We start from the raw sequence: 72089 nt of genomic DNA on the forward strand, positions 1-72089 counted from the left end.
AAAAAAGACTAAGTGAAGGTAAAATAGAAAGTTTCATTTTCATTTTAGTCATAATTGATCTAACAGACACACATTGATTTTATTTGTTATACAATTATTTATTGAACACACAATAAGTGACAGATGTTTTTGTAGATTTATAATGTAGAGTACTGAACAAAACAGACAAATGAAGATACCAAAAGACCTTCCCTAATGAGGTGTGAATCTAGATTGGTCTATGATGTTTACTTTCTTTTAAAGGAATATACTATTAAATTTATTTTCCAATATATGCATTTTCTTTGCTTGCTTTCTGTAACTGGCATGTTTCATGTGCTGATGAAAGACATAGACTTTGAAATTTGCACTTACTAAATGATGTGATGACAAAATTACTAAACTTAGAGCACCTATATTTCATTATCTATAACAACATATAACCTCATCACATAGTTGTAAGGATTCAATTCAATTAATTAAATTAAAATAATGGCATTAGCAGAAAATGATTTTTCAACTAATGTTTATTTGTGGACATAGATGGAATGAGACAGTGAAGATAATTTAAGAAAAAAATAACAAAAAATATCAAATATAAACTAAGGCTTAGGTTTCCATCATTCTACTATTGATTATGTTATTTTCCTATGGTGATGGCTGGGAGTCTTCCTCTATTTGACATATCCCATCCAATTATCTCAACAGACTGTAATGGCTTTCTTGGGTTTGTTTTTGTTTTTGTTTCATAGGTGTTATGCCCAACAAAATCACAATTTCTTGCTTCTAGTGTATTTTTTTTTTAAGTAGGCTCCATGTCCAGTGTGGAATCCAAAATGGGGCTTGAACTCACAACCCAGAGACCAGGACCTAAGCTGAGATCAAGAGTTGGATGCACAGCTGACTGAGCCACCCAGGCACCCTACTGCTAGTGTATTTAATGTAAATTGTAAGACGGATCCACACGACTTTATGAGCAGGGGTTAGATACAAGATCACTGTACTGAGCTACAGTGTCACTAGGTAGGTTCCTATGCAGGGGCTCATTTAGTAGATTTCTGCACTGAGAAAAGAGAAAAGACCCTCTCTAGGTTTTCCCTGGTGGAGGGATGCCTTTTTTATTATTCAATTTATAACTTGTACATGATACTTGCTGAAGAATTTTATAAAAGACGAAAGGAAAGAAAACAGTCTAGGGGACAAACAATAGGTGTAGCTCTCCAACTAATCTGCACTTGGTCTTGACATGGTGCTCTTCCCTTATGATCTCTTCAGAGGTCAGGAGTAGCTGAGTGAATATGTGCCCAGGCAAATGGATCTAATTCTGGGACTCTCTCTGCTTCCTGTGACAACTGAAGGATAAATGAGGCTTGTATGTCTGAGAGCTCTCAGACTCCAAGCTGAGTCCTCTAAAGTCTGAACATAGGAAAATGGAGAAGTCCTTGGGAGTTTCATTTGCTACTTTCTTTGGCAGCTGTGCTGTGAGTTTTGGGGCTTTGGAGATATGAACCAAAAGATCAGATCCTAGTCGTTTTTGCCATAAATCTGCAAGCTATGGAAGGGTGGCTAGAAGTACCAGGTTCAGCTGGGGGGATTGTGAAAAGACACTCTATTCTTGCAAAAATAATCAGCCATTAATAAATCTTTTCTGTGGTTCTATTTAACCACAGTTGAGCAGCTCATATACATTTGAATAGAACCCTTCATTCCTGAGTATCTAGGAGAGAGCACACACCATTCTTAATTATACAACTTCCATTGGTTCAAGCAGGATTCTGGGAAAGGGTGTGCATCTTTAACTTTAATTCAATCGAGCTGGAAAAAAAAAAAAAAAAAAGAACAGGCAGGCAAAAATTTTAAAGAACTTCCTGGAAAGGAGAAATTGTATAGAGTTTTGCATATTCCAGCCTGTCATCCTGGAAATTAGACCATCTACTTCTGTTTTTATGGTCCAGTGCTCTCTGAGCACAACCCAAGAGCTGGGCCTCTTGACACAAGCGGGTGTGAGCGAACCTGTTGCCTTTATTTATAGAGGGAATTTTCCGTATCATTTTTGACTCCAAACAGAGGTGAAGGATAATATACCAACTCCCTTATGTGATGAATCCGAATTTATATTGACTTCAATTTCCTTTAGTTGCTACTGAAATTTCATTGCTCACTGCAGATTATACTGATGCTGGACCTGGGTACCCACAGAGTGCCTTCCACTGCTGTCACTGGAAGAGGGCAGACTCTTGTGGTTCAGGCTATCATTCCTTGAAGCAATTTTTGCCAAGTGGCACCCTCACCAGCAGCATTTTACATATTTGTTTATAATCTTCATGACATCTTCTATATCCATGTACAGTTTATATCATTATTTAATAATTTAATACTAAATTGACTTTTATATTAAATAGACTTTTAAAATAACTACATAAAAATAATGTAGCTTGCTTTAACTGACGCCATCTGTGAAACCGTGTATTTGATGTGCTCATATCTTTTTATTACAGATTAAAACAACGTGATTTATATATAACAAATAAAAATATACTACCTAACAAATTTCTAGTATCAATCACACTTTAGGAAATACTGATTCAGCCATACCCTTTATTTAACAGAGGGAAGAATTAGGATCTATAAGCATTGCATGACATACTCAAAGCATGACTTACAGCAAAATGGAAGGTAAAGGTAGAACTGAGACAGTTTGACCCCTTATCAATTGCTTCTTCCACTAAAGATGCAAAGTAGGATCTAGAATTTGAAGGAATGAGTTATGTGTCTTAAATTTAAATTAAATTTAAAATTTTATTATTTAATTTCCATGTTGACCTTAGATTAGTTAGGAGATATAAACCCCCCTTCCAAAATAGAACAGTCCCGTAATTTCATAATATAAAATGGTAACTATTACTATTTTTCAATTTTTTGTGAGTCCACACATACAGCTATATTTTTCTATGAAAGGTACTTACAATGTACCTGGTATTTATTAGCACACTTCTTTCTCTTAATATCATACTAAGGGAGGTATTTCCCTGCCAGGAAACATATATGCATGTGAGATACTATATATATATATTTTTTTTTAAGATTTTATTTATTTATGTCACAGACAGAGATCACAAGTAGGCAGAGAGGAGGCAGAGAGAGGGAAGGAAGCAGGCTCCCTGCTGAGCAGAGAGCCCGATGCGGGGCTCTATCCCAGGACTCCAGGATCATGACCTGAGCCAAAGGCAGAGGCTTTAACCCACTGAGCCACCCAGGTGCCCCGACATATATATATATTTTAATAAGTAATCTCTATGCTCAATGTGGGGCTTGAACTTATGCTCCTGAGATCAAGAGTCACATGCTCCACTGACTGAGCCAGGCTGACAGCCCCAGGAAACACAGGAAACATATATTAAGGGCTGGGTTTCCATTATATAGATGTATTTTTTAAGATAATTTTGTTTCCTCATTTAAAAATTTAATTTAATTTATTGGGCTTTTTTTAAGATTTTATTTATTTATTTGACAGAGATCACAAGTAGTCAGAGAGGCAGGCAGTGAGAGAGGAGGAAGCAGGCTCCCCGCTGAGCAGAGAGCCCAAGGCGGGGCTGGATCAGAGGACCCTGGGATCATGACCTGAGCCGAAGGCAGAGGCTTTAACCCACTGAGCCACCCAGGCGCCCTAAAATTTTAATTTAATTTAATTATAATTCTAGTTTTAGTTAACATGCAGTGTTATATTAGTTTCAGGTATACAATATAGCGATTCAACAGTTTCATACATCACCCATGCTCATCACAAGTGCACTCTTTAATTCCCATCACTTATTTCACCCTAAATTAACCACTTTTTGATATTATTTCCAACCATCCAGTACGACAGACAATGCTTTTATGAACATCATTAAAGCTGTAGCTTTAATGGAATTGAAATTGCTTGGATAAGGGAAAAGACATGACACTGAATGTCTGATTTCTCTGAAGAATTTTGTAACTGAGCTATGACTTCAATAGGAGTATATGAAGCTGCTGATTTTCTAACACTTTACCAGATAAGGATATTATTATTTTAAGGTGGTTTCCATTTTACTAAGTGAACATTTTCCGTGTTTTAATTTTCTCTTCTTTTAACCTGCAGGTTTATGCATTTTGTCATTAAAAAATAAGATTGGAAAACACCAGGGTACACTACACAGTTAGAATAAATATCCTTTCATAAAACATTAAACAGGATTTGAAAAACACTCTTCTGGTCCAAGCTACCTTCTAACAGGTCTTTTTTCTCTAAAAGAAGTCTATTTCCTACATATCTGCTACTCAAAATGTGGATCAGCAGTATTGCAACTTGTGCAAAATCTCGGGCTCCACCTTAGATTGATTGAATTTAAGTCTGCATTTTACCAAGAGCCCCGGGTAATTCTATCACTTAAAAGTTTGAGAAGCAGCAGCCTGATGGGTAGCCAGAGGGATTGTTTAAAGCATAAGTCAAAAGTTGTCTCTCCGTGCCTAAAATGCTTCAGTGGTTTTCTATTAACTCCTACAGTAAAATACAAACTCCGGGTTGTGATATACAAGGTTAGGCATCATTTGAATCTCTCCTGACCCCTCAGTCTCAGCTCTTAGCTCTCCGTCCCGGTCTCTCTGTGCCACAACGACACCGAGCTCCTCTCAGTTTTCTAAATTTGCCATACCCTTTCCCACATTTGGTCTCACTCTTTCATCCATGTGAGAGGCTCTTCCCCTACACCTCAGCAACCTGACTCATTTTCATCTCTCAGCTCAAATGCACGACTGTAGAAAAAGCCTTCTGACTTCTGCTGGTCTCTCTGACTAATGCGACCCCCCACAGACCTCCTCCTAACTCTCCGTCCCAACGCCCCAGCTACTTCCCTGGTGGTAGTAACCTCCGCGTGCATTATATGGTTGACTTATGTATCAATGTGGTCATTGCCCATATCTCTGATTAGAATACAAGCTCTGTGAGGCCAGAGGTATTATTTATTTAGTTCATGGGTTTGTTCTTAATGCACAGAATAGTGACTGACCCACAGTTGTCAATTATATGAGGCAAAAGAAAACTCAGGGAGCTTACTGCTCCATCATTCTACTGAATGAATGCATGAAGAAATGGAGGAACGAATGAATGTTTTGGCTCTCCTTTCTGTCCCCCTTTTTCATTCTTCTCATCCCCAACCCAACATTCTCTATATTCTCTTTGCTTAAATATGTGGTACAATTTAGTTCTCTGTGGCCCTTATCCTCCCCATTCAGATCCTGGCCTTACTCTGCTCAGTGGGGTCTGCCAAATAATTATATCCACTCGGAGTCTCAGCCTGTCTCCACTCAGCTGAACTCACTGTAACTCACTGTATAATCTGAATGAGCTGAGCCAGCTCAAAGGCTAGTCATCCCATAATGAAACACCTAAAAAGAAAAAGAAAAAAAGACATATCCAAAAGGCTTTGGAAAGTAGAAAAGTGAACTCAAGTCAAATAATCATGAGCACATGTCAAAGTTTTATTTCAAATTATTGCAAGAGGAAAGTTCCTCAGGAAACAAGTTCAGATAATCAGCCTTGTTAGAGACATTTCGTAGGAGACTAGATTTTTTTAAAAGCGGCTGCCTTCGGCTTGGGTCATGATCCCGGCGTCCTGGGATCGAGTCCCACATCGGGCTCCTTGCTCGGCGGGGAGCCTGCTTCTCCCTCTGCCTCTAGCCTGCCACTCTGTCTGCCTGTGCTTGCACTCTGTATCTCTCTCTCTTTCTAACAAATAAATAAAAGTCTGATTAAAGATCATTAGTATGGTCAAAGGACTGGTTCATTATTATTCTATTTTTGAATATCTGTGCACTGAATATTAGGTTCCTCAGATTATTAATAATCATTTGAGTGTGTTAACACTAATTTCCCAGAAGGAGTTTATTTCATTAAAGTAAATCAGAAAATTGCTCTAGCATTTTATCAGAAATTATAAGTCCCATATGGGGCTATACATTACATCCTTCAAAAAAAAAAAAGTCCCCAGTTTGGGGAAACGTATCTTTCTCAAAGGCATTCAAATCTTTACTATAGTATTTATAAATGTGGGAGAGAAGGGGTTTGGCAGGACCTGGATGTTAACCTTCTTACAAGCTAATAATCTTATTGTTTCTTTGAAGATGCAGGACTCCTAGGTCAGAGACAAAGCATTTTATTTTTGCAAAGCAAGAACATTGGCATATTTGCTTCAGTTGCCTTTGCTCTTAATTTTCACAGGGTGATCTAATGGGTGCACAGGGAAGTTATGCAATCAGTGGGATTATGTCATAGCTAACGAACACTGAGCTTGGGGAATTTACTGCTTTTTTAGCAAGCAGCAAGCAAGCTTGTTCTTTGTCTCCGAGAAGACATTACCATATTGCTCAAGGTTGCTTGCTGCAAGCACAGTGCTAAAAATTGATTCAGGTTGAGTGGTCATGACCTTACATCACTGGCACACCCAGCAAGATATGTAGAAGTATGAAAGATTCATGGTGGATAGTCTTTCAACAATAACCACTCCATGGTCTTACACTGTGCATTTCTAGAAATGTTTCTCATGAATATGCCAGTCCATCAGCCATGCTGATTAGTCTGACTGAAAGAGACCAAGACTAAATCCATTCAATTTGTCTTCAACAGCAGTTGATTCAAGCTACTGTTGGCAGAACTCTAAGCAGCATGATGACACCAATTTGCAACATTAACCTCAACCATGCCTCCTAGGATCCCAAATTCAGTCATCTGTGATTAAGTCCCAGGATACAGACAGCTAGGATATAAGTTAATATTCATTATGATCTATGCGAGGGAGTTTAAACTGACACACAGATCTTTGGTTTAATTGTCAAAAAAAAAAAAAAAAAGACAAAGAAACAACCACGTTCCCGATAAAACAGTGTTCTCTGGCCCTTTTCTCCCCAGACATCAACATATAACCCAAGAAATCACAAGTTAACCCAGTTAGGGATTTATTGTTAAACTCGATGAAAGTCAACATTGCATCACTTTAGTTAAGCTATATGAGCATTGTTACTGAGTATTTGCAAACTCTAACACTTCATGAGGCATAGCTTAAGACTGCTTGGATGTCAGAAGCATATATGTTGGTACCAGTCAGATTGGAAAAAGGCTGTGCTGATTTATATTTGTGTGCACATGTGGGGATAGGACTCCATGTTGAGAAGCTTCCACTGATGGTGTCAGACACAGCAGAATAGTTCAGGACAGGCCATATTCATTTCAGTTTTTCTGTTTTCGCAGAATGTGCAAGAGGATGCCCAACCAGAGGAGGTCAAATTGCCAACTGCAGCTGTTGCTTGGCCCCAGCAGCCCACATGGTTGTCTTGCCAGGTGGCAGTCCTGGATCTAGCACACAGAGACAGCATTCATCCCTCACCCTTCCTGGCCTCTCAAAGTCTAAGGTTTTCCTTTCTCAGGTGCCAGGGCTGTTGTTATTTTTCTACTACCACAAAACTGGAGATTTTTATATGCACGGAAACACATCCGTCTTTACCCATTGTGTGCTCGTTAACATCACTGTATTGTTTATGTACTTGACTTTTAAATTGTACAAAAAAAAAAGAGGAGATACAAACAATGTATGGCACTGCCATGTCATCAGTACCCAGAACGTGGACCTGACGCACATTTGAAATAGGTGATTTAAATGGACACAAAATTATACTAGCATTTTCAATCTGAGATAAATCCCCTTTGAATGGAGGCTGCTCTGCAGTCCTTTGAGGTTCACAAGACATATCTTAAAAATGTACTAGTGTCGAAAATGAAGACTACTTAAATCAAATGAGAGAGGGACTGTGGATTTCCTTTTTGATTGATTTCTCAGCACCATCCTTCCATCATCCGAAGCAGTTCCATATATTCTTTAGACAGCATTAGGCACGGAAGCTTCTGTAGGCAGGACAGCGCTGATGCTATGTGGATTCTGTCATTCTGCCAGCACGGATATGGCTTTGCAGCCACCACAGTATTAAGTCTATTGGAAATTGATATTCATTTTTGTGACAAATCTTAAAAAAGGATGGGGTGCTTCATATAAAGACTTTGCTTCAGGTCCACGTTCTATTTTTAAGGCTTTGTATTTGGTGTTCATAAATTTCCCAAGACCATGTATGTTTGCTAATTTCTGTGGCTGTCCCATCTCCTTTGGTTTTTACCTTTACTGAGAAGTGACTATGTGGTTTCTGTCCAGTGGAGTGTACTGTTAGAGAAGGGATTCCAATATTAGCCTCTTTTCCCTCATTCTGTTTCTGCCACAGTTTGGGAAGGGCCTGACCAGTCTCTTTTGTCTGGATACTGATTGCATGACTACATGGCCCCTGAACGGAAGAGGACTGTGCCACTGCTCATCCGTAGCCACCAGCTTCTGTGAGGACACATGACACATGACAGGCTATGGAATAGGAAGGATAGCTGTTGTCTGTGCTTGTTTCTCTGTAGCCCTAGGGAAGCTTCTGGCATACATTGCCCTCAGATAAACCTGGTTTGCTGGCTAGGGTAGGATGGATCTGCATAGAGTGCAAGACCAGATCTGCAACTTTTGGAAATGAATCCCTAAATCCCTAAATACTGAAGCCTTATGCAAGAAAAGGAAATAAGAAGAATTAGGAAAATGAACATGTACACTAGGTTTTATTTATAGTTTACATATTGAAGTCAGATCCGTCTCTATAGTAATAATGATAATAATAATGGCAGCTATAGTAAGCACTATTTTGACACACATGTGTCATTGGTGCAAAACGGTATGAAGAATCGCAAGTTCCTCTAGCCCTTGGCCTTGCTAAAAAAAAATATTGCCCAAGTTTTGAGCTGGAAACATGTTTATTTGATCAGATTTGGGGCCACTGTCTCGAAAGGATCCTTTTGATTTAGAATACATTTCTTTAAAAATTGGAGATGAGGGAACGAGATCGGAAGTGTCTGGCCTGATGTGGAAAAGAGTACACAATATAAAATCCTCCTCGAATCGCACGAACCTCACGGGGCTTCTAAAACAGAATCCTCTGACTGCTTTTTCAGTGCAGGAAAGTGGCTGTTTTCTGTAATTGCTTTTGCTCAGACAAGTGTTACCATTTTATGTAAAATACATACACATCTCCCTCTCCCCACACACACTGACTTGGACCGTGTGCTTCTTAAAATTTTAATTTTACTAAAGTGGCAGATTTTTACTCTATCAGTTCATATAATAAGGATCTGCATTTTGAACATTTCTTTGATGACTATCATGAGTCCACAAGATGGCAGTGTTTTTTCAGGGAGTGAAGAAACCTCAGGTGTGTGTGTTTGTGAGAGAGAGAGATAGAGAGTCGAGAGGAGGGGCTTGGTGTTGTAGCAGGGGTGGTGAAAAGGTCTCTTTTTTCCTAATTGGTAGGAAAGCAGAAGAATTTGAAATGTCTGACCTAGACTCACTTTTTTAGGGCTTAAAGTCTGAATCCTCAGCGAACCTGGGGAAGAAAGAACGATGAAGTCCTCAAGAGTTTTACTGGTGATCCTGTGGCTTCAGTTAACCTGTGAGTTTGGGGCATCTCTCTGGGAATATAAAGTCCAGTATTTGGAGTTATCATCTATTCTGGGCCTGTGGGTAAAAACATGAATGATTTCCCCCACTCAGGGAGGGGTGGGCTAGGAGGCCTGTGAAAATTCATTTAAATTCTGGAGAGTAAGCATCCACTACCCAAAGACTATCCTTTGACTGTCTTTTTTCATAGGGATGAGGAGTCAACAGAATAGAGTGGAGCAGAGTCCCGGATCTCTGAGCCTTCGGGAGGGAGATGCTGCCTCTCTCAACGGCACTTACAGCGACAGTGCTTCCCAGTACTTCACGTGGTACAGACAGTATTCCGGGAAGGGCCCTGAGTTGCTGATGTACATGTACTCCAAAGGTAACAAGACGGAAGGAAGATTTTCGGGACAGGTTGATAGAACAAAGCAGTATGTCTCCCTGCTCATCAGAGACTCCCAGCTCAGCGATTCAGCCACCTACCTCTGTGCAGTGAGCACACAGTACTTCCCTGGCACCTGTTGTCTGTACCCAAACCCTCTAGGATCCCAGCACTGTCTGATATAGAGCCTAAGCTTCAGGGTAGAGAAATTCTCTTTGCTCTCTAGAAGCACACAGGAATTAAAAGCATTAGCCATGGCCATAAAACGCCTTATACCCACAGGCAGAGCATGGGAGCACAGAATGACTTCAGATTTCCTGAGAAAAATCGCCAAGTAAGTATCTAAAAAAGTTCCAGACACTGAGGAGTTTTGCTACAGTGATTAAAGACCTGCATGGATCAATTATGAAAATACCATATGGTATTGAAGATGATGTCTTAGAAAATGTTGTGGAGGGAAGGAAGTTGATAACACCAAAGATTATACCAAAAGACCGTTCCTCGGGGGGGGGGGGGTGCTTGGCTGGCTCAGTGGGTTAAGTAAGCCTCTACCTTCGGCTCAGGTCAGGATCTCAGTGTCCTGAGATCGAGCCCCACATCGGGCTCTCTGCTCAGCGGGGAGTCTGCTTACCCCTCTCTCTGCCTGGCTCTCTGCCTACTTGTGATCTCTCTCTGTCAAATAAATAAATAAAATCTTAAAAAAAAAAAAAAACTCTCCTCTGGAATTGCCCTACAACTTATGTCCAAGTCCAGGAAAAATGTTTCTGGCTTGATAGAATTAAGGCCTTGTGGTAGATGTTACAATTACAGGGGGAGAATGTAAAAGTCACATTTACTATAAAGCTGAAGACGTGGCCCATTAGACAGGACACTGTTTATGTAGTCTAACGTGAGGGAAAATCTGGAAATGGGGAGTTAAGATTTCTGTACATTTTTGTTCCCATAATCACTGATAAAAAGATGCAACCTGGAATTTCCTCTCATTTCCAGTATGTTGGCTGCACTCCATCCAGCTTTACAGAGTTCATATAGATTCACTATTTGTATGTCATATTTTTCTTACAATTATAATTCTGCTCACTTTTCTGTTTTTTTTTTTTTTAGTGTGAGGCCTCCATCATTTGGCAAAATTTATCAGTCTGTTCTGGCCACTGACAATTAGAACAGGACTCTCCCTTTCTCCTCTTAAACATAGGGTGCCCAGGTTACTCTCATAGCATAAACACACATCAAATGTGTTCCCCTGAAACCAAGGAATCTTCTTCACATTTTCTACCTGACAAAGAAAAGTACTGCCTTTGTAAGTCGGCACTGATTAGATAATGTCACATGTTCCAGGCTAATTTTAAGTATCATCCAGCAACACAAGGCCATATGAAGCTCAGCTCCACTGAGGCAATTGATTTTAGTCCTTCTGCCTGATGAATGGCTTTCAAAGGTAATATAAAGCCTCTCAAGCCTACTCCAAAGCAGAATATTCTCTTCTGTGACTAATTTCTCAGTGAAGTAGATTACTCTTCTATTTTTACAAAACTCCCATTTCTCCCTTATTTTGAGACTAATACCATGTACTACAGAAGGTGACGTGATCACAGATTCAGAGAGGAAGGAACACTTTCTGTTGAAGTTCTGATGACCACCTCTCTGAAATGAGAACAGAAGACAGCTAGCTCTCTCAGATCCTTGGTCCTGCCAGTGTTGGCAGAGTGTGATGCTGCACAGAAGAGACGTTTGTTCTGGTTCCAGGTCCTCACCAGACACTAAGCCCCTCCTCCCTGCAGCTGGCTGACGTTGTGCAGAGAAGAAACCATGACAAAAAGAGGCCAGAAGAGGAAGACTCCTTACAGTCATTGAAACTCATCAAAGCCACGGACTTGTCCAGCCCCACCTCTCCATTCTTCCTGTAGCTCTGAAGGCTCAGTGATCTCGGCTACTGTCCCACCTGCTCAGGAAGCCCAGAGTGTCTCCACTGCTCAGCCATGCTCCTGCTGCTCATCTCAGTGCTTGATGTGATTTTTGCCCCAAGTGAGTAACATTCCCTTGGACCATGAGTAACATGATGTGATTTTTGCCCCAAGTGAGTAACATTCCCTAGGACCATGTTCTAACTGGATGCGGAATAAAGACACCTTCTCTTACCAGGTAAGTCTGTCTTGGACTCACTGACTCGGCATTGATGTTTCAGGAGGAACCGGAGCTCAGTCGGTGACCCAGCCCGATGCCCATGTCACTGTCTCTGAAGAAGCTGCTCTGGAGCTGAGGTGCAACTATTCCTATAGTGGAACTCCTTATCTCTACTGGTACGTGCAGTACCCCAACCAAGGCCTCCAGCTTCTCCTCCGGTACTTTTCAGGGAACACCCTGGTTAAAGGCATCAAAGGTTTTGAGGCTGAATTTAGGAAGACTGAATCCTCCTTCCACCTGAGGAAACACTCAGCGCATGGGAGTGACACGGCCGAGTACTTCTGTGCTGTGAGTGACACAGCGTCTGAGACTGCAGGTGGAGCTGAACACAAACCTCCTGAGACACTGGGACTTTTTGTGACTCAGGACCTCAAGAGAGAGTTTCCCCAGATCTCTTCCTCAGTGAAGAAATATAGGGCAGGACAGGCTGGGCTCTGGGAAACGCTTTACTCTTGAGTAAAGCTTTCACATTACATTACTGCTTCAGCAGTAATGCTCTGCTGCATTAAGATAGACTTTGTTCCAGACGGAGGTCTTCTGATGAATTTCTCCAGGACAGATGCACTTCCACCAATTCCCCACGCCACTCCCACTCTGAGTATGTCATGAAGTGTCAGAGTTCTGAAGTGGAAAAGGCAAGAGCGTTTGTATTTTTTTAAAAAAATCACTTTTAGCATTCATTAAAGTAATTAGCACTGCTTCAGGTGTTGATCTCCATGTGGAAAACGGAAGTACTTGGTTATGATGTTAGCGGACAAGTTGGGCCACGTATGTTCTCAACGAAGGCAACGCGTACAGCATAGATTTGTATTCAGTGCAATATAGTCTCCACCTAGATTTGAAGCTTAACTGCTAGCACCTAAATATCCAACTGTGTGACACTGACATACTTTAATGTAAAATAGACATCACAATACCTAGGTTTCCATTCTTGTGTAACAGAAAGCCAGTGAACCTAATTTATATGATTCTTAAAGCAATATTGAGAATCTAAAAGCCACCCAGTCATAATTGTTTTCTGAAATAGTTATCCCAGTAATTTTTGAATTGAAAATTTAAGGCTCCTAACCCATAAAAGGATATCAAAAGTAATATCTGCTGAAAAACTCTTAGGTATTTTGTAAGAAGCCACACTAATTCATCATATAATGTAAAATAGCATATTCAACAAAGATTTCTAGTCTTTCAAACCACATTATCGAAGTTCATAGGAAAATAGATCTCCATGACCAAAGCTCACGATGTCAAAGATTACATTAATTCTAATAGGGGTATCCAAAACCAGGGAATATTTTTATTTCCTCTGAAACAGCTGTATCAAAGAGCTCATATGTTTAAGATGTTTTATATACACGATTATAACTCTAAATTATTATATGTGATTTATGTGATTTTAAAAATTGCCCCAAAATGTTATAAAAGTTTGTACACACCGGAATTAAGCCTCACAGAGCAGAAATTCATTTTGAAAGTAGTAATAAGTAAGCAATTATACTTCATGTCCTCCAACTTCTTTCTACATCTCTGTTCACCTCCTCTTTTTTTCAAAGATTTTATTTTTAAGTAAGCTCCACACCCACCGTGGGGCTCAAAGTTACAACCCAGAGATCAAGAATCACATGCTCCTCCAACCAAGCCACCTTTCCCCCCTCTTTTATTTTCTCTGGGAAACATCTCTAGTCTACTCCCAAAATAATATCTCTACTTAATCTACTGATAACATTTCTTTCTATCTTTTCTGGGAAAAGGACAAAATGATCATTTTCTTATTAAATCTTTATCTAACTGTCCTCTGTTATAAGAAATGTCTCCTTATTTCTGGGTTCATTTTGTACTTTTCCGGGATGCTATTTGGGATATGAATACACACACACTCACATGTTTGTCTTTCCTGCTATACCTCAGTGTCTTAAGAATAGCGACAATGTTTCATTCAGTTTTTGATTTCTTAAGACCTAGCTCAAGATCTAGTTTAAGAAGACCTTCAATAAATTGCTGTGGAATTATTTTTAAATAGATTGGAGAAATTACATGCAACCCTGAAGTTTCAATTTGACAATATATTTTAAGATAATAGCCTTCATTAAGTGGCATTTTGACGAAGAAACCAGTTCACTTTAAAAAAAAAAAAAAAAAAAAAATCCCCAGCCTGGTTTTCGACCAGTAGGGGCACTCTAGGCATTACTCTAAATGAGTGATTTTTTCCTTCTAGTTCTGAGATAGTTGGATGTTAGTGAAAATTTGAATGAGAGCTAGCAGCAGTTGGGAGGGCATCTGAACTAGTCATACCTTTTCAGGACAAGGAGATCGCCATATATTCATCTGTGAGAACGGTCTGCTGCTGTGATGGGTGTGACAGAGAGGACTCCAAGCAGAACTGAGCATCATCTAGAACAAAGGGAAAGCTGGAAGCTCCAGGAGAAAACATTTACAATACTTATTTGCCATTTTGATGTTTATGACTAAAAATTATAAAGTATAATTACTTCAAAATTATTCCAAAGATTTCTACTTTCTGTTATACCTCTTCTGAGATTAGAAAAACAGGATAAAAAGGAGATGAGAAGATGAAATGGGAGAAAAATAATGAGCATATGTAGAGAGAGAGGAGAAAAGAAAGTGAGGAGAAGAGAGATTGGGGAGAAAGAAATGAACACTTCAAAATGTGGCCTATACGTCATAGTCACAGAGCAGAATCGGCCAGGTGTACCTGCAGGGTATACAGGGAAAGTGTTGGAAAAGAGATGAAGGGAGATAAAAATGAGATCAGGGTGACCATCATATACATGTTCTATTTCCTTCCATCAACCAAAGTCTTGTTGGAGACATTGCATTTGTTCATGATGACCACAAGTCTGAGATTTACAGAATTCTCCTAATTACATTTAATTATGTTCACTTCTTTAAGGGGATTTAATAAATTAACAATGCATTCAATGATGTATTCTTTCTTTGACACAGCTTTCCTTTTTCTTTTTTCTTTAAGATTTTATTCATTTATTTGACAGAGATCACCAGCAGGCAGAGAGGCAGGCAGAGAAAGAGGGGGAAGCAGTCTTCCTGCTGAGCAGAGAGCCCGATGCAGGACTCGATCCCAGGACCCTGAGAACATGACCTGAGCTGAAGGCAGAGACTTAACCCACTGAGCCACCCAGGAACCCCATGACATAGCTTTCTTATAAGTGAATTCTCAATCACTTTTCAGAGTATGTGTCCTGATTTTCGGCTAAGGAAATTGGGTCACTGACCCTGATCATTTTTTCAGGCTGTACTTGACCCAGATGAGGACTTTATTTATCTCTGAAGCTTCTTTTTCCTTTCTTTACTCCCCTCTTGACAAGTCTGATTACTGAGGGCAGGCTATGTGGAGGTGATCCTATGAGAATGATAAGCCTAGATGTTTCTGTGCCCTTGGTCAGCCGTGTAGCAGTCAGCAGGGCAACATCAGTACCCTGCTGAAAAAACTAGAAGGAAACCTTTTTGCTCTCTGATCTCCTTGTACTCCTCTTCATTAAGGACAGACTCAGCCTACTTGTTACTTCCTTTTCAGCTATTTGGGGGCTAGAGGATAGGCTTTCTCAAGAGAAAAGCTTCCTTCTCAGAGGCCCAGTGATCTTGGCAGGCCAAGCTCTCTCAGTGTTCCATAGTTTTCTCCTCTTCATCCTCGAGTTCCCTGATATCTGACCCCAGATTTATATGTGACTCCACATAGGATTCCCCACTTGAGCTCTCTTGGCATAACCTGGCTGGTCACCACTCTTTGGCAAAGCACAGGGAGTCAGGGACACTTTCAGTCTATCATCTATCTAGAATTGCCTTCTTTCTAAGCTAAATGGGTGTTTATTTTTATTAACATATAATGTATTATTTGCCCCAGGGGTACAGGTCTGTGAATCATCAGGCTAACACACTTCACAGCACTCACCATAGCACATACCCTCCCCAATGTCTGTCACCCAGCCACCCCATCCCGCCCAGGCCCCTTCCCCTCTAGCAACCCTCAGTTTGTTTCCTGAGATTAAGAGTCTCTTATGGTTTGCCTCCCTCCCGATCCCATCTTGTTTCATTGTTTCCTTCCCTACCTCCCAAACCCCCTACCCTGCCTCTCAAATTCCTCATATCAGAGAGATCAGATGATAATTGTTATGACCTGTTTTTTAAAAAAGACTTGTAGAACTTAAATTCTAAAGCGCCACTTCTTGATGTAGGGAAGGTCAGAATCAATGATGATGGATGAAAAATCTCTTGATCTGGTAATGTTTAAACATTTCATTAGCATACTTGTACAAAAGTTTCAATTTCTATGAAATGTGATCTATCAATATTTTCTATTATGCTTTCTGACTGACATGCTTAAGCAAACTATGACATCCTAAATTTATTAAAAAATAGCTTCTCTTTTATTTTATTTTAAAATGTTAAGTATTATCTCACTTGGAATTTATTTTGTAACAGATACTAAGGTAGCTGTCCACATTCGTTTGTTAATTTCTAAATGACTCTCCATTTATCAAGGCACATTTAATTTTTTTTATCTTACCTTTCCCCATTTTTGTTACAACTAAGTTTCCATCAGTAATTTGTATGTTTGAACTTTCAATTCCATCCCATTGATCTATGTGAACCTTTATAGTAGCACACTTTTTCAATTAGTAAAGCATTCCACTTTGTTTTATTAACTGTAGAGGAAAATGTCTCTTCATTCTGAGAATGTCAAGGCTTCCTGAAAGACCAAGATCATCTGCAGTATCCAGTTTTGCCTCTAGAGGAGGACGTTACACAAATTGAACTTCACAAAAGCCAGAAACCACCAGGTCTTTGAAGAAGAGCTTTCACTTTACATACCGGTAAACTCACTTACCACTCTGTCAGTGTCCATGTGGCTGAACTGTTTGCATAAAAGAGCCCCGGTTTCTCTGCAGCTCTGACATGAAGGCCACCCTCCTCTCAGTGTTGGTGACAATATTCACACTCGGTGAGTATAATGCCTTTTTATTCTCTTTCTGGGGTCTTCCTGATTTAGAATAGTTGAAAGGAATATTCCCCTCAGTCTGCAAGACTTCTCTGATGTTAATTTGGTGTTACAGGAGGAACAGGAGCTCAGACAGTGACCCAGCCTGAGGACCACATCTCTGTCTTTGAAGGGGACTTCGTGCAGATCAAGTGCAACTACTCGTATTCTGGGAGTCCCATACTCTTCTGGTATGTCCAGTATCCTAAACAAGCCCTCCAGTTACTCCTGAAACAGATCTCAGGAGAGAGTACCAAAGGCTTCGTGGCCAACCTTAACCGAGATGAGACATCTTTCCATCTGAAGAAACAATCAGCTCAACAGGAAGATTCAGCCATGTATTACTGTGCTCCGAGTGACACAGTAACTGGTTTCATAAGGGAAGCAGAGCACAAACCCTTTAGGAGTTACAGAAAGTAACCTGAGCCAAAATCAAGAGTCTGACACTTAACCGACTGAGCCACCCTGGTACCCCTCTTCATAAGTTCTCTATACGGCCATGGTGGGGTATTCTTTCTCTGGAGACTCACATTGAGTTTACCTCTTAGATATAATATCATTGGTTGTCAGTTAGCTATAGATTAATCTCAAAAATTTGTCCAAGGAAATTCTCATTACCAACTCTGTTTAATTAGTTTTAAAGATATAAGTGTGTTTCTTCTGTCTAGTAGTACCTGGAAAAAGTACTTCTGAAATAAACTATATAGCACAGCATAAAAAAAAAATTTTTTTCTAGGCCCAAGACAACTCTCCAGTGGGTTGGGTCTCACCTCTCCAACTCCTCTGCCACCCAATCCCGCCCCATATATGTTCATCACCTTATACCTAAGCACAGTTCCTTGAAGGTACTGTACTGTTTCATGGCATGTGAATGCCTTTCCTGTCATGCACTTCACAGACTCCTACTAACTCAACCAGAAGAAAAAAGAAACCCACAGTAATCCAAATCTAATCAGTAATTATTAATACAAATAATTAAAAAGAACTCTAAAGAACATAGAAATAGCATATGTAGGGAGAAGCTTTTACCTTAGGATTAGGCCAGGGTTCCCAAGTAAGTGACATATTGTAATACCGTACTCTCCAAGGATTCTGATCTCGCTGGGGAGTGTGTGGCTGCAACTTGCAGAATGGTAGAGAAGTGTGCTGAGGTGCCAGAGAAAAAGGCTAGCAAGTAGAAAAACACCCACCAGGGTTCCAACAAAGTTATAGGAAGCTAGAAAAGGAGCAAAACTTGCTCTGGGGACTCAGCAGTCTTGCCAGGAAGCTGATGTGTGGCTGTCACTGAACCTTACTGCAGGTGAATCCCGCTGCATGTCCCTCAGGCTGGCTGGACAAGAACTTCAGGAACAAGAAAGGCAAAGACATACCAGCACCAGGAAAAGAAGCTTCTCCCTCCTGCCCTTCCACGTTCCTCTTATTGGCATAGCTTGATATCATGCCAGCTGGTGAAGGAGAATGTTCCATGGAGCGGGTCCAATATCGCAAAGGGGGCACTGATTTGGCAATAAGAAAGAAAGGCAATAAATCAATGACTGGCACACTTTATTCTTACGGTTACTTATCTTTCATAGGTACCTCTGCATGCACATTTGAACTTCTAAACAACAATGAAATGACAATGTTACAATCTAGCAAGCTAAAACTGTCCTTTGAACAAGAGAAGTTCTTAACCTTTCCCCAAAATGAGACCTGTAGTCCCAACAGTCATTAGCCCTCTCTTGCTATATTAGTCATTTCTAAAAATTCAGAGGAAATTCCTTTGAATATGCTGTTATGCACAGACTAAATCACAAAGTTAATCTCTGACAATTTATATATAGTGGTGAGAAGGAGGGAGAAAGAAGGAAATGACAGCATATACAGGAGAACACACACGTATAAAGAACAAAGGGAAGACAGAGAAAGTGACCACGTTCTTGGAGTCCAGATTTTGTCAGGGGGCTGCAGGTGACACAGCTCCGTTTCCCTGCCTGAAGCCAGAACCCTGCTGGATTTGGGTTGTTTGCCTTGAAAAGTGACCCCAAACTTCATTCTCAAAGGATCTGAGCCCTAAATGATCCTGCTTTTTCATATATTGCTCTGGTGTTCCATTAACATTTACAATGAAAAGTTTCCCTTTCACCCCAGCTAGCTCACCTCCCAGTTCTTTCCAGAGGTCAGTAATGTTTCCGTTTCCTTTTTTTTTTTTTTTAAGATTTTATTTATTTGAAAGAGAGATCATGAGTGGGGGAAGGGAAAAAGGGAGAGAGAGAAGCAGACTCCCCCTTGAGTGGAGACCCCAGTTTGGGGTTCCATCCCAGGACCCTGGATCATGAGCTGAGCCAAAGGCAGATATTTAACTGACTAGGCCACCCGGGTGCCCCTCTGTTTCCTCTTCCTGCTTCTCAATATACTTTTCCTGTATACAGCCAAATAGATACAAATAATAATGGAGCTAGATTCTTGTGAAGCATTGGAAGAGTCACTTAATTTCTTAGAGCCAGGGATCATCTTTTAACCACTAGTAAAAAATTTCATCACAAATTTTTCAAAATTATGTAGCAGAGACCAGACAGACTAAAATGTAAACTCCTTAAATTACATCAGTTCTTGCTCAGAAAGCTTTACTCTTTCTTTGTCGCATAGTGACAAACACCCAGGTTTTCTGTGGTAGTCACCCAACACAAACCTTCTTCTAGAAGTACCTCCTAGCACTCTCCAATCTCCAGCCAACAACCTCTCCCCTTCTTCCTTTCTTTCCTGTCTTCCTTATATGTCTTCCTTCCCCTCTTCCTCATCTCTCTAGTTTACACACAGAACGTCTTAAAGTCAGTTTTTGAAACCATTTAGAAAATACTCTAGGGGGTGTTTGCCATTCTTTTTTACTGCTCAGCATCAGGAACCATTTTCTTGGAACAACAATAATTTTTGAGTCATTAGTAAATGTCAGGCTCTGCTTTAAATAGTATTTTATTATCTCATCAATCATTTCCAGAACTCTAAAAAAGCAATATTATTATTACTCATCATTCACATTTTATAGTCAAGGGAGTACAGGCACAAATGATATAAACAAGTACTGAATGGGTAGATCTAAACTTGACCTCCCTGGCCTGATTGCAAAGCTGGTTCTCTTCCTGTACCCTACCGATTGCTTCCATAGAAACAGAAATATCAGATACTCATTATTAGGAGATGAATTGTCTCCCCACCCAAATTTGTATGTTCCTAGCCCCCCAATACCTCAGAATGTGACTGTATTGGGAGTAGGGTTATTAAAGAGGTAATTAAGTTAAAATGGGATCATTAGAGTGGGCCCTCCTCCAGTATGACTGCTGTCTTTATGAGAAGAAATTAGGATTGGACCACAGGCACAGAGGGAGGACAGTGACGTCACGGCAGGAAGGTGGGCATCACTGCTTTATAATGGTTTCTGATTCGCCCTTTTTTCCTTTTAAGAGTACATTCTATCAGGGAGCCTGGGTGGCTCGGTGGGTTAAAGCCTCGGCCTTTGGCTTGGGTAATGGTCTCAGGGTCCTGGGATCGAGCCTTGCATCGGCTCTCTGCTCGGCGGCGAGCCTGCTTCCTCCTCTCTGTCTCTCTGCCTGCTTGTGATCTCTGTCTGTTAAAGAAATAAATACAATCTTCAAAAAAAAAAAAAAAAAAAAGAGCGAGAGAAAGTACATTCTATCAGCAATATGATGCTGCTACCACAAGATGGCAGTGTCTCTCCCCAGACTCAATAGGTTTGAAATCCGTTTGTGTGTATTGAAAACGATTGGGTTGGCTTCTGATTGGCCAGGTAAGACTCCAGCATCCAGACAGAACAGATAAGTATACGCCATAGAAACAGCCAATGTTTTCGATTGAGTATCCTGGCCGCATTTCAGTCCATAGAGCCGAGTCTGCTGTGATCCCAATAAGGAAGAAGAATGGAGAAACTCCTGGAAGTGTCTTTGCTGATACTATGGCTTCAACTGCCCAGTAAGTTGGGGCTCTTGGTAATGGAAACGGGGGGGGGGGGGGGGGGAGAGCCACATTTATAGGAACAGGGTGACCTATGCTCAGAGCCCACAAGACTGAGTTTGGGCAAACTCTTCTTGTTCAGTTGAAAATGCACCCGAAAATTATGGAAAGAAATGTAAATACTAAAGAGTAAAAGTACAATGACTGACTCTTGGTGTCTGGCCTTCTGTTTTTGCCTAGGGGTGAACAGCCAACAGGAACAGCATCATCAGGTCCTGAACTTCCAGGAGGGTGAAAATGCCACCATGAACTGCAGTTATAAAACTTCGATAAGCAACTTACAGTGGTATAGAAAAGACTCGGGTCAAGGCTTTGTCCAGCTGATTTTAATACGTTCAAATGAAAGAGAGAAATACAGAGGAAGGCTACGGGTCACCCTGGACAACTCCAACAAAAGCAGTTCTTTGTCCATCATTGCTTCCCAGACTGCAGACTCTGCTACTTACATCTGTGCCACAGGACACAGTGTTAACCAAGCACTTGCAGCCTCTGCACAAACTCTGCCCAAGCTGCCCCTTTGAAGCCCCACAGTGGGTAGCATTCGTGGTTAAGTCTTCACAGGAAGGAGAGTCTATAAAGAGCGGGCAAGATGAAAGACGGACCCTCTCAAATTCACGATTTTTTTGGAAGCACCTTGTACCAAGGCGAAGGGCATGAAGTTTAGAGTGAGAAACTACAATGCCAGGTTCAAATCTGCTAACCCCAGTTCTATGGCTTTGGGCAGAGCATCAGCACAGCAGCCTTCCCTTTCCTCAATGGAAATGAAGGACTTGGAATGACAAACCCGAAAAGCCCTCCAAGCTCTAATTTTATCAGGGAAGAAGCTAAGCTTTGGACACTTATAGAGGATGAGGAAGGAATTCTCTGTATTAGAAGGTCTCATATGTTCAATCCTCTGGTGACCCAGATGGCCCCTTGAGATGTATGTGGAACTCTTTCAGCCAAATTTTCCAATTTAAAGCTGAGGAATGGAAACATTGTACCCATAGAAACAAAACTGCAAATCTCATTCTGCGTTTACTAGTCCTGTGATTTCCAAGCCTCAATCTCCCCACGAATCAAAGGAGAACTTACGAGATAAAGGCAGAGCAAGTGGTTCTCCCCACTTGGGTGAGAGATGTATGTTCCCCACTGCCACTGCCCTGAAATTTTGTTTTTAAAAATTGGGCACTTCCATTATCAAACACATAGCAGTTTTCATTTATGTCTCTTCCTAATAGTAAATAAATGTTGGCTATAGTTGTCAAGTATAATTCAAGTATCATTAACATACAGTGTTATATTAGTTTCAGGTATACAATATAGTGATTCTACAATTCTATACATTACTCAGTGCTCATCATCATAAGGGTACTCTTAATCCCCCTTGCCTATTTCACCCATCCCCCCATCCACCTCCCCTCTGGTGACTACCAGTTTGTTCTCTATAGTTAAGTTTGGTTATTTATTTATTTATTTATTTATTTATTTATCTGTTTCTGTGTTCACTTGTTTTGTTTTGTGAATTCCAAATATGAATGAAATCATATTGTATTTGTCTTTCTTTGACTAATTATTTTGCTTAGCATTATACCCTCTAGGTCCATCCATGTTGTTGCAAGTAGCCAGATTTTATTCTTTTTCATGGCTGAGTAATATTCCATTATATTCATCTCTAGCTATGTCTATAGATCTCACATCTTCTTTACCCACTCATCATCAATGCATACTTGGATGGCTTCTACATCTTGGCCATTGTATATAATGTTACTATAAACATAGAGATGCACATATCTTTTCATATTAGTGTTTTCCTTTTCTTTGGGTAAGTATCCTGTAATGGAATTACTGGATCCTATGGTTTGATGTAGCTTTCTTAATTAAATTTTGATACTACTGGAAATGTGTTTGTGGAGAAAATTGGGAATTTCTATTTATGTACATGTTTGGTGAAAAAGGTGGGGGAGGATAGAGGAATGTTCTAGAGGGCAGTGGTTCCCAAATGCCAGACTTCAACCATCAGCATCACCTGTATCAGAATCACCTAGAGCACCTTTGAAGATCTGAAGTATTAGGCTCTATACCAGCTTACTCCCTCAGTCTCTGATGGAAACAATGAGTTTGTGTTCTTAATGAACATTTTCTGTATCAGTTTAGAGATTCGTTCAGGCTCATGTCACAGAAAACTCAAGTGATAATATTTTTAACAGGCTGGAATTTATTTTCCTCTCACACAAAGAAGCTCTATCATATGCAAGGGTGGTATGCTGGCTTTATCACGTTAGGAAGATCAAGTGTCTTTCTAGTTCACTGCTCTCATCCTGAAGGTGTCACTGTTGGTTTTATACTTTAAAGAAACTGCTAGAGATCTGTCCATTTTATACACCCTCCAGGAAGAAAGAAAGAGAAAATCAGAGGGCAAATGGGCACATGATGGCTAAGTTAATCTTTTCCAGAAACTATACCTAATGGCTTCTATTTCCATTTCATTTTCCTGAGTTTTATTTAATGTCTCTACCTCTCTCCCATCTGCAAGTGAAGCTGAGATATCAGGACTATCTTTTGTCTTAACATGTTGCCACCCACGTTAAAATCAGGATTCTATTAGTAACAAAAAGGAGACAATGAGCATGACAGAGGGAATGAGCAGCTTCTGCCACAGCCTCACACTGTGGCAGGTGTATCAAGGCTCATATGCCTTGTGGTGTATCAAGGCTCATATGCTTTTTACTTATTCCTAATTATTTATTTTTGAAACACCAAAACCAGTTCTGTCAAATTTCTCCTAAAAGTCTTCCAGAAGACATCACAACCCCCACAACCTCTCAGACTCTACTCCACAATCCTAATTACAAATCCACCTTGATCCTTCATTTCCCCACTCTTAGCACATTTAACATTTGACCTCATGAATCCTCAGTGTAATCCTTTAGAGTCTGGTCAGAGTGCAAATTTGACAAGGTCAGTCACCTGGATCTACACCTGCTCTTAGAATAAAGAAAAACTTCTTAATGACCTACAAAACCTTACATGATCTAGGATCTTGCTACTTTGACAAGTTCATTCCACAGTATCTCTAATCTCTCTCCCTTCTTCCCACTCCCTGTCTGCCTATCTCGGTCTTCACAAATACTGGTGTTATTTAAGTTCCTTAAAAGCACTTTGTTTCTCCTATATGACCCTTTCAGAGCAACTTTAGGTGATTTTCTCATTCTTTTTCCCTCTCTGAAAATTCTTTTCCCTCCCTTCAAAAGAGTAAAAATTACCAAATGTCTGCTCTTTCTTGTACATCTGGTGAAGAGTAACTGAAGAAACCTTGATGTGTACTCTTAGAATCATAGGCCCCTGCCTTTTCAAACTTGTAGTTTTTCTTTTATTTCTTTGATTATTTTATTAAAAGCTATTTCCACTACTACTCCGTGAGCTCCCTAACAGCAGGGACTATATCTGAGTTTTTACTCCTTAATCCTCAGCACCAAAATATCTTAGGCATTAAGATCATCAAGTCTCCTTCTTCTCCTTTCTATTATTTGCTTATTTAATATCCTCCCTTTATTTTAAGCATCCTCAAAGATAATATTGATAATATTGCAATGAAAGGACAAAAAATGAACACATGGCTGAGTCTCTCAGACTGTAACCTGTGGGACTTTGGAGGTTTTGGGGTAAATTCCCAAGGCTAAGTAGGGGTTGGCAAACTACAGCCCACAGGTCTAACCTGGCTGCCACCTGTTTTTATAAATTAAGTTTTATTGGGAAAAGAGCCATGCCCACTTATTTGTGCACTGACTCTGGCTGCTTATACTGTGACAGCAGAGTTGGGTATCTGCTCAGAGATATGACTTCAAAGCCTAACATATTTACTATTTTACAGAAAAAAATTCTGGCAACCCCTGAAAATAGGAATTACTTGAGAATTTTTATATTTGTGGAGTTTTCTGTTTGATGACAACAAAATAAAACAGTAATAGCATATTTCTAACAGTCTGTATGACCAACTTAGAATACTCTCCTTGGTTTTGATACTTTTGTTCTTTGTGTCACTTTTCCTAAATTAAAGACAAAAGAATTAATGACATTTTACAAATAAAGACATCACAGTTGTTTAAATGGAGAAAATGGCTTGAGAAATTTTGGCTATGATATGGCATGTGGTACTAAACACGGGCCAGACTCCCAAGAACCTATGTTACCATGGGTACCACAATGTTTCCATTGGAAAAGGGTGAGTCACTCACACACAGTGTTTGAATATATCAACATACAATTCAATAGATTTAAGAGTATTAGAAAATGCATAATGTGTTTTACTTTTCAGTAGTGAATTTTGGGAGTTTTATTACATTATTTATTTTACTTTTGTAAAGTGGTAAGTTAAATGACTGTTTTTGAATAGGAAAAGTAAATGTATTTGGAACAACTGATTATAATAATCCAGACAATAGTACATGAAGCTCCAAATCATTTCAATCCAGTCAGTTATTGAACTACACATATCTTTAGTATTCCTCTAATGAGTCTACACCAATCCTTTAGTTTCAACAGAAGATCATCCTTCCTGTTATTTGAACTTGAATTTGATTGATTTTATATTTTGTTTGCATTTTTTGTTTGGTGTGGTTGATGAAGTTCTAGAACCTAGGTGAGGTCCGGAGCCAACGAACAAGAAAGAATTCTTGAGACATCTTTGGTGCAAAATGGTGGTTTATTAAAGCACGGGGACAGGACCCGTGGGCAGGAAGAGCTGCTGCCCCGGGTTTTGAGGGATGGGGTTATATACCTTGCCACTGGGGAGGTGTGAAGGGAAGGGAGATTCTTGGTGGGCTGTTATGATCCTGCTATCATTTACATTCCCTTCTACCTCAGCCTCCTCCAGTTCATGGTCGGGAGAGAGACATTAGGGCTTCAGGAACTGAGAGTTATTTGCCTCTGGAAATTTGTGCTATTGATAAGGTAACCTCTCTGTTTGTAGATCTCTAGGACATCTGTAGAGCAAGGGAGATTCCTGTCCTGCAGGATTGTGATCTCTGCAAGTGAACTATTTATCGTTTTATGGCAGTCAGGGTGCCTGACTGCTCTCCATATTACGGAGAGGAGGGTGCAAGGTGCCAGCTTCTGCTCTGTCCTCAGCCAGCCTCCTGCTCCCTCATCATGGTAATTGTGTAGACCTATGAGCCTAAAACATTTATACTAAACTTCATTTTGGTGTGTATTATGGCATCATAATATTTTTTTTTAATAGCATAAGAATGGTTCCTTATATGAAGATCTGTAACTTACTCAATTTTGAGAAACACTGAATGCACCTGTTATTGAGGTCTGGGATCTGACTCTGGAAAAAGTTGGTAACAGGTAACACCAGCTTACGCTTCATAAGAAGATAATTGTACCTACCAGACATATCCACTCATTCATTAATCACTCATTCTTAAGATATTTTTTGAGCATCTCCTAATGGCTTATATATTTTGAGAAACTGGCCACTGAGACTAATGAGATTAAGTTCCTGATCTCGGGAGCACCAAGTCTAGTTTGAAAAACAGAACACAAATGATTCTACTATGAGGTAGTAATGACAGTGTAGATAGATATGTAAAGTGGGAACAGAGAGGGCCTCCCTTGAAGACCTGGGGGTGTCCTTTTGCAAGGAAATGCTGTGTAAATTGGTTCTTAAAGAATGAATAGAAGTTACTTAAGCAAAATCAGGGGAGAAAGGGAGCACATTGTCAGCAGAAAGGCTCTTCCCTTGGCTGGAGGGGGAACAGTGGATGCATGTGTCAAGGAAAGTCTCAGATCATGCTTTTTTTACACTCTCAGTATATCCTAAGTCTACTAAGATATCCTCAAACTAGCTTAATACTCAGCGTGAAGAGACACTAGATGCTAGGATTAAGGAGATTTAGGGAGCCATGGTGTCCTGCATCTTAGAGAGGGTGATAGAGGTTTACCCATTGTCTCAGCCTCAGGCACCACCTTGCAGTCTGCAAAAAGTCCTTCCAGGAGCCCTCCTCCTCCCCCTAAACTCCTATTTCCTTTCTATGTCTACAACTTCAGCTCTGGGCCAGGGTAAATACCAGTTCAGTTGGAAAGTGGCAGGGAGGATCACGGGGGAACCACAAGAGGGCGCTGCTCTCTTCAGTCTGTGGTTTGACACAAATTCATCTTCCATTTCTGAACACGTCTCCTTTTTTAGAGCCTCTGAGATGAACTTGCAGGGCAGTTTGTCTTGCTAAACACATGAACCCAGATTTTCTAAACGAGTCCACTAAAGGATCAAGAAACTAGAGGAACGGCCCTCTCAGCTTTGGATGTATCCCCAGATAAAACCTGCTGCTTCTTCACAAGCCATGTTGTCTACTTCTTGCTCAGGACTTGTAATCCTGCTGATACTGAGTAAGTAACATTTATTCAAAATTCCCAAGATGTTCTATTCTTTGGTTTTAGGATGACTTTTTTTTTTTTTAACCCTTCCTAAAATGGAAACTATCCTTTTTATATTATCAATATAACAAAGTCTTTACTTCTTTTTCCCCTAGGAGGGACCAGTGGAGACACAGTGACCCAGACAGAAGGTTCTGTTACCCTCCCTGAGGGGACACCGTTGACCTTGAACTGCACCTACCAGAGCAGCTACTCGGTTGTTGCTTTCTGGTATGTCCAGTACCAAAACAAAGAGCCCAAGCTCCTCCTGAAGAGCTCATCAGAAAACCGGAGGGTAGAGAATCACGGTTTTCAGGCCAGTCTTAAGAGTGACAAGTCCTTCCACCTGGAGAAACGCTCCGTGCAAATGTCAGACTCGGCTGTGTACTACTGCGCCATGGAAAGCACAGTGAGAGCAGCAGCAGGGGGAGCTGAGCGCAAACCCAGAGGGGCACAGGAGGGGCCTGGATGTGGGCAGGCTGGAGGGCAGAAAGATGATTTCTCTGGAGTCAGTGTGCTGGGCTGGACACGGCTAGAGGGGAAGGAATGAATTCCAGCTCAGATGCTCCGCGCTCAGGAATCCTGGCGTTACTCTGGGCTAGGAATGGAAAGAGGTGATCTAGGTGAAAACGTAGGTTATAGATATGCTTGTAAATAGAATCCTATAGCACATGGCCTTTTGTGTCCAGCTTCTTCACATAGCATCATCTTCTCAAGGTGTATCTATGGGTCAGTACTTTATTACTTTTATGGCTGCACAGTAATCCATTGTATGGACACCTCATATTTTCTTTTTCCATTCATCCTTTGATGGGCATTTTGGTTGTTTTCACTTTTTGGCTATTGTGAATAATGCTGCTATGAACATTCATGTATGGAGTTCTGCTCTTTTAAACTCTAATATATTGGTTAGAGGTTTCTGAATATTTTTGGTTTTTTGATTTTGCTTTTTTTGGTACTAACATTTCTTTGTGGATATAAAATGAACAAATATATGAGAAAGTGCTCCTTACAAATAACGATTTATACCAAAGTAAGATATTATTATTCTAAGGTATAGCTACAGTCATTCAAGAAAATTTCTAAACATCTACTCATATGTGCCAGTTATTTTAATAATTATTGGGAATACAGTTTAGGTAACAGAGTTTCCTGTCTTAGAATTTTATAACACAGTGCATTAAAATATTGCATAAGTCTTAAAATAATGGCTTTTTTTCACAAATCATTTTATTCATGCACTGACTTCTATTTGTTCCCAAATATTTATGGTGCTTACAGTTTTATGGACATTGGGCCAGGCACTTTAAATTCCTCTCCACCTCTCTCTAGATACTACCAAATTCTCATTTTACAGATGACAAAATTGACGTTTAGAAATGTTAAGTGACTTAAGGTTACAAAACCAGCTGGGAGCAGTAGTTGGTCTAGGCCCAAATCTGATACGTGACCAATATTCTTAATAGCTAATTGATTGAGCCTTCTAGAAATCTGTCCTTTTTTTTTTTTCTCCCAGAATACTATTATAATCTTAGATTTCATAATTGTCCATGTTTTCCTTTGGTGGAGAAGAACCCAATGCAATAGTAAAAGCTGTAGTTTACTCAACTGGCAATCACAGGAGTCTATATTCATGCTTACTGAAGACAACACAGTCACCATCTTTTACGTTCTTGAACCACAAGGCTGCTCATACACTGTCTGACTGAATAGCCTGGCTATTTGAGGAGTCACTGTTGAGCCCCAGGGGTTGTTATCAGGAGACATACAGGTATTTAGCATGGAAATGGGGGCTATATTTTCCAAATACAAACAAAAATACTGGATGTGGCAAATACATCTAGTCATTGACTGCAGGATACAATATTTTTGCTTTTGCTACAGTGTAATATCTCATTTAAAAATTCTTTTTCAAATAATTAGTAAATGCAGGTATAATGTCAATATGATGTGAAAGTTTTGATTCTCATGGACTTTTCCAAACTGAATAATTATTTCACATCAAAGAACTATGAGGGGCAAGTTTCTCACTACAAGAAAACCTGAACTCTAGTTTAGTGTCAGCTGAGTTTGTTTTAGTGTTTTTAAGAATTTCTAGGGTTTTTAAGGTAAAGTTACCATATGAAACTGAGAGTGAGAATAAAGGACCAGGGAGCTATCGTCACCTCTTGTGTTAACAATTCTGATTTATGAAGAGTAATAATATTAAAAATGTTGAAGAACTGACTCTCAAAGAGATACATATTCTCATGGACCTAAATCTACAGAGGCAAAACATAAAAGTACCAATATTTAAGGCTGTGAAGAGTTTACTGACTATAACGCACGGGCCAAATTCAACAGATATTGAATTCCACTGCTATTTTTGCTAAAATTTCTGTTGTTTTTGAAAATGCTGTGGCTACAAAGTTGTATGTTATTAGGATTTTCCCTCTTCTGTTTTCCACCATAATTTATGTCTGTAGTTTGGAAGACCAGGGCTATTTCAGAAATATGTGTATTGAGTTATTACAGAAATTCCCAAACTTAGGCACTGAGTAGCATTTTCTAGACAGTAGCTCCTGTGTCTACTGAGAGGTAGGCAGGGCCACTTTATTTCCCTTAACTAAATAATTTAAGGTATATTTCCACATATTTGCTGACAGTCTAAAGAAGAAAGGTTCTAAGACGTGAGCAACAATCACACCAGCCTTCAAATTGTATTGATTTCAACCTTGAGCACTACCAGAATAAACAGTTAACAGTATCGTCCACTCCCAGAGCATGAGACAGTCTCTCAACTCCTCTGCTCATCAAAAGGAATATGGATAGTACTTTGGTCACTGACCTGTGTCTCTACTAATAGTGTTGCCATCGCACCAGATGCCCTCTCTGCCTCTTTGTGGCCAACGACCTGTCTATATACACCTCTGGGGATCATACTTTCTGGAAGGAAAATGGGGAGCACAGCAGGAGACAAAAGATATGTTTTGCTGCTGGAATATATGGCCTAGGCACCGAATCCCTGCCATTTCATCATTTCTTAAAGTGTGGAGTAGTCTTGGAGAATAGATAGTCACCCTTCTTACCTACAACAGATGTAATCCCTTCCAAACACAACAGATGTAATCCCTCCTCTAAACTTTCCAATCATGGAATGCCTGGGTGGCTCCATAGGTTCAGCATCTGCCTTCAGTTCAGGTCGCAATGCTGGGCTCTATTATCCGGCTCCCTCCTCAGTGGGAACTCTGCTTCTCCCTCTCCCTTGGCTGCCCACCCCGCCCTGCTTATGCTTGCTCTCTCTCACTCTCTCTCTCTCTCTCACTCTGTGTCAAATAAATAAATAAAATATTCATTAAAATCTTTTAAAAAATCAAATAAATAAGCTTCCCAATTACTCCTTAAGCCTTCTTGGTACTTGCCACTTGATACCTTGTCTTGTGATCCTGAAAATTCGTATCTAGAACGACACTACAAACAAAGTGGGTAAAGTGAAGAAGACATGGAGTGTCTACAAGAGCATGGAGCAATGGGAGTTCTCAGATGTCACTGGAGGCAACGTTAACTGGTACAACCTTGCAAACCATTTGACCACACCTACTGAAGCGGAACATATACATAACCTGTAATCCAGCCATTACACTTGTAGGTATATACACAACAAAAAAATGTGACCCCTGTTCATTCAGAATCAATGTACAAGAATATGAAGACATACAGCATCAATAATTGTAGGATCCTTAAGCTAGAAAACAACCCAGGGGTCCATCAACAATTTCAAGGGTAAATAAATTCTGATAACTGACTACACAGCAAGAGAATGAATAACCTTGCTATATGCTCAATATAGAACGAATAGAGTGAAAAATGTCAGACACTAAAGAAGCTGAAAAATCAGTTAGACTAATCTAAGAAATGATAAGTCAGGAGAGTAGAGGTGGTGGTTATCCTTATGGGGAGATAGTGACTCAGAGATTGAACAAAGGAGGTTTCTAAAATGTTGATAACATCCAGGACTTCAAACTGGGTGTTAGTACTATGGGTGAGTTCACTCTGTGAGAATACACCAAGCCCTACACTTAAGTTTTGTTTATGTACATATAATACACTTCAATAAAGTTTTTAAAGGTATACATTATTTCTCCATTAATTGGATTCTGAGAACACAATTCATAGTCAATCTATTTTCATATCCCCATTGTCCCTCACATTATGCCCTCATTTAACAGATGCTTAATAAAGGTTTGTTCAGTAAGACTGAGCTACTTTGGATATGTATTTGCAAAGATTCTTTGCTCCCAGTTCCAGGAATACAACATGCCAGGTGGACTTGAACTTCCTTCTAGAGCTTTCTTCTCCAGAGGGCTGCCCAAGTTGAGACACTCAGCTGCTCACATCCGGTTTTCTGTAACAGCCTTTGAACTTGCCTTCCCTTTACCAAGGTCTCCTCCCTGGATCCTACTCCATATCTCACAGGATAATGTATCCTTTTAAAAAACACAGCATTGATCACAGTAATCCTCTGTTTAACGACCTTCAGTGACCATCCTTTGTTTGCAGTATTAAGGTTAAAGCTCTCCGTGTGACTCTCAGTGGCCTCTAACAGTTTTGTCAGGAACTTTCTGCTTCAGCAGATTAAGTCTGACTCAAGAATGAAGTTGGGGAACACTCACTGTACTCTTTAAATAGCCCTGCCTACAGCCTATTTCTCCCATGATCACCTCTAACTGAGTGCTTGCCATTTCGATTCCTCCCAATCCTAGAGATCTTCTCAGACCCTTCCTGCCTCATGAAGAATTTCCTGGTCATTCCAGCTCACGGTGACCTCATCTTTCCTGTGAAAGCCCTGCCACTAATTATTGCCTCTGATAAATTAACTGGTATTTTTAAAATATTTCAATTTTACCACCTAACTTTACAATGCACTTTCATAAGCATTATCTCATTTACCCCTCCTAATAATGTGAGTAAACCATGGAACAGAGAGTTAATCTCATTTTCCAGTTTAAAAGCCCTAAGGTTCAGAGAGGTTAGGTGACTTAAACCAGTGTGCTCAGCCATGGGTACATCCCAGGCTCATCCAAGCTCTCTATACTGAATTACCTGGCTGTGGATGTATATAATATCACCCCAGAAAGATTATACATTTTTTGAAATGTGCTTATACTTTTGTATCCTTCAAGCACTGGACAAGGCATTTAGGGGCTCAGCAATTCTACCCCCACATTGTCCCCACTCAGTTCTTCTACCCCCACATTGTCCCCACTCAGCTCAAGGACTGATAAAAACATGCTACTTTGGCTCTATGAGACTTCTGTAGCAAAAGTTGAAGAAACACATCATTTCATCTTCAAAATATTTAGCTTTAGGGAGTAGGGAGAAGGGAGGAGCCCTTCTAAGGCCAGGCAGTCTTAATTTTACCTCTGTATCCTAGGCTGTAAATTGGGAAAAAAAAAAAAAAAAGGTTCAAAGGAAGCCAGTTGAAGTAGTAGCAATGAACTTCAAGAACCTCAGTTTAATCACAATAAAATAAATTTCAAATTGATTGCATTCCAGATATCATTTCTCAAATAATTCAACTTTCAGGCAAAATGGAGAGCTTTTTAATTCTGAAACTCAGTTTTAAAAATTTGAAGATATGTCAGGGATGCCTGGGTGGCTCAGTGGGTTAAGCCTTTGCCTTCAGTACAGGTCATGATCTCGGGGTCCTGGGATCGAGTCCTGTGTTGGGCTCTCTGCTCGGTGGAGAGCCTGCTTCCCCCTCTCTCTCTGCTGGCCTCTCTGCCTACTCGTAATTTCTCTCTCTGTGTGTGTCAAATAAATAAAATCTTTTACAAAAATTTTAAGATATATCAATTAAAAAAGCTTAATTTTATTTATGCCATGGATAGACAATACTAAATCTTTCCGGAAGCAAGTCAGAGAACTAATGTGATGAAATGAGAGGGGAGAAGGATTTAGGCTATGTTTACACACGAACCCTGAAGGTAAACACTTCCTTAACATTCTGGACTCCTTCACACTGGGTATTAGATACCTGAGGAGCGAAGGTTAAACATCTTGGTAAACAGGCCAAAGAAAGGGGTAGGGAGACAGAAAAGCAAAAATAAATCTAAACACTAGAAGTAAGATATTCAAACAGGTTTCATTCACCCAGTGATAAATGCATCAGCTATCTTGTTGGGCTGGCAGGAAGGGCTACTAAAGATGGCGAAAGTTCCCGCCACAAGACCTGAGCTCTGACAGGAGAACAAAGGCCCAAGCAGGAATCTGAGACCCCTGCCCCGGGCTCCTGTGGACCAATGGGATCCCGATGAGCGGCGGGATATCCAAATAAGGGAAACTTGCCAAAAGACCCCTGAGCTTTCCCCAAGACCCCTTAAAAGCCCCCTCCTCTCTGCCTTGGGCGCGACTTCCGCCACTCTGCTTTCCAGAGTCGCAGAACCTCGCCCGAGGGTGCCCACCTCCTCCCGGCGCAACTTTGTGGCTCCCCTTCTCCTGAGCCCTGAAACTTCGCCGGAGAGTGTTTTTAATAAATCTTGCCTTGCACCCACTTTGCCTGGTGTTGTGTTTATCTCGCCGGAAAAAACTTTACATATCTAATACCTGTCTGATCCCTCATTCCACCTGCCTAGGCCTGGGCTACAAGGGAGTACAGGCAGGAAATAGAATTTACTCTACTTATCTGATCTTTACCAATTGAATGCAATTTGAGATAGGAATCACATCTTGTTTTGGTTTATATGCTCTTCATGGTGTTTTGCACATCATAGATATCTGCAAATTTCCAGAATGAAAGCTTGAGCTTAGGGATTCCTGAACATGCAGAATAGATTAAGAGCAGGAAGGTGATATGCTTAGCTAGAGAACCTTGCCAACATAACTCTACTCAAGACCCTAATTTTAGTAAGAGTTAAAACAAAGTTAATTTTAATTGGTGACAAAAATCTATTCAAAGTGAATATTTATCATCTGAAGAAGAAGGATCATTCTTGTATTCACTGATTTGATCATAGTAATTTTTATTAAATAAAAGACACTATCCCTCAGAGCCTATGTAAGAAAATATCACAGCTGTTTGTTCACAATAAAAAAGTCCCAATGCCTAAAAATTACATAAGCTGGGAACACTGCTTTGACTTCTTACTATAATACAATCATACCCTGCATAAAGCAAACCCAATCTGCAGAAATATAGAAGCAACAAGCTATGGAAGTGACCCTTTTAAATCTGCTGGGTTTGTTTCATTAGCACAAGTAATTACAAAAGAAACTAAACAAACAAACCAACTGAGACCTTAATTGACATTCTTGAATTCTGTAATAAAATAACATAGCAGCAGACAGCTAAATACTATATGCATGCCTCTGCAATGAAGAGAACCTGGCTAAGAATATTAAACCTCTAAACCTGGCTTTCTAAAAGAAAATACTTGGGTGCCTGGGTGGCTCAGGTGGTCAAAAGTCCGACCCAAAAATATGACACAGGAGGAGGAAAGATCAGACATGTACTTTAAAATAATTATAGTAGGGGTGCCTGGGTGGCTCAGTTGGCTAAATGGTTCAAATCTTGATTTTGGCTCAGGTCATGATCCTAGAGTCCTGGGATCAAGCCTTGTATCTGGCTCCCTATTGGTTGGACAGCCTGCGTCCACCTCTCTACTGCTTGTGCTCTCTTGTGTGTTCACTCTCTCAAATAAATAAATAAAATCTAAAAAAAAAAAAAATTCTTTCTCTCCTGTCCCATCCTCCCATTCATGCTTGCTCTCTCTCTCTCTCTCTCTCAAAAAACAAGTAGTAAAGTAAAAGAAAATAAAATAATTATGGTAAAATGCCAAAGGACTTAATACAAAATGTAAACAATACACATGCAATGATGTAGAAATTTAGGAGAGGTTAGAAATATGCATTTAAAAAAGGAAGTGATTAAAATGAGCTAAAGAGAAACTTGGCGATAACAGAAGAAAAGATCAGTGAACTTGAAGACAGGTCAATAGAATTATCTCAACTAGAATAAAAGAGGTAAAATGGTATTAATAAATAAATAGAACAAACTTTTGAGATCTGAGGGACATAACAAATGGCCTAACATGTGTATAATCAAAAATTCCCACAAGGAAGGGAAAGGATGGAGCAAAAAATATATATTTGAAGAGAGAATGGCCACGAACTTTCACATTTTTTTCAATTAACATATAATGTATTAATTGCGTCAGGGGTACAGGTCTATTATTCATCAGTCTTACTCAATTCACAAACCCTCACCATAGCACATACCCTCCCTAATGTCAAGAACTTTCACATTTGAAGAAAGCTGTTAATGGACAGATTAAAGAAGGTCAGAGAATCCCAAGTGTGAAAAATACAAAAGGAGACCCATCTAGGCACATCACAGACAAAATTCTGGAAAACAAAACAAAACAAAAAAAACAAACAAAAAAAACCAACTTAAATGAATATCAGATCTTAAAAAGCAGTCAAAAGAGAAAGACCCATTATCTGCGTGGGATTGCAGCTTGAGCTGCGATAATTAACTGGCTACTAAGAACAGTAGAAACAAGAAGACAATAAAACAACATTTTCTTTTCTTTTTTTTTTTTTTTAAGATTTTATTTATTTGACAGAGATCACAAGCAGGCAGAGAGAGAGGAGGAAGCAGGCTCCCCACCAAGCAGAGAACCCAACGTGGGGCTCGATCCCAGGACCCTGCGATCACGACCTGAGCTGAAGGCAGAGGCTTTAGCCCACTGAGCCACCCAGGCGCCACTAAAACAACATTTTCAAAGTGCTGAAAGAATCAAAATATGATCTCCTAGAATTCTCTTATTTGCAAAAAAATATCCTTTAAAAATAAAGGCAAAATAAATATACTTTCAGAGAGACAAAATCAAGGATTGTTTGTCTCCAGATTGTTTGTCCCAGAGATGTTGTAGGTCTTCATGTTATCATATGGAAATGCAGATTCACAAAAAGAAACGAAAAATATCCGAAAGGGTAGATACCTAAGTAAATTTTTTAAGTTTTTTTTGGTAATTATAATAACTTCACTTACTTTAAAAAGCTACTATTTCTGGGGTGCTTCCGTGACTCAGTTGGTTTAGCATTAGACTCTTGATTTTGGTTCAGGTCATGATCTCAGAGTTGTAGATCAAGCCCCATGTGGGGCTCTATATAACCTGCTTATGATTCTTTCTCCCTTTCCCTCCACCTCTCCCCAACGGCAGTTCACTTGCTCTCTTACTCTCTTTCTCTCTCTCTCTCTCTCAAAAATAAATAAATTAAAAAAAAAAGAACTGTTTCTTTAAAACAACATAAAAACAATGTGTTGTGATCTTACAGCATATTGATATGCAGCAAGAACACATTTTCTTCATAAGGGGAAATAATTTTACTTGAAAACAAGCTAGGACAAATTAAGATGTTTGTTTTCATCTCAAGTGCTACTCCTAAAACTTGCACAAAACAGCAGAGAATATCTTTGAGACCTCAGAGCAGGCAGCGATTTCTTGGCACGGTACAAAATACACTAACCATAAAAGAAAGTCTGAGAAGTAGGACATGAGCAAAATTTAAAATTTCTACTCATCAAACAACAATAGTAAGAAAATCAATAAGCTATCTAAAGTCTAGACAGAAGTGATGAGGGAGCAGGAGGCTGGTTGAGGACAAAGCAAAAGCTGGCACCTTGCACCCCCTCTCCATGCTCTCCCCTCGGTAATATGTGTAACATTCCTCAGGCAAGCCTGACCGCCATAAACAAGAAACAAATAGTTAACTTGCAGAGATCACAATCCAGCAAGACAGGAATCTCCCAACTATCTTGATGTTAATGGCTTGCTAAAAGACTGCCTCTTTAGGCCCTCTTTAGCATATGAAAACTACGTTGAAACCTTCCTTCCCCTCACCTTCCCCCAACTGCAGGGTACATAACCTGCCATCCCTCACAACCCGGGGCAGCAGCTCTTCCTGCCCACAGGTCCTGTCCCCGTGCTTTAATAAACCACCATTTTGCACCAAAGATGTCTCAAGAATTCTTTCTTAGTCATCGGCTCCAGACCTCAGCCCACCGAACCTCAGTTCTAGGCTCTAGAACTTCATCAGAAGTATTCCAGAAAGAAGTATTTGGAAAACAATTATTTCCAGAATATAAAAAGAACCCTCATAAATCAATAATAAAAAGATAACACAATAATAGAGGATTACTAGTAAGTAATAGCTCAACACTATTAATCATTAGGGAGATTCTGATTAAATTAATATGCAGATACTATTTGCCCCCCCACACACACACACACACTAAAAGGCCTAAAAACAAACCATAGGACAACTTCAAATACTGGCAAAATCATGGAGTGAAAGACCCCTCCCCTAGAAGATAGATAGGATAACTAACCGCTTGTTTGCTTTTCTGTAAACCGCTGGCTTTTAGGTATAGACCAGGTTATTAATTAGGTTATTAATTGCTTATTAATTGCTCTTTTGCCCTTCTGTAACCTCTTGGCTTATAGAAATAATAGAGACGCCATGATGGCATTCCTACCTTCCCCCTTCTTGTTCCCCCCTCCCTGCCTCTCTCCTCCCGCGCGCGGGCCCTCAGAACCAATCAGCTTGTTCCCCCTTCCCGCCTCTCTCTTCGCGCGTGCGGGTCCCCAAAGCCAATCAGCAAACTCCACGTATGCCTTTTTCAAAAGTTCTAACTGTCAACCAATCAGTTGCGCCCCACCCAAAACTTGTTTGTACTTGTCTATAAAAACCCGGCACCACCCCAGCCGGGTGTGCTCAGCTAGCAGGAGCTGCTGACCACCCGCAGGCGCGCGCTGACCACCCGCAGGCGCCTGCGTAACAATAAAGAACCTCTTGCTGATTGCATCCAGTGGCAGTGTTGGATTCTTGGGTAAGGGGATCCGCGGGTCTTTCAGGAGCAGCTGGACTTTCCATGTACTCCTGGTAGAAGGGAAGTTGGTACCATCACTTTGGGGAACAGCTATGGCCCAAAAAGTCCTCAAATAGATATTTACTGAAGAGAAGTGAAAACACAGCCCAACAAATGACCCATACAAAAATGTTTGTTGTGGGCTTATTCAGATTTGCCACAAACGGGAACCGACCTAAATGTCCATTTAGGTAAAGAATAGGTAAACAATTAATGGTATGTAAGGAATCTTACTCTGCAGTAGAAAAGAATGAACCACTGACTGATACACACAAAAATAGGATGGATTGCTAAAATCTATAGTCACTGACAGAAGCCAGGTCCTTCCTTCCAAATGCTGTATGATTCCATTTAGATGAAATTCAAGAACAGAAAAAAAAACGAAGCTTGATTGAAAGTAGAAAGGCGGTTTCCTCTAGGGAGGACAGTTTGACCAGAGAAGGTCACAAGGGGACTTCCTGGGGTTAAGTAAATGTTTTCAATTTTGTTTGGGTGGTGATTACATGGGTATATAAAATTCTCAGACTCATTGAAATGAGCATATAGACACTGTGCATTGTTTTGTAAAGAAGTTATATTTCAATAAAAAGAACCAATATACGGGCGCCTGGGTGGCTTAGTGGGTTAAGCCTCTGCCTTCGGCTCAGGTCATGATCTCATGGTCCTGGGATGGAGCCCCACATTAGCCTCTCTGCTCGGCAGGGAGCCTGCTTTTCCCTCTCTCTCTTTGCCTGCCTCTCTGCCTACTTGTGATCTCTGTCTGTTAAATAAACAAATAAAATCTTTAAAAAAAGAACCAAGATAAATAAAATAACCCATACATGGAGAAGTGTGCACCTGAATAATTACAGAGCGGGGTGAATTGTCACATACTGGAAACACCCAAGTAACCAGCACCAATATGAAAAAACAGGACATTACCCACATACCAGGCCACTTCTGTACCTTCCCCCTGTCTCTACCACCCTCGGTAAGCACTATCCTGACATCATTTGAACAGAATAGTTTTCTCTGCTTTTGTACTCTGTACAAACAGAATCAATTAGCATGTACTCTCATAGCTGGCTTCTTTCATATAATCTTACCTTTGTGAGATTTATTCCTATAATTAAGTGTAGCTGCCGAGGTCTTTATTCTGAGAGCTGTATTCCATTTTGTATAATCATCTCATTTGTATATATTTAGCCTTTCAGCATAGTCTTTGTCGCTTCCTAGTCTTGGGTGGTTGTCAAAAAGGTTGGGACTATGCTGTAATCACAGCAGACAGACCACAGCTGTTCTGTAACAATTAAAAAATATAAATAAATTTCTGCAACACCTACAGAACATTGGACAAATTAATTTTCTCTGTACACATTTTATTTTACTGTGGTTCACTTTTGTTTATTGAGGTATAATTTTTTTCTGCAATAAAATGCATAGATCAGTCTGGTGTGTCTTGAGAGTTATAAATATCCAAGGAACAAAACAATATATAAAATATTTCCTTCACCTCAGAAGTCCCCTTGTGCCTCCCTCCAGTCAAACCTCTCCTCTTGGAGATAACTATTTTCTGATAGTTGGACCATCCTGGACTCCTAAAAAACTCTTTTCTCACAATATAACATGGATGTTAGATGTCACTAAATTGATATACTCTCTTCAGGAAGAGAAAATAAATAGGTGATTAAAAGCTGCAGTTGACTGAATCCCAGTCATAAATCAGCACATTGATGCCAAGCAAATCAGACACAGACTTCCTCGCTATGAAAATAGGAAGCTATTGAGCTACTGTTTCTAGTGAAACTTCTGAGCCACAGCTGCTGCTGCAGAAAGCTGAAGAGATATTTGCAATTTTTGAGTGGCTATATTTTTGATATAAGAAAATAAGAATGCATAGTCTGGTGAATTTGATCTTGTTTCAACTGGAGGGTGCAATATTCAAAAGCAAGATTTTTCTAACACTCTTACTATTGGTTGCTGTTAGACACGTGCTGCTGGTCACATTTTGTCAATCACAAAACTTGCTGTGATAGCATTAAAAAGACAAGGAACTTTATCCAGTGGAAATTTCCTCAGAACCCATGCCTTGGAGTGCATGAAGAAAAGTTATGACAATTGAGGGTGAATAGTTTTCGCTTCTTGTCTGGAAGAAATTTCTGTGAGTATATTTTATTGTAGACTTTGGCTGGAGATAAAAAAAAAAAAAAAGCACACACTGTACAAAAAGATGGATGACTACTTGTCCTTAGAAGTCACCATAATCATAAGTAATTGTATTTGTTTTGGAAACTTACCAGTCCATCATAGATGCACTGGCTAAAGATGGCAAATGGTTGCATCCTTAATATCCTACAATTCAACTTAATTCATATACATGTCCAGATATAATGGTTGCGAATTAAATTACAAAAAGACTAAATAAACAAGTTAGACTCCATCCCCACCATGTAAACAAGCCACACATGACACAAGCCCACGGGTATTTCCTGTTGTGGCACAGAAGTTTCTTACAGCTCAGTAACAGTGTGTGCACCCTGTGAGGCACAGGGCAGGCATTTAGATCTGAATTTGAGGCAGAGCACAGCACATTTCACTCAGAGGAAGTGCTCCAACATGCTACTCCTTAGCCTGCTGAGAGCAGTGATAGCCTCCCTCTGCCTTGGTAAGGCTAGTAAGGATGGCCACAGACATAGATTCAAGCTCCTCTGAGTCCTGAGTCCGGGGCTAGAGGCAGGTGGGATTATTATTGTCTGGTGGGGTATAGGAAGGGAAATAATGGTCAGGGAAATCAGAACTCTCAGTCCTACATGAGTTCCTTAAAACCCTAGAGATACTACCAGAGGAATCAGCCTCATTCTCTCTCTTTTCTTTTTGCAGGATCCAGCATGGCACAGAATGTCACTCAAGCCCAGCCTGCCATCTCTACACTGGAGAATGAGACTGTGACCCTGGATTGTGTATTCGAAGCTAGTGGATCGACTTATTATTTATTCTGGTACAAACAACTACCAAGTGGGGAAATGATTTTCCTTATTCTTCAGGAGTCATACATGGAGCAGAATGCAACAGAGGGTCGGTATTCTCTGAACTTCCAGAAATCAGACCATTCCATCAGCCTCACCATCAGAGCATTACAGCTTGCGGACTCAGCAGTGTATTTCTGTGCTCTGAGAGACACCACAGTGATGCAGCACCAGAGGGAGCCCCACAAAAACCTCAGATCTCCACAGGAGGTATCCCCCAGCTCTGAACACCTGGGGAGTGGCGAGTGGAAGGAAGAAACAGGGGCTGCACTTAATGGGGGTGGGGATTCTGAGGTGGATGCTTCACTGGAAGGAAAATACTATTTCTCTGGCTCAGAGAGCATATGGAACAGTGTCATTCAACAAAAGCATCTTTATCTTCAATTCTTTACCTTGCAGTAGATCATTTAGCAACAGATTAAAAGGAATTTGTTGGTGATGATTACATTAAAATGGAAGACCCCAAATCTAAATGGTTTCCTTGTTTCAATCCGTAGTGCCAAACGCAGTCATATGGTGCCTAAATCTGTCTTGGGGTTGGAAAGGGGGTCTCTAGGAGGCTTCATTTGAAGGATCCAATGTCTTCCACAACCTAAAGCTAAATGTGCTTCTCTGTCATGGATATACTTGTGCTCTGCAGAACGTCCCCTCCTTATGCCCTCTTCTGGTCACTAACTGCTCTTCCAGAGAAACCACAATCCCATAGATAGATTCATTTTGCCTGGTTTTGAACTTTATATAAATAAAAGACTCAAGTTTGTGTTTTTTCTATCCCATCTGGATTCTTCTCTTAGTACTCTATTTCTGAGATTCAGCCATACTGTGTATAGTCTAGTTTTTTTGGTTTTGTTTTGTTTTTGTTTTTGTTTTTGTTTTAATCGCCGTGTGATTACATTACAGGTTAGCCATCTGCTTAAATGGTTATTTGGATTTTTCTAGTCCTTGGCTATTACGAGTAGTGTAGCATGAATATTCTTATAGTGTTCTTTGGTGAACATAATTACATACTGCTTTTGGGCATATATGTTGGAATTTCTGGATGATTCCTATAACTGTAGGCTCCACAGAGTAAGGAAGACTGCATGTATTACATGTACAGAATACTTGGCACATAGTGGCTCCATATTAAGTATTTGTTGTTTGAAGAAGAATAAATTGATAACATCAACAGATAAAGAGTTTCTAGACTTTGGATGCATATGATAAGTATGGGTTAATTATTTCTTGTATTTGTCCATTTCTATGACCATGAGAACACTCCTTCTGTTTGCCATAAATTCCCTTTCTTTTCCTACAGATTTTTCTCACATGACACTGTTTTCCAGGTTTGTAATTTAGATGGTCTCTAATTGTTAGCATAGATGCGGGCATCTTCATCACCTGAGTGAGGATATAGAAAGGCATATATCTTTTTCAGTTTCTTGTGGCCTAGATGCCTCTTATATATGTGTGTGGATTCTTCTTGGTTTAGGCTAGTGTTTTATCCCTTCTCTGGTTTGATCTCCTGGGTTTTTATCTTAGGATTTGAACCTTAATATTTACTGTGGCTGGAAATAGGAGTCCTATAAAACTAGGGGTGATGATGGCAGGGGGTGTGTGGTCTAGGCTGAAAGAAAATCACAGCTAACTCAGTTCTCTCTGTGTCCCCATATTTTTCAATTTCATCCTGATTTCTGGACCATAAATGAAATGACCTTTATACTACAGGTGTTCTCCACACAATAGATAGCGTCCTTGTATATAATTGTATTGTCTCAAACTGTCTATTGCCCTTTGTCTTTACTCTTGCCATCGTGTGTTCTACTTCACTGTATATTTTTTCTTTCAAGTCTAGTGACCTAGTTGATTTACTTAGCTTTTGGGTAGACATTCCTGTTATTGGATGTCTTAATCTAAGACTTAAGGAAATGAGCTTGTTTTTCTAATTTCCTGATGCTGATTCCAAGTGCTGAATTATTTCAATCAAGAATACTTTAAAGCTCCTAGATTCTTAGCCCTTAATAAAACTTTTAAGATAAAGTTTAAAAGTTTATATTAAGGGCTAATAAAACTATTAAGCCCTTAATAAAACTATTATCCTCAATTGTAATACTGGTCTTTTCAAAATCCTCTCATGAGAGCAAAATCATCCCTGTCCCTGAGATAATAGGAAGAAAACATCACCACATCCTGGAGGAACTGAGATATTTGGTCTTGGAAATGTGTCTGTGGAAAAAGGTAGATAAAAGAATGTGGTTTTAGTGAAAAGTAATAACAAGAAGAGAATATTCTTTTCTTCAAGAAACATGTGCCCAATTATCAGAAAAGAAGTTAAAGACAAGGAAGGAAAATCCCACTTTTAGTTCAGGTTAAAGTTCAGACTTAAAGATGATAGATGGGTATTTTTCTCAGAGAATTTCAAAATTTAAAAAAATGTGAATGTTAGGCAGTATTACAGTTACCCTTTGTCATGTGACCACTTAGCAAACTTATACTAGAAAACATTTGAGAGCCTGATGAGGTGAGAAAAGTTTGATTTAGGAATCATATTTTTAAATTTACCTTTTAGGTAGAGAAATCATGGTAAGTATAAAAAAAATTGCAAGCTCACTCCTCTGTGAGAAGTCTTCAACTTACATTTTGGGTATGCTGCTTTAAGCTAGTTACATGATCAGAGCAAATTGGCAAAGCTCCAGACAAAGATAAGGGCACATTCCTCTTTTTAAAAGAATCTTTTAAAAATTATAAAAAGTTAACTCAAAATGGATCATGGACTTAAATGCAAAATATAAAACTATGAAACTTTTGGAAGAAAACATAGGAGAAATTCTTCAAGACTTGGAGCTAGATATGATACTAAAGTTCTAAGATTTGACACTAAAAGTATCACACATACACATACTTAACTACATCAAAATTAAAAACTTTTCCTCTGCAAAAGACCCTGTAAAGAAGATGAAAAGATAAGCTACAGATGGGGGGGTGGTAAACATTTACACACCATGTAAAGTTGTAAGGCATAGAGCTTATATCTAGAATATAAAAAGAATCCTTACATCTCAACAGTAAAAAACAAATAAACAATTAGAAAATAGACAAAAGAGTTGAATAGATATTTCACCAAAGAGGATATAAAGATTGCTAATAAGGAAATGAAAAGATGTTCAACATGATTAGCCATCAGACCAATGCAAATTACACCAACAATGAAATAGCACTACGCACCTACAACAGTGGCTAAATTTTTTTAAAAAATAGTGATAACACCAAATACTGGCAAACATGTGGAGAAACTGGATCATTTATAAATTGCTGGTGGGAATGTAAAATGATAAGGCACTCTGGAAAATAGTAGTTTCTTAAAAACTAAGTATGTCCTACTATATGATCTAACAATTACACACTTGGGTACTCATCCTAGAGAAATGAAAGCTTATATCCACATAAAAACCTAGACATGAATATTCACAACCGCTTTATTCATAACAACCAAAATTTGGAAACAACCCAAATGTCCTTCAGTGGGTGACTGATTAAGCAAGCTGTGGCATATCCATACCATGGAATACTACTCAGAAATAAAAAGTAACCCAATATCTTGGATAGATCTCACACTTTTATTACTCATGTGGAGTGAAAAAAAAATCTCAAGAAGTTATGTCTATGCAAGCCTATTTATACAACATTATTGAAACAAAATGGTAGAGATGAAGAACAAACAGATTAGTGATTGTCAGAGCTTAAGAGTGACATGTCAGATGTCATGCTACAAAGGGGATAGCATGAAGAAGACTTGGGGTAGAAAATCGTGCATCTTGATTGTGGCAGAGGATCTATACATATAATACACATGAATTTATCTATCTGTATATGTATAAAATTACACAGAACTACACATACACACATACAGTCAAATGAGTGAATGCAACACTGTGGAAACCTGTGGATTGTACTGACATTAATTTCCTGGTTTAGATATCACTGGAGCAGACTCGGTGAAGAGTACGTGTGACCTCCGTGTAGGTTTTTTGAAGCTTCCGTGAATCTATAACCATTTAAAATTCAAGATATTTTTAAAAATTTCTATGTTATTCATTCATTCAGTCATTCATTGCGAGCACACAAACAGGGGGAGGGTCAGAGGGAGAGGAACAGTCTCAAGCAGACTTCCTGCTGAGCACAGTGCCTGATGAGGGGCTCCATCCCATGGCCCTAAGATCATGACCCGAGCCAAAGCCAAGAGTTGGATCCTTAACCAACTGAGCCATACAGGAACCCCCCAAAATTTAAAATGTTTTCTAAAAATTTAACAAAATTCCCATCAAACTCACAGTTGTTAATTAACTTCTCTGGCTCTATTACACATCACATATTCAGCTCCCCAATTCTTGTCATTCCTGTCCTCCACAGAGCTCCTGCTCTAATCTTACAGTCATCTTTTCTTTTTCTGGGGTACACATATTCGTGACAGAGAAAAACTGCCTTTAAATATGATTTGTACAAGTCAGAGTTTGCTAAGTCTGGCTAGAATAAATCATATAAGTCAATGATAAATTGTATACAGGTTAGTGCAGTGACTTTTAGATCACTAAGAAATTATCTAACTCTCAAATAAAAAGCCAAAAAAACAATGAGCGTTGTACTGTTAGTACTACACATTCTGTGTAGCTCATATTTTCTGGTTACTGAGTGAGAGGACAACGGATGGAGTGACATCAAAGCAGTGCATCAGAGAGTTGATTTTTTTTTTTTCTGGGGTGCAAAGTATGCCATTTGGACAAGTCTGAAGAGAACTCATACAAATGGTGATTAATGCAACAAGATAATGCATATTCAATGACAAAATACAATGGCATGTCATAGAATCAAACAATTAGACAATACTAGTTTTGCCATAGATAGCCTAGCTTAGTGTTACTAATTTCAATATTAGTATTGAAATATTAGTTACCCTCTAAATTCAATAGCTCTTGTTTTTTGTAGTAATGTGATACTGTCTAGAACATGATTACTTTGAAATTTTTACCATATTTACTTAAAAACAGACATGCTGCTTCTAAAACTCAAGTGAAAACAAAATGTGCAGAAAATCAGCATCAAATTTGAAACAGAAGAATGATGGGGATGGAGTAGACCCAAAACTCTATCAACCATCAAATATTATAAAGCTGGAATAATTAAAAATAATTAGTACTAGCAAATGTAGAACTAGAGAGACTATGGAAGAGAAAAGAGAAGACAAAAATAGAAACAAATTATGAATAGGAAATTACTATAACACAAAGTACTGTTTATCAGGGAGAAAACAATGAAGGAGCAGATAATGTTGGGGCAGTGAACTAGCCACTTGAGAAAAATTGGCCCCAAACTTATTCCTTAGATCAAAGTAATTCCATGTGGTAGACTAAAAATACTAAATTTTAAACATAATAGGAAATTTCAGGACTCTTTAAAAACAATCTTAGCAAGAATAAGGACTTTCTAAGCATGACTCAAATTTCAAACTTCAGGCAGAATGAACAACAAATATTAATAATAAATAAGAGCACATCAAAGCAAACATTTCTACATGGCAAAAACTTCATCAAAAGCCAAAATCAAGTGCCAAAATGGAATAAAAGGATTCAAAACCAGAGAAAATATAACTTACTATATAAAGAGCTTTTTAAAATCAATAGGTACATTAACCCTCCAAAAGAAAATTGCAGCAATAATAGCTACAATTAATCAGGTATATTTACTATGTCCTAGACATTATTCTAATTGCATATAACTATATAAATATATACGTAATCTATCCGTCAATACATATTTCAAATGATACAGCAATTCTAGAAGGTATGTACTAATCTTTCTCCACTATTCAGAAAAGCAGGAAAAAGGAGGCTCCCCATTAAGCAGGGAGCCCAACACAGGACTTTATCCCAGGACCCCGGGATCATGACTAGAGCTGAAGGCAGATGCCTTCACCCAGCTGCCCCAGTAACACTTACTTTTACCATATATCATTTACTTATGTAAAATGTTTGTGATTTGCATGGATAATAGTTACCCTCCCCCAACACAGTGGTGACCTTCTGTCTCCTTTGAGATCTAGAAGTGGAGAGGTCTTTTTTCCCCTCTGTTATGCTCTTCCCTCCCTTCTATAACTCTCAAGTTTGTGACCCTGAGTTTTGGTCACAGTTGGTCCCTAGAGCCAGGCATAAAATTATTTGAAGAAATGGATTTCTTATATTCCCTATCTCTAATCAGTGATGTTTCCAGACATTGCCACACCCTATTTGATTTCCCTCTTTTTGAACTCAGGTCCTTTTAAATGTAAGATTCTGCTAAGATTCTTGTGTATTATATGAAGAAACACAATCCATGACACCTACACTTGGGTCCAACTCTCTTATAAACTCTGGTAGCAGTTTAAAGGCTATTCAAGGAACAATGAAATAACTAAAAGTGTAAATAAGAGAGGGCTTTTCTGACTCTTTGAACCTCATAGACACTATGCTCACCAAAAGCAAAATGTCCTTCCCTCAATCTTTTCTTTGTGGGCTGCATATAGTGGGTGCTGTGAGATTGTGTTGTTGACCAGGAGGTGGCAGTGGTTCCATTCCTCTCCTTCCTTGATTCTTTAAACATCAAAAGCATGAAAGTTACTCTTGATTGGCTGAGTCACTAAGAGAAAGGCTCTCTCCCCTGTCAGAGAACAAGAGCCAAGCCCCAGAGACAGCGCCTCAGAGAAGATTTGGAATCATTACAAATTGTACCAAGACTCAGACGTCAGGATGGAGAATATGCTGGAATGTGCATTCATAGTTTTGTGGCTTCAGCTTGGCTGTAAGTTAGAGATTAAGAGAGGAGAGCCACCAAGGACACATTTATCCAAAGCTGGGGAGAAGAGATAGGGGTTCCGTGTCTGCTCACCGCTGGGTTTTTTCAAAAATGTTGTACTAAAGGCTTTCTATCATTTCTGATTTTGTTTTCCTGAACAGGGGTGACTGGAGAAGACCGGGTGGAGCAGAGTCCTCAGACCCTGAGACTTCAGGAGGGAGACCGTGTCCGCCTCAACTGCAGCTACACGGTCAGCGCCTTTAACGGGCTACAGTGGTATAGGCAGGATCCCGGGCAAGGCCCAGAATTCCTCTTTGTCCTATATGCAGTTGGTGATGAGAAACAGAAAGAAAGACTAAGAGCCACACTATTAAAGGAGGGAAGTTCTCTGCACATCGAAGCTTCTAAACCTGAAGACTCAGCCACTTACTTCTGTGCCGTGAAGACACAGTACTCCCAGGCAGCCTGGGAGCTGTACCAAAACCCTGCAGTTGCACTCTGGAATAAGGGCATCTCTGCTGTTCCTCTTCCTCAAGGAAGTACTTAGCATTCAGAGCCTCTTTCCAAGTGGTCCTGTGGAGAAAGAAGTCTTGTGACACAGCTTAGATGGCACGGATTACTGTTCCTTCTGTTCTGGTCCTTAGGATAGTTCCTTTGTGTGTTCTGTATCAGTCTGCTCTTTGAAACAGCTCAGGGCTTTCCTCACCTGGATACAGAAGGGATAGCTGTGCAATGGACAGCCTTGGTTTCTTGCTTTGGGTCACTTGAAAAGAGACTGACCAGAAATACACACTCTTCCCAGAAGTTTTTTTTTTTTTCTTTTTTCTTTTTTTTTTAAGTGCTTTATATTCTCTTACAATAATCTGGTCACATCTTTATTAAATGAATCTTTCCCATTTTAATACAGTCTTCTCGAAGCCCACATCTTCACCAGCCATATTTCTACATTTCTCTTCTCCTTAATCACCAAATTAATGGAAGGAATTTTCCGTACTCACTGTGTCCATTTCCTCAACCCCCATTCTTCACCCCTGCCAGAATCTGGCCTCTGTTAGTGTCAGTCCAACAAAATCTTTAGCCTTCACTCCCATGACTTTGGTGTTGTTGAAACCGATGGATTGATGTTTTATCCAGTCCTCATTCTGTCTGAAATTCACAGCAGTCTCTCTTCCTTTCTTTTTAAATATCTTTCTTTTCTTCTCTTTTCTTTTTTTTAACCACAATCATACTTCATATATTTACAAAATCAAATAGCACCCCTTTTTGGTCCCCACTCCTCCACATACTTCAGTCCTCCCTCCCTGGTGGAAATGCTTTTAATTCTCAGGTGGTGGCAGTGATATTCATTTCAATATTTTTAAATGCTGTTTCTTTGGCACCTGGATGGTTCAGTCAGTTAAGCATCCGACTTGGTTCAGGCTCAGGTCATGGTCTCAGGGTTCTGAGATGAGTCCCAGATGGGGCTCTCTGCTCAGCAGAGAGGCTGCTTCCCCCCTCTCTCTCTCTCCCTCTACCCCTTCCCCCATTCATGCACATTCTTGGTCTCCCTCTCTCACATAAATAAATAAATCTTTAAAAAAAAAATAAAATTTTCTGTTTCTTTGTTTTTTTCCCTCTTTTTTTTTTGTAATTGAGTTACAACACGTATAACCAAGTGCACAAAACTTAAAACCTACAGCTCAACAAACCTTTACACTTCTTTATAGCTATGTAATACCATCCGGATCTGCAGAGTGAATATACCTGTTGCTCCAGAAGATTTTCACATGCCCCTTCCAATTCAACAGCCCTTCTTTCCACTCTCCACCCTGAATAACCACTGTTCTGACTTCTGTAATCCATTCTGGAACTTCACTGCCTAGAATTGTGCAGGATGGTGCAGTATGTATTCTCATATCTGGTTTCTTTCACTCAGCATAGTTATCTTTGCAATTCATTGATTCTGCCCTGTGTATCAGTTGTTTACTCTTCCTTATTGATGTGTAGAGTTTCTTTGTATGAATAAACAACAATTTACTTCTCCATTCTCCTTGAAATAGACGTTTGGGTTATTTGGATTGTTTACAGTTTGGTGCCATTATGAAAAAGTCTGTGTTTTGGTGGACAGATAAACTCATTATTTTTGGATAATTCCACTAGAATGGACTTACTGGATCAGAGAGTATGATATATTTAACTCTAGAGCCAGCTGATAAACATTCTTCCCAAAGCATTGAACCAATGCATGAGAGTTCCACTTACTCCATATTCTCACCAAAAAGTGATATGAGTTTTCATTTGTTTTTAATTTAAGCCATTCTGGTGATGTATAGTGGTATCCATAAAATTGTGGATTTAATTTTATTTTCCTGAGGAATATTGATGCTGAGCACCTTTTATACGCTCATTGGCCATCTGGATATTCTTTTGTGGCCAGTATGTGTTTCAAGTTTTTGCCCATTTGTATGTTTATTATCCACATGCATACATTCTTTATATTTTCTGGCTATGGACTCATGTTAAAATTCTGTACTGTGAATTCCTTCCTAATCCACTGTTTGGCTGTTCACTTTCACAATGATATCTTTCAATATACAGATATCCCTAATTTTAATAAAGCACAGCTAGTCCTTTTTTCCCCATATCGGTTAATATTTTGTGTGTGTGTGTGTTCTATTGAAAAATCTTTGCCTACTTCAAGGCATGGACATGTTTTTTCATTTAGGTCCCTATTCCAGCTCACACCAGTATTTGTGATAATATGCAATAGGTGTCAAGGTTCCAGTTCCTTCATAACCATTAACAGAAAAGATCATCCTTTCTCTCCTAGAATTGCAGTGGCATTTTTGTCACATATCATGGACCTTACATATGTAGGTCTCTTCTTGCACTATCTTCATTCCATCTATAGAACAAAGTGTTTATTAATATAGTTCTATAAAATTTGAAACTCATTGTGTTTTTCCTTCATCTTTGTTCTTCTCCAAATTATTTTATCCATTCTAGGTCCTTTGCAATTCCACACAAATTTTAGAATCGATTCCTAAATTCTAAACCTTTTTCAATTTTCACAAAATTTCTGTTGCAATTTTGATTGGTTTTGCATTATATCTATGAGATCATCTTGGGGAGAATTGATATCTTAGCCACACTGAGTTTTATGTTGTAAATTTAGACTATCAATTTATTTAGGTCACCTTCTATTTCTCTAAGCAATATTTTTTGTTTCTTTTTTATTTAAATTTAACTAATTAACATGTAGTATATTATTAGTTTCAGAGGTAGAGTTCAGTGATTCATCAGTTCCATAAGATGCACAGCGCTCATTCCATCAGGAAATGGTTTTAATTTTTAAGATAGTGATCATACACTTCTTATGTCAGATTTACACCCATGGATAGAGATCTCAAGCAATTTTTTAAAGTGTTATTTTCCAACTGTTGCTTATGTATAGAAATACAGCTGGTTTTTATATTGACCTTGCGTTCACTGAACTTGCTAAATTTAGTAGTTAATTCTAACTGTTTGTGAATTTGTTTGGATTTCCTACCTCCATAATGATGCTACTTGCAAATGAAGAAAGTTTTATTTATTTTCCTTGCTTTATTTGCCAGCCTTGTGGCAGAGTCAGTTTCCTGGAAATACTGAGATCTGCTTATTATGACAGGTGGGCAAAGATTTAAAAATGCAAAAGATATAAACAGACCGAGTGGAGTCTGGAGGCCTACCTTATCAGTTAGACCAACAATTGATCTCCTCATAAACGGACTCTGAACAACAGACTCAACTGTCCCATCCCTGTCTTGTGGAGAGGGGATGGGGGAAGGACTAGAAATCAGGGAAGCAGAAATGGAAGCTTCCTGATTTAGGGAGAGAGACAGAATTATTCTTTTATCCACATCACCTGGTTTTGTCCAATTTTAGCCCATTGGGTTTATAAAAGCTTTACAGTTTTACCCAACATAGAGAATAATCCCAGGATTCTTGTTTTAACCTGCCCTCATCTTTCCATCCTCATTGTGACCACTGTTGCCTTTATTATCATTTATTGAACATTTAGCATATGCCAAGTACATTGCCCAGCACTCTACTTACTCATTTCATAATACAAAAAACTGTGAAGTAGTATTAACACATTTTCAGATAAGGAAACTGAGACATACTGGGTTGAAAGGTGAAGGAATTTCTGAGATAAAGGATAATATTCTGGGCACCATAACATGAGATTTAAAAATAAGAATGCCTGAGCTAACCAGCTGGACAGTACTTCTCAAATGTCTGGATATTTAAGAATCACATGAAGACTTTTTTCAAAAGTACAGATCTGATTCTGATCAATAGATTCTGAGTGAATAGGTCTGGCATGAGGTCAAGGGCCACATTTTGGTGAGTTGGTGGTGATTTGGGTTTAAGGGACTAGAAGATCTTACCATGAGAAACCACTGTCATTGTGAAGCTGCTGCCTTTCAGGAGGATGGGTGACGCAGACCTGCAGGTATTGGGGGTAAACGTAGATGAGAAGTGCTGAGGGACCCTCAAGCCCTACTTTGACATGCCTGAGTGCAGCTCACACCTTATTTCTGGTTAAGCCATATCCTATTTTAGTTAGTAGAAAATTTCCTTCTTAATGATAAAAAGACAATAATTTTTTTTCAACAACAAAAAGAAAATTATCCAAGGTTTGAAAAGCAGCCAAGAGGAATAATGGACAGACAAGCCTTCTGGTTGCAGACTTAACCAGAAAAAAATGGCCAGAACAACTTATTCCACTCTCCAACATGGATAAAAGTTTATTCGTTCTTTATATTTTTTTAGATTTATTTATTTATTTATTTATTTGAAGGGGGCAGCAGAGAGAGAGAGGGAAAGAGCATCTCCAGCAGACTCTGTACTGAGCACAGAGTCCCACATGTGGCTTGATCTCATGACCTTGAGATCAGGACCTGAGCTGATAATCAAGAGTCAGACGCTTAACCAACTGAGCCACCCAGGCACCCTTATTCTTCATTTTTAATTAAAAATTAAAACCTCTCTATATGTTAAAGGCCATAAGTCAATTATCCCTTAATATTTTCTCCTCTCTTCCAACATTTAAATATATTATATTTAATTTATTTTAATTAATCTTTTTACTCTTTCTGGATTCTTTAAAACATTTTAACTTCATATTAAAGAAAGCTGGTTACAACACTCATAAAGATCTGCTTGCTGCAGAATATAGCACACTAGTTCTCTAATCTCTGCCTTTATAGTTCTCTTATTAATTTCCAGTAAAGACTACAAGATAATGTATAACTGGGGGTGCCTGGGTGGCTCAGTGGGTTAAGCCACTGCCTTCGGCTCAGGTCATGATCTCAGGGTCCTGGGATCGAGTCCCACATCGGGCTCTCTGCTCAGCGGGGAGCCTGCTTCCTCCTCTCTCTCTCTGTCTCTGCCTGCCTCTGCTTACTTGTGATCTCTGTCTGTCAAATAAAATAAATAAAATCTTTAAAAAAAAAAAGATAATGTATAACCGTTTCATGACCATGTTTAAACTTTTGCCATATCCTTATAGTCAGTCTTTCCCTTTCCAATATTTATGTTGAATTTTGGTTAGTGTGAGGTTTATTATTTAATTTTGTCCCCCAAACTTACCCAATATTAATGGAACAGTCTTAATGCTCCTAATATTATTGGAATATATAAGATATATTTATTTATATATTTATAATCTATATAATATTTATACATCCATATATATTGTATAATATATTATTATGGGATATTTATATTATATAATACATAATTATGAGATCATATGTGTATATATTTTCATATTGTCTTTTGAAGAATTAGAAATCTTTATTTAGAATCATCTAGGAGTGCCTGGCTAGCACAATTGGTTAAACCTTGGACTCTTGTTTTAGGCTCAAGTCATGATCTCAACATGGTAAGATAAAACCCCACACAGGGCTCTGCTCAGCGTCAGGTCTATTTGACATGATATTCTCTCCCTCCCTCCCCCTCTGCCCTCCCCCCTTTCCCTCTGCCCCTCCCCTTGCTCGCATCCCTTTCTCCCTCTAAAATAAATACATAAAATCTTTTAAAAAATAAGATAAAGAATTGTCTATAGAATTAAATTGTCTATAGAATTAAATATTCTTTTTCCAGTTAGATGAATAGTATGTACTGAAGGGCATTTTCCACTGCCACAAATTTGGCAGCTAGGACCCAAAACTAGGGACCAAGAAGGCTTAAGCATCTACCACTTCCCGTTAAGAAAGTCTCACAGCCAGGCACTTCCTCTAGGATTTATGAGAAATGAGTGAATAGGCGCTATATCCCCCAACCTCCAACCTTCGCCCCCTTAAGCTGATATGAAGAATGGGAGGAGCCAAGAGGGAAAAAAAAAGTGTTCCCCTTTCCCCAAAAGCCACTTGAGGAGTCTGCTTCTGAAGCAGATTGTGATCTATGTTTACACCTGCTTAACAGAAGACAAGGAAATTGGAGAAACGTGGTGGAGTGGGGAGAGGTAGCAACCTGGCTGCCTGAGTTTCTCCACTAGGCATGGTGAGGACCAGCGAGGGTTCTCCTGGGCAAGTGGTGTCTCTGAAGGCAGCAGGGCCTGCACTGTCCTGCAGCGCTCCCAGCAGAAGAAAAGAGAGCACGAGAAGCTGAGGAGAATGCCCCTGAGTGGGGACCCTCTGGGAGGGGACCATCAGCAAGGGGAGAACCCAGGCTTGAGGAGGCCCCTCTTGGTCCCCTGGTCTCTCATGGGGATGCCTGCGTCATGGAGGCCATCTAGAAAAGAGGAGAAGGAAGTGAACAGAGTAGCCAAACTGACCTCACTGTAGCCAGGGGCCAAGACTCAAGTTCAGCGAGCAGAGAAGAGATGGCAATCTATGGAAGATATAAACAAGACTACACTGAGATTTATTTAATAACTGAAAATGGCCCAGAGGTTTTGCCATTTTCTTTCCAGGAATTCTTTAAGGGAATAAGGTCCAGCATCCCTCCAAAGCACCCGCCAATACTTTAAGCCTCTTCACTTGTCTTTGATACTCTTTCCTCTCCCCTTAGAAAATGTTTGCACCACCTAGAAAATGTTGATTTTTTTTCTTGGTTAAGTAAACTTGCATTATATCTTTGTAACATCTCCTAAATCTACAGTTGTTTCAGATCCTCCCATTTACCCATACGACTGAAATTTTGAAATAAAATGACAAGCAAGGCATCTGTATTTTCTTTTTCCAGCTGTGTGTCCTGTCCTTGAAGTGATGAGCCGACAATTACACCACTGTCTGAAAGGAAGATCATGTGGTTTTTTAACAATGAAAAAAAAAGCAAAAACTCTTAATATTCCAAAAATTGTCCTGTCCCACATGGTGACCATCCTGAAGCCACAAATGACCAAAATTGAAGTCCTTTCTTTTTTTCTTTTTTGGAAAGATTTTATTTATTCACTTGACAGACGGAGATCACAAGTAGGCAGAAAGGCAGGCGCAGAGAGAGGAGGAAGCAGGCTCCCGCTGAGCAGAGAGCCGGATGTGGGGCTCGATCCCAGGACCCTGGGATCATGTCCTGAGCCTAAGGCAGATGCTTCACCTGCTGAGCCACCCAGGTGCCCCAAGTCCTTTCTTTAACAACATAAACACATCTCAGCGATTCTCCTCCAGGTCTATCAAGCAACTTTACTAAAGCAGACTGTTGGACTTGGCCAGAATGGGAAGGAAGGCCTTCATGTGTTTAGTCACAAGAGGGGGATGGATGCTCTATTGTCAATAGCATCCCTGATCCACTGGGGGAGAGAGTGTTTGGCTAGCATTCAATATTGAGGTTGTACAGAACTGTGACAAATGATATATTTTATTCTCTTCATTATAAGCAGAACAGTCTGTGCACAGCTTCCAACATTCAGTGATTCCTGGCCTTGTCCCAATCCATTATGAAAGGTTTTCATTCCACTTAAAATAGGACAACAGAGGAAGACGGGAAGTGGCTGTGCCACTTTCGAGCATAAATAATCTATTTTTGTCAATTTTTTGCAATGATAGAGAAAAGTAGAATTTGGGGGGGAGTGGGAAGGAAATTATTTTATTCAATCTATTTCAGTTCTCTTAAATTTGGGAAGATAACAGGAAGAAATGTTCAAGGTCACTCCTCCTCCTTTCTTACAGAGCTTTTCCTCTCTCTCCCTTCTGTCCTCCTCTGTAGGTCAACTGTGTGTGATCATGAAACACACACAAACACACATACAGAGAAGGAGGAAGGTGGGTTTTGAACCGGTTTGTGCAATATAAAAGGGGGTGCCATTCCAGGTCTCTTGTTTTCTTTATACCAACTTGTGAAGTCTCTGAATGCCCCCTAGAGAGACATGATCCCTGGCGGTATTTTAGGAGACCAAAGAATCCGAAAACCTGCCTTCTAGATCAGGCTCTGACCTTCACCTTCCCAGTCAGTTTGAGCACGTCACTTTGTGCATCTGAGTCTCATTTGCTGATTCTTGTCATTTATCTGGGCTTTCTTGGTCCTCTGATGTACATTATCTGGTGGTTTTCCTGAACATAAAGAAAAATCCTTGGAGCTCCCCAGACCATCAGTTTATTGATAAGCTGTATTCTCTCTTGGGTTGTGAAAAGGCAGTAAGAAATGGATTCTGGGCGGATGCGGTCCTTCTTTTCCTCTTTGAGACTCATCTTCTTAGAGTTTAAAATTCATAACTCTCCTCAAGAGAACCCCTGAGTTGAAAGTGGATGCCTTTGTTCATGTTGTTACCCTGGTTCCAGGGACAACACTAAACCAGGGACCTGTTGTCAACCAAGAAACTACTATCTCACCTGCTACTGGAGACCTGGAATTCCCCAGCACGACAGCCACCAAGGGAGGGGCTGCAGTGACTCAGCTGGTGTGTCTGTTGTCTTACCTGTTACCTGATGGGTGAGAAATGATATAAAATAATATAAAGGGGGGTGCCTGGGTGACTCAGTGGTTTAAGCCTCTGCCTTCAGCTCGGGTCATGATCTTAGGGTCCTGGGATCGAGCCCCACATCGGGCTCTCTGCTCAACGGGGAGCCTGCTTCCCCCTCTCTCTCTGCCTGCCTCTCTGCCTACTTGTGATCTCTCTCTATCAAATAAATAAATAAAAATCTTTAAAAAAAATGATATAAAGGGACTTCTCAAGAAGGTGTGAGCCGAGGAAAGCCAGCACTTCCGGGCTTAAGTGGCAAGAAGAGGGAAGTAGTTCTAGGAATCTAAAGAAAGCAACAGCAACTGGATAGTAAAAACTTAGATTTCTTTTCTGATATAAGCATTTATAATTTGCGTTTTTCTCTATGCACGGATATTTGGCAGTGGACACATTTGGTATTTAAAACTTTGTTGTCATTCAGGAGGAGGAAGAGAGAGAAACATTTCTCTGGCAATGCTGGGGTGGGTCCTCAGATGGCAGTGTTTCCATTTCTACCTCCTACTCTTTGCAGATCAGTATGGGGTTGGGGGTGGTGAGTGCAGCTGTGTGAGCATGTGACCTTCCTCCATTTGGCTGGGCTGATGCTGTTTCCTATAAATGTTTGAACATATGTGGCAGCAAAGCAGATTCTTTATCTTGTGAGACCTTGTCAGTACTGCAGAAACAAGAACAAGTTTCAGTGACTCTAAGTGGCAGAAAGAATGGACAAATCCCTGGGCTTGTTCATCCTTTGGTTACAACTAGACTGTAAGTTAAAGAGATTTGGAAATGGGCAAAGAACAGACAGACCCCAGGGTATTTCTACTGGGGGTGGGGGAGATAAGGACTTGTATCCAGTATGATGTTTTGCATAGATTGAAAAAGCAAAATCAAAAGTAATTTCCAAAGAAGAGTTAGCCACTAACCCGCCTCTCTGTGTTCTCTTTCTGGGCAGGGGTGAGCAGCAAACAGGAGGTGAAGCAAAGTCCTGAAGCTCTGAATATCCGAGAGCAGGACAGCGTGGTTCTCAACTGCAGTTACACGGATGGCACTCTTTATTCCGTTCAGTGGTTTCGGCAGGACCCCGGGAAAGGGCTCACATTGCTAATGATAATTCTGTCAAATCAGAAGGAACAAACAAGTGGAAGAATTAAAGTCTTGTTGGATACCCGGGCAAGACAGAGCTCTTTATACATTGTAGCTTCTCAGCCCAGCGACTCGGCCACCTACCTCTGTGCAGTGAGGCACAGTGTGCAACAGGCTCCCGCCACCAGTACCCAAACTCTGCAGCTGGGGCTCCAACCACATGTCCTGTCTTGAAGCTGAGGGGCCTTTCTCCATCTAGGGGTTTTCTAAATTGACTCTCTCCCCAGATAGAAGCAATTAAATATGCAAAACCTCCTCTATATATGTACCAATACATATATACACACACATACATATATGTTTGTGTACATACATATATGCATATAATACACATATGCATCTGGAGTTAAATTTAACCTTTCATTTTTTATCAACTTCAATTTAAATAATAGCTTTACTGAGATTAATTCCCATGTCATACAATTCACACTTTTAAAATGAACCATTAAGGGGCGCCCGGTTGGCTCACTTGGTTAAATGACTGTCTTTGGCTCAGGTCATGATCTCCGGGTCCTGGGATGGAGTCCCCAATTGGGCTCCCTGCTCAGCGGGGAGCCTGCTTTTCCCTCTTCTACTCTCCCAGCTTGTGCTCTCTCTTTCTCTCCCTTTGTAAAATAAATAAAATCTTTTTAAAATTTTGTAAAAAATACAATAAACCATTAAGTGTCATCTAGTACATGTTGTGTAACCACCAACTCTACCTAGTTTTAAAACCTTGTCATCAGCCTGAAAGGAAACCACATACCCAGTAAAAGGTTATTCACCCTTCTCTACTTCCCCCACCCCCTGGTAACCTGCTTTCTGTCTCTATGGGTTTGCTTATTCTGTTCATTTCATATAAATGGAGTCATACTGCCTTTTGGGTATGGCTTCTTTCACTTAGCCTATTGTTTTGGAGGTCCACCCAACCCAGGATCAGCTGGAGAAAGGCAGATATTCACCACTACCCAATCACACAGGATGCCTTACTTCTAGTTAGGTTGCTACATCTTCTCCATTTTTTTTCCTTGTTTTGCTAGAATCTTGTCAGTTTTACTGAACTTTTTAAAGAACCAGTTCTTTGTTTCATTGATTTTCTCTACTGTTTTTCCATTTGCTATTTAACTGTTTTCTGCTTTTTTTATTTCCTTCCTTACACTTGTTTTGGATTGATTGTTGTTTTCTTTTTCTGGGTTTTTGAGGTGAGCCCTTAGATGATTGATTTGAGACCTTTATTCTTTTCTAATATTTGTGTTAGAAATTTCCCTCTCAGCACTACTTTGGCTATGTCCCACAAATTTGGATATATTGCATTTTTATTTCCATTCAGTTCAATATACATTTGATTTCCTTTGAGACATTCTTTATGACCCTTAGATTAAGAATTGTGTTATTTAGTTGTTAAGTATTTGGAGATTTTCCTGTTATTTTTCTGTTACTTATTTACAGTTTTATTCTATTGTGGTCAGAGAGCACACTCTTTATTATTTTTATTCTTTTTTATTCTTTTTTATTACACTTATTAAAGTTTGCTTTATGGCTCAAGATACGGTTTTACTTGATATGTATTTCATGGGCACCTGAAACCAATGTGTGTTCTGCTGTTGTTGGGTAGGGTGTTGATTGGTAGAGCTGGCTACTAGATTCTGCTGATTTGTGGTGGTGTTGAGTTCTTCTATATCCTTGCTGATTTTCTGGCTAGAGATATTGATGTCTCTATAATTCTAGATTTGTCTATTTCTCCCTTTAGTCCTGTCAGTTTTTGTTGCACTTATTTTTCAGCTGTTGGTGGGTGCATACACATTTAAGATTGCTATGTCTTCTTAGTAATTTACCCTTTTTATCAGTATGGAAGCTTCCTCTCTGTTCCGGGTGAATTTTTTTGTTCAGAAGTCTATCCGCTTTATCTGATATGAATATAGCCATTACTCCGCTCTTTTGATTAATGATGACATGATATATCTTTTTCCATCCTTTTACTTTCAACATACCTGTGTAATTTAAAATGAATTTCTGGGTGCCTGGGTGGCTCAGTGGGTTAAAGCCTCTGCCTTGGGCTCAGGTCATGATCCCAGGGTCCTGGGATCGAGCCCCGCATTGGGCTCTCTGCTCAGCAGGGAGCCTGCTTCCTCCTCTCTCTCTCTCTCTCTCCCTCTTTCTGCCTGCCTCTCTGCCTACTTGTGATCTCTATCTGTCAAATAAATAAATAAAATCTTTAGAAAAAATTAAAAAAAAATAAAATGAATTTCCTGTAGAGAGTTATTATTGGATTATGTTTTTTAATCCACTTTTTATTTTAACTATATCTTCATTGGTATATGCAGGACAGTTTCTGTATCTTAACTGATATACTTATATAATTTGCATTTAATGTCATTGATATTTTATAGATAGATCTGCCATTTATATATTTATTTTTTTGTTCTCATTGTTTTTTGTTTTCCTGTGTTCTTTCTTTTGAAATTCTGTGAGTTACTTAGCATTTTCTAGAATTCAATTTTAGTATATCTACAGTGTTTTAGATGTATCTTCCTGTGTAGTTTTTTTTAGTGGTTGCTGTAGGTACTACATTGTATATACACAACACAGTCTACTAGTGATGTCATTTCACCAATTTGAATGAAGTCTAGAAACACAGTCTCCTTTTTACACCCGTTTATCCTCCCTTATTCATAGTATAATTTTCTTTAATATTACATATATATATATACTTAGAACATCATTAGACATTGTTACAATTTTTGCTTAATCCATTAAATGTAATTTAGGAAACATATTTATCTGTATTTTTGTTTACTGTGTTCTTTCTTCCTTCCTGATGTTCCAAGACTCCTTCTTTTATCATCCATTTTTCTGTTCTGGATTGACAGCTTTTCTGTTTCAGCAATTGGAAAACATTCGTTTACTTCCTTCTGGCTTCCTTGGTTTCTGTTGAGAAATCCACTGTCCTTGGAATTGTTTTCCCTTAGGTAGGGTGTCATTTTTCTCTAGCTGCTTTCAAAATTTCTTTCTTTCTTTCTTTCTTCCTATCTTGCTTTCTTTCTTCCTTATTGAAGAAATTTTTCTTTTCTTTCTTTTCAGATCTTACTGTGATGTGTTTGGGCATGAATTTCTTTGTTTTCTGATTACTGTGCTTTAGCCTCTTGAATCTGCATGTTTATGTTTTTTAAAGAAATTTGTAAGTGTTTATTCATTACTTCCTTGAGAATTTTTCAGGCCTACTCTTTCTTTTCTCTCTTCCTGGGATTCTGATAATTCAGATACTGGACCTTTTGGCCTAGTGCTACAGGTCTCTGAGGCTCTGATCACTTTTTTCAGTCTGCTTTTCTCTGTTGCTCAAATGGGCAGTTTCTATAGTTTTATCTTCTTGCTCATTGATTTTCTATTCTGACCTATCCATTCTGCTGCAGTGCTCATCCCCTGAGTTTTTCATTTTGCTTTGCATTTTCAGTTCTAAAACTTCCATTTAGTTCTTCCTCATATTTCTTTGCTGAGTCTTTCTTTAAAAAAAAAAAAAAGATTATATTTATTTTATTAGAGAGAGGGAGAGAGAGAGAGAGATCATGAGCAGGGTAAGAGGGGTAAGAGGGATAAGCAGTCTTCTGCTGAGCAGGGAGCCCAATGTGGATTCAATCCCAGGACCTAGGATCACAACTTGAGTGGAAGGCAGATACCCAACCAACTGAATGACCCAGGCACCCTCTTTTTTTTAAAATCTATTTTGAACATATTTATTGTTGCTTGTTGAAGCACTTTTTATGATGGGTGTTTTAAAACACTTGTCAGATAATTCTAACTTCTGTTAGAATGAGTGAGGTGTTGGTACTGATTGTATTTTCTCATTCAAGTTGAAATTTTCCTTGTTCCTTCTATGGTGAGTGATTTTTAGTGGCAGCCAGGATATTTTGAGTATTATGTTGAGAAACTATGAAGCTTATTGAAACTTTTTGTTTTAGATGGATTTTTCTGACGTCACTCTGTCAGAGGAAGAGGAGGTTCAACCTCATTATTGCCAGGTAGAAGTAGAAATTTAGGTTCACTATTCAGCCTTCTTGATACCCAAGAAAGATAGTGCACTTCATTACTGCTGGATAGGAGTTGGATCTCCAGCTCCCCACAGGGTCTCCACTAACACTGTGGAGGTGGCCTTGTTACTATTGGGCAATAGTGAAAGTCCTGGCCTGTATTATCTCTATTAGACCACTCCCGTGGGGAAAGGGAAAGGCACTTCACTACTCCTGATGACAGTGGAAGTCTAGACTCCCCACAGAATCTCCACTCACACCTAAAGAACAAAGTAAAGTTCATTACCAGAAGGCAGGAATTAAAGTTCCCATTCTCTATTTGTCCTTCTCTGACACTACATTAGTAGAGGCACTAAAGGTGCCTCTTTATGTTTGGAAAGCAAAAGTCTAGGCTCCCCACTTGGTATTTGATTGTGATGGTATGCATGGGGTCACAGTTTTTCCTGTGGTGTTTGGTTAAAATATAGTGTTTATTGTCTAAACATTTTCTATCTTGTTAAACAAAACCCTTTTCTGGCCCTTGGACTAGAGAAAGCAGGCTTTTTTAGGTCTTTTAAAGGTAATATTCTCTGTAATATTTAGACCTTTTCACCTGGATGAACCATGATGTTCCCTTCAGGATGAACCATGATGCTTAGAATTTGCCTAGGTTTGCAATGGAATGATTGTCAGTATGCACGAAGATGAGGTCGTGGCCTATGTAGTAGAAGGCATCTGTTTTTCCAGCTAGGATTCATTCCTACTTTTCTTAGTAATTATACCTCATACTTGCTTTGAGGCACAACTCCTCTTCCACTTTAAGTATACGTGGTTTAGGTGAGGTTCTAATGTTGGCTTTAGTGATGGAGTCCAGGCTGATCAGTGGACTGAATCTCTCTTGGCCAGGTTTTTCAGCCTTGAGAGCCCACTGGAACAACCCTGGGGCTTAAAAGAGCATTGAGGGGTGCCTGGGTGGCTCAGTGGTTAAAACTTCTGCTTTCAGCTCAGGTCATGATCCCAGGGTCCTGGGATCGAGCCCCGCATCGGGCTCTCTGCTCAGCAGGAAGCCTGCCTCCTCCTCCTCTCTCTCTCTCTGCCTGCCTCTCTGCCTACTTGTGATCTGTCTGTCAAATAAATAAATAAATAGGGCGCCTGGGTGGCTCAGTGGGTTAAGCCGCTGCCTTCAGCTCAGGTCATGATCTCAGGGTCCTGGGATCAAGTCCCACATCAGGCTCTCTGCTCAGCGGGGAGCCTGCTTCCTCCTCTCTCTCTGCCTGCCTCTCTGCCTACTTGTAATCTCTCCCTGTAAAATAAATAAAATAAAATCTTTAAAAAATAAATGAATAAATAAATAAATGAATAAAAGAGCACTGATACCTGGGTCCATCTCAGGCAATTAAATCAGGTATCTTTGGGTGGTTCCCCAAAACTGAAGCATTGTGTTTCTCTCTGTCTCTCTCTCTTTTTTTTTTTTCCCCCAGCTGTCCCAGATTCTAATGTGCAGCAGTGATAACAGCTGGATCCAGATACAGTTACTGGAGTAAGTGGAGGTTTGTGGCTCAAGTCTTGAGAATTAACTCAATTCTATACAGACAGTGACTGGTTCAAGGGTGAGATATACTTTGAGGGTTTTTTTGTTTTGTTTTGTTTTTTTGAGATTTTTATTTCTTTACTGGGCGCCTGGGTGGCTCAATCTGTTAAGTGTCTGGCTTCAGCTCAGGTCATGAACCCAGGGTCCTAGGATCGAGTACCCCACTGGGTCCCCTGCTTGGTGGGGAAACTGCTTCTCTTTCTCCCTCTGACTGCTACTCCCCCTGCTTGTGCGCGCTCTCTCTCTCTCCCTCAAATAAAGAAATAAAAAAATTTTTAAAGATGTTATTTATTTATTTGACAGAGAGAGAGAGAGCGAGTACAAGCAGGGGGAGGGGCCAGTGGAGAGAGAGAAACAGACTCCCTAAGGAGTTGGGAGCCCCACATAGTGTTCAATCCCAGTACCTTGGGATCATGACCTGAGCTGAAAGCAGATGCTTAACCTACTGAGCTACCCAGGAGCCCCAACTGGGGAAGTTTATTCAAGTGAGAAGTACGCTCTCAAGATAGGAGAGAGAGTGAGCTCCGGAGAGAGCTGCACTGCAGGGCTTCCTGACTGAGCTCATGGGTGTTTCCTGATTTTCAGCTTCCTCAGCTCCAAATCTGGAATGAGACAAAAAGAAAAACCCAGGAAATGCACCATGTTATTCCTTCTCAGGTCTCAAAGTCACTAGTTGGTTGGACTTCTTATCGCCACCATTTTTTATTTTATACACAATGTTTAGGGATTTTAATCATACAGGACTTAGAGAAAAATACATCTATTCCATGCTCCCAGTAGTGAAAATTCATGCATTTAATTATCAGAAGAAGTTCATAACATTGTGTAATTATTTAAGCTTCTTTTCCTGCAGTTCATATTTATAAACCTTATGGTATTACATAGTTCTGCATTTAAACAGATTTGAAAAAACAATAATAGTATCATGGATGCAGAGAGAAACATAGTATTAAGTCACTCAATTTTGTTATTCATGTGATCATTTATAGTTTCTATTTGTGTTTAATATAAAATGGAGTGAACATTATAAGGGGTAATTTTTAAGTGCAAATTTAAGTCACAGACAAATCATTTATTGAATTTGAGTAATATTCTAAAAATTGAAATACCTTCTTCATTAAATTGTTAATTACTTACATAAAAACTAAAGACTGAATCAAGAAAATAAGTCTTCTCCAAAATATACCATAACTATTAAACATTTTTGTGTATAGTGGAGAAGAGTCTTAAACTCTTAACTTAAATCTTAAACTTTGTTTGATCCAGATGTCAAATAAGCTAGTCATGCCACTAGTCATGGGCCAGAATTTTTCCATCACTGAAGTCCAACTTTGTCAGATGGCGATCATCTGTTCTGATTTCTCTCATTTGGATACTCCCACCAAATCTGTTCTTTAATAACATTTGATCCTCCAGCTCCTTCCTGTCTTCAGTTCCATCCTCTATGTTCTCTTCCTTCTCATCCAGCATTCTCCATGGCATATTTCTTCAACTGCTTTGTGTTTGTATTCTCATCTCATTTCGTCCATTTGTTATCCTATGACACTAGTATTAGTCATGGTTCTTCAGAGAAACAAAATTAATAGGGTATACAGATAGATAGATAGATAGATAGATAGATGGATAGACAGATAGGTAGATAGGTTGACTGATCGATTAAAGGAATTGGCTCACCCATTATAGAGGCTGATAAGTCCCACAGTCTACCATCTGCAAGCTGGTAGGAAAGCCAGTGGTATAATTGAGTCCCTGTCCAAAGGCATGAGAAACAGGAGCTCCATTGTATGACAGCAGAAAAGATGGATGTTCCAGCTCACGAAGAGAGAAGAAGTAAGAGGGAGAGAATTTGCTCCTCCTCCACCTTTTTATTCCACTCAGACCCTCAGTGGACTAGATGATACTTGCCCACATCAATGAGAGCAGATTGCTGTTCATTCCACTCAGTTAAATGCTATTCTCTCCTGGAAACACCCTCAGAGACATATGCAGAAAGAATGTTTTACCAGCTATCTGGGCATCTCTCAGGCCAGTGAAGTTTGACAGAAAATTAACCATCACAACACAAGTGCTAGATTTCCCTTCTGGGCCAATCATAATTTTTAGTCATATTGCTTGATTGGTGAGCATAGTTGGTAAAAGTTACATAGCCATACAGAAGGTTGTCTCCATATAGTTATGGTTTTTAATAGCAATTGTACATGAAATGGTGCATGAAGATATTTTATGTTTCTGTAATCTGCTATCATCCCATACTCTGCAATATATCCCTTGAAACTCTACACTGCCAAAATGATGTATCCACCACCTTTTGATTAGCCATGGTGGATGACCATAAAGAGAATTGATATCAATAAATGAATTATCTTCAACTTTCTGCATCCCAACTAAAATTTTGCTGCTTTTTATACATATAATGTACCCCCCCCATAATAATGTAAAAGTCATCCCTCTTATTTTGAAGCAGTACCTTGTGCCCAAACTCTTTATCCATACCATTCTGTCTCACTTCTTGGGCACCTTAGCCCACTCTAATTACCCAAACTCTATAGTCCTTTTTTTGGGTGGGGGGGGCACGGTTTCCCTTTCATCATTTAAAATATTCACGCTTTCTCATCTTAAAAAAATACCTAAACTACTCCCCAAACCCATACATGCCTCTCCTGCCACCAATCCATTTCTTGGCTCCCTGTCCCTTTACTTGGTTCCCTGTCCCTGAGTCATAAATGCTCCCATCTTGTCACCTTTCATTCCGTACCTCCGTTCATTTTGGTTTTTGCCCCAACCCTTCTTCAAATCTGTTTTCTCAAAAATCATCAATGACCTCTTCATTGTTAAATCCAAAAGCCATTTTTAAATTGCATTAAAACACTAGGTGAGTATTTCTCAAATTTTAACGTGCACATGAATCTTACTAAAATACAGATTCTGATTCGGGAAGTCCAGTTGGTGTCTGAGATGGTGCATTTCAGAGTAGCCCCCAGTGATGCCCATGCTACTTACCGCATTTAGAGCAGCCACTTCCTACAGTGTTAGCCACTGTAGGAAACTTTTCGGAAACTTTCTCACTCTGGTACTCTGCACTCCCACTTAAATATTAAAGATCTGGGGCTTTCTCACTCTGGTACTCTGGACTCCCTCTTAAATATTAAAGATCTGGGGACACCTGGGTGACTCAGTTGGTTAAGCGTCTCCCTTTGGCTCAGGTCATGATCCCAGGGTCCTAGGATGGAGTCCCTCATTGGGCTCCTTGCTCCTCCCTCTGCCTGCGTTTCCCTGCTTGTGCTCACTCGCTCTCTCTCTGACAAATAAATAAATAAAATCTTTTTTTAAAAAATTCAAGATTTGGGTGATCTTTTGCATGGTCCTTTTATACTAATCTTCTTTGATTATTCTTCATCATGAGCCTTCTTCCTGCTGTAAGCCCTCTTTCTCTCTCAATCCATATGCTGTAGTTCAGAAATTCCATCTACTCATCTGGCTTCAATTAGGCTTTCAGCAGCCTAGGAGACTAGAAATAAGACCGGGTTCTGGAGTTCAATCTAGATTATAATTCCTGCTCTGCCACTTAAAAGTACAGTGATCTTGTACAATTTCACTTAACTTCTCTGAAGCTAGGTTTACTCATACTAAAATGAAGAACAAAATAAGTAACCCAACAGATTGTTACATTAAGATATTCCTTATGAAGTATATAGCTGACAAATAATTCCTAAATAATTGATTGTTGATTGTTGATTGATTGAAAGCAGATTTAATGTGGGGTTAATCAGGTTTAAACTTCAGGGCCCCTTATTTGGTTCTTTCCAAGACCCTGGGAAGGGTCCTAGCATTGTGCTCATGTGTCATGCATTTTGTAATGCATGACAATCTTATTTCAAAAAATAAGATTATAACCACAGTCAGTTAAGACTCTTGCTGTTACATTCCAGCTTGCTCTCATTGCAGTTCTACTCCTGTCAGGTGCTGATAAACTGGCTACAAGCATACTTTTGTCTAGCATACTCACTGGCTAAGGTGAGTTTGAATTAAGGATACATTTAATTTGGATTTTGTGGGGCCTATGTAAGTGGTTCAGGGTCACATCAGTATATTTTTAAGTGTCTAGCAAGATCTCACAGGCTAAACATCAGAGACAAATTTTGAGCAAAATTTTTGTTTGACACTAATATTAATTATTTTATATTATACTATATTGCTGTTCCTTTGTTAATGTCCATTAACAAGTCTTTGTTTCTTTAAAGGCCTGATGGTCTACTGTTGGCAACTTTCCAGTGTTTAAAACTATATCCTACCTTCCTAGCTGGTTCCAATCCGCTTTCATAGTTTTACTGCCTCCTGTTACTGTATCTGGGTATGCCACTCTATATAAACTTGATTCCCTACCTTTTGCTAGAGGATGCCTTTGTTTATGTTTTCCTTTGGTATAAAATGGCCTTACCCAGTTGTATCTATTAAGGTTTTTATTAATTTCTTGCTGATTGGTTATAAACTTTTTATATTTATGGGAATAAAGTAAAACTTATAATACACCAGAACAATGAAGACATTAGCAACTGTGGTAGGCAAATTCTAAGATAACACCTAAGATGTCTGCCCTCTGGTGTATATGTCCTGTACAATCTCCTCCTCTTGAGTGTGGGCAGGACCTAGACTATGATGGATGCCACTTCTGAGACTAAGTTCGGGATATGGCAAAAGTAAAGAGATTCTGCAGACATAGTTAAAGCCCCTAATCTAAGTTTGATTTTGAGTTAGTCAAAAAGGACATTATCTTTTTTGGGTCTGATCTAATCAGGTGTGCTCTTTACAAGAGGGCTTAGGCTTTTGCTGAGATCAGAGAGATTCTCCTGTTAAGCTTGAAGAAGCAAACTGCCATGAGCTCTACAAATATAAGGAAATGAATTCTGCCAACAACTACATGAGCTTGGAAGAGGACCCCCACACTTCAGACAAGAGGGTGGCCTTAGTTGACTTCTTGACTGTAGGCTTGTAAGTTCTTGTGTAACTGTGCCTACACTTCTGACCCACAGAAACTGTGAGATAATAAGTAGGTATTGTTCTAAGTCACAATGCTTGTGGTAATTTGCTACACAGCAGTAGGAAACTAATATAGACTTAATAAACTGGTTGATGAGTATCATCAGTTCATAGAAAACTTGAAATGTAGTAAAATCTTACAGTAGTACATAGTAACTTAATAGATGTTTTCCAAAATTTGACTATAATCTTAAAAATTTATGTAGCATTATCATAATGCACTGTGAATGAAAAATTTTTGTGATCAATCATGCTAGGAGTAAAGACTGAATTATCTTTTTTTTCTGTCTAGGAAATATTACAATTTGTTGTCAAATGAAGGGAAAACTAAAAAGCATGGAGCCAAAAAACAAAGGAACAAAAAATATTACATAAATACAAAAAGCATTACGTAAAGGTATTTATGTATTTATTATTACATAAATTACATAACAAAATATGTAATTTTCTAGATTTTATGATGTTGGTGGTATTCATTTTATAAAATTTGTAATTCGTTGTGATTTTAGATTCCATTCTAAAAAATTATTTTGTGAGGAAGGTTCGCGAAAAAACATGAATGTGTCCGTAGCGCCACTTGGCCCCTAGAGGGCGCTGTTGCCTAAATTGGAAATGTTTTTCCCGTGAAAGCTCCCAATAGCCCACGAAAACCTTCTTTCCCTGCAGCTTAAAGAGCTGTTCTGGTGACAGTGTTAGACAATGACATGCAAAGAATCTCAGACACTGGGGGCAGACAGTTTTGCCCAGACAGCATCTCTTCGTAACAGTCCCTAAGAAAAAGGAATCTAAATCCCCTATCACTCCTCCTCAACCTCAGAGCCATGTGGATTCAAGTACCGGAGGCATCAGATCTTATTTTATTTATTTTATTTGTGAGGAATTTTCCAGAAAGAAATTCCCTCCTTCTTCAGTGTTCGGCCACGACCTTCATGTTCATCTTGACGCTTGGGGTGCTTCTGTTCCTAAGTAACATTCCATTTGACTCCCTTGTCCGCAAATAAAACATTTTTCTGGTTTGACTCTAAAGGTAGACATTTTCTTTTAGCAGAGTTTGCTGACTCAGCGTTGATGTTTCAGGAGGAACTGGAGCTCCAGTCAGCGACCCAGCTTGATGGCGCAGGTCACTGTTCCTGAAGAATCCCCTCTGGAGCTGAGGTGCAGCCACTCATCTTCTTTCCAGCCCTATCTCTACTGGTACATGCAGAACCCCAACCAAGGCCTCCAGCTTCTCCTCCTGTACATATCACGGACACCCTGGTTTGAGACATCAAAGGTTTCAAGGCTGAATTTAAGGGCAGTGAAACCTTCCATCTGAAGAAACACTCAGCCCATGGGAGTGACTCAGCAGTGTACTTCTGTGCTGTGAGAGTCAGAGCTTCTGGGACTGCAGGGAGAGCTAACACAAACCTCCTGAGACATTGTAACTTAAAAGATTCAGGGGGTGCCTGGGTGGCTCAGTCCTTAAACCTCTGCCTTCAGCTCAGGTCATGATCCCAGGGTCCTGGGATTGAGTCCCACATCAGGCTTCCAGGGAGCCTGATACTCTCTCTCCCTCTGCCCTTACTCCCGGCTCATGAGCAGGCATTCTCTCTCTCTCAATCTCTCTCTCTCTCTCTCAAATAAATAAATAAAACTCAAAGAAAATTTTTTAAAATAGTGATGGGCAAAGATTGTTTGGGGTTGGCCATGTGAGTTAACATAAGGCAAATCAGAGAATTGCTCTGCAGAAACCCAGGACAATTGCTTATGTCAACCTGTATTATCTCCAGAATATTTTACTAGTATCCTGAGAGGCTTCTTTCAAGAACTCAACATTGGGGTACCTGGGTGGCTCAGTGCGTAAAAGCCTCTGCCTTCGGCTCAGGTCATGATCCCAGCGTCCTGGGATCAAGCCCCACATCGGGCTCTCTGCTCAGCAGTGAGCCTGCTTCTCTTCCTCTCTCTCTCTGCCTACTTGTGATCTCTATCAGATAAATAAATAAAATCTTAAAAAAAAAAAAAAGTCAACACTATGACTAAAGTATTTGAGAATGGGCCTAATTAAAGCTGATATTTTAAGGATACATACAGGTGACCTTTAGAACGAAGGGAAAAGGGCCTTTTTTATTCAGTGGTCCTTGGAAACAGACACCCTAAATCAAACACACTGTCCTGTTGGAGTTCCATGCGAAATCTTGGGTTTCTTTGTTCTATGAGTGACCAGCCTTTCTTTATCAGACACACCCAGGTTACTGCTCCCCTCTTTTTCTTTCCTCTAATTCAATTTCTCTAGTACCCGTTGAATGCCTAATAATAATTAGTGAATCCTTCGTCATCTTTTCTTTCCTATCTTGTCACCTGCATAGAAAGCATACGGTATCACATCCTACATTGAGCTCCTGCCTATAATAAAGATGTAGAGTAGTTGTTGTGGTGTTGGTGTTCGTGTAGTATTTATGGCATGCTTTTACTGCTGTGTCCTCTAGACCTTTATTACAATTGAGAGATGTTTGTCTCCCTCACTATTATCATAAGCTCTCTGAAGGGAGATCTAGTAGCTAATTCATTTTTGTATTTTCCCAGATCTGGAACGCTCTTCAATACATTGGCTAAACTGCATTGAATCACATTGGAGGGGAAATCACATTGGGGGCTTCATTTTTTATAAGTTCCTAGCTAAGAATTAATTAAGTAGACTGTTTTCATAGCATTACCTAAAATTATATTACACGAAAGTATTTATTTTCATAAAAAGGCACTGGAGGGGATTCATGGTCTAATCCATGGTTCTCTCCATCCTTGTGTACACTTCTGTGGTTTCAAGTCAATCCACAGGTACACCCTGACAAGGATGGCTAGGCTGAGCTATGTATACCTACTGAGTAAGAGGTGTTTCTTTTTTAAGATTCTAGCCCATTAGGAGGTACTATAGGCTTTTCTTAAACCAGGACTACGCTCAGGGATCTAGTTGTGAATAGTACTACTAACAAGTAGTAGAGAAAGCAAAATAATTCTGTTTGAGGAAAAACTAAAGCATGTAGGAAACGTGTTCCAACCATTAATTGAATATTCATTTCAATTAATAGCTCTGCCTTATTCCCTGATTCAAGTACCAGAAGTTTCTAGCTGTAATGCATATATCTGTGTTTACAGTGTTATGATCTTTATCTGTATCATTACCTTAATCTGCCTCTATCAGAAAAGACTTTTAGGGGCCCGTGGGTGGCTCAG

At 39.5% G+C, this 72089-nt stretch overlaps 4 gene segments (V, D, J or C); all 4 read left to right on the forward strand.

Annotated features, from left to right (window-relative positions):
• The first annotated feature begins 11737 nt into the window (after positions 1-11737).
• LOC131999781 (T cell receptor alpha variable 8-3-like) lies at positions 11738-12643 on the forward strand. The segment is given in 2 exon segments: positions 11738-11919; positions 12080-12643. Coding segments are annotated over 2 exon segments (501 nt in total).
• Positions 12644-27210: 14567 nt separating this feature from the next.
• LOC131999780 (T cell receptor alpha variable 18-like) lies at positions 27211-28917 on the forward strand. The segment is given in 2 exon segments: positions 27211-27469; positions 27613-28917. Coding segments are annotated over 2 exon segments (519 nt in total).
• Positions 28918-40930: 12013 nt separating this feature from the next.
• On the forward strand, positions 40931-41871 carry LOC131999779 (T cell receptor alpha variable 19-like). The segment is given in 2 exon segments: positions 40931-41052; positions 41268-41871. Coding segments are annotated over 2 exon segments (597 nt in total).
• A 6234-nt stretch (positions 41872-48105) lies between these two features.
• Positions 48106-48990, forward strand: LOC131999782 (T cell receptor alpha variable 20-like). The segment is given in 2 exon segments: positions 48106-48223; positions 48379-48990. Coding segments are annotated over 2 exon segments (438 nt in total).
• Positions 48991-72089: the final 23099 nt, after the last annotated feature.

Source organism: Mustela nigripes, chromosome 13 (assembly GCF_022355385.1).
Source record: "Mustela nigripes isolate SB6536 chromosome 13, MUSNIG.SB6536, whole genome shotgun sequence".
NCBI lineage: Eukaryota > Metazoa > Chordata > Mammalia > Carnivora > Mustelidae > Mustela > Mustela nigripes.